This window comes from Erigeron canadensis, chromosome 9 (genome assembly GCF_010389155.1).
Source record: "Erigeron canadensis isolate Cc75 chromosome 9, C_canadensis_v1, whole genome shotgun sequence".
Lineage (NCBI taxonomy): Eukaryota > Viridiplantae > Streptophyta > Magnoliopsida > Asterales > Asteraceae > Erigeron > Erigeron canadensis.
In genome coordinates this window covers 29,543,842-29,615,930 of record NC_057769.1, presented here as the reverse complement: position 1 = coordinate 29,615,930, position 72,089 = coordinate 29,543,842, and the positions used below count along the sequence as shown (strand labels likewise).

The following is a 72,089-nucleotide window of genomic DNA, read 5'->3' as shown; positions in this document are numbered from 1 at the left end:
AATATAGGCAGGTAGGGATACAAATATCTGCCTTCAAGGGTGAAGGTAGTCCTGCGGTAAGGAGCTCAGTACCGACAATCAGCACGCGGCATCCTCATCCCCTTTCAATCGCTAAGCATCGGTATCGGTACGCGGCAGAAGAGATCGGTGTGGCCATACCGATGATAGTAAACGTTGGGAGCGTGCAGCTTTTTTTTTCTTCCCTTTTTTGAATAAGTACTGATTGACATGGCACTCCCCTAGTTTTGGTATGTTTTGGTATGGAACTAGTATGGAAGTTTTGAGGGCTATGTAGCATCATCCTATAGGATACCACCATGCCAAAATTTGACTGGTGGTAAGAACTCCCTTCACCCTAAAGAAAAGTACAGAAATCACAACCTGCATATCTAAATGAAACTAGATTGAAAGAGAACCAAAGTATCCACACAATGCACTTATGGCATTGAGCAACCAGGATAATCGTCTAGTACCAAAAGCATTATTTTTTGTAACAAATCAAAGATGCATATAACAAATTTCATCAACTACATAAATCCAGTCAGATTTAACAGTAATACGACAACAACAGTACCTAATCCTGCCTTAAGCGAGGTATGAGGAAGGTGAGATGCAGATAGTCTTACCCCTACCCAAAAGTAGAGAGATTCCTTCCAAAGGACCTCCGGCTATAAAAGTATCACGATAAATTCAAAAATGCTTACACATCAATGCGCAACATATCACTACAGAATATTTCCTACAAATTCCACAAATTTTAGCTAAATATAAGTATTCAAGTGTACTTCAACGCCTGTAATATTATACCCTTCAGCAATATAATCATATTCTCTTTGTGTTTTTGTTTAACGTTTCCCCTAGGTTAGGTTAACCCAGGATAGCGAGTCATTTTGGCTCATTGCAGTAATGCAGTGGTTTAACCAGACTTTGTCCGTGACCGGTTTGAGCCATTTCCTGGCCACCCCGAAGAAATGCCTAGAGCAAGATTCAAACCCAAAACCTCTTGTGTGGAAACATTACTCTTATATCTATACTATATTATAAAACATATATTCTCTCCATTTTTTTAACTAAGTTGTTGATAACCCCAAAATACCCCTTCCTTTTTGTTCACTAATTTTAATATCACTATCTAATACACCTAATAATACCCTTAATAAAATTATATAGAACATACATCACTGAACCCTTAGAATATCTATAGTACTATACTGAATCCTTTTACATATTATAACTCCTTTTACCTATTACTTTTATATTAATAACCATACCACTACTGCTACCGCCACTACCACCCGTCATTGCCACCACCACCACCACACTGTGCGGACATGTGACTAGTACATATAAAAACAAATGCAAGATCTTTTCTTTGTATTATTAATGTTTAATATTTAGAAAAATCACACATTTAATAACACTTGGAACTAGTTTACAAAACTCAAGTATTTCACTATACTACTATAGTAAAAGTAAAAGTGTAAGACCCACCCACAGACACACACACACAATATATGTAACTATGTACGAGAATAATAAAGGGCTTACAATCTTGAGGTAAAAGACCCTTTTCATGAACAATCCCTCCTGTCACCAAAAAATTAAATTCATCAAATTCAATATAACATAAAATGACCTAATAAATAAACAGCAAAGTAGTAGTAGGATACCCCAATTTTGCAATCTCCTGTTTTTTAAAGACTTCCATTTGGAAACTGGAGCTGTGTAAATCTTTATAAAATAAAATTAAAAATAAAAAAGAAAACTCAAAACTGAAGTAAAGATATGATGATAATAAATTAGTAGGAATATAATATTAAAGAAAAAAATACATACATGATTCAAGAGTTGTTTTTGGTGGGAATCGGAGATGAAGTCCGGAATGTAAAATACTGTTGGAACACACCCGACTTTAAACTTGTTTATATCATCATCTCTTCTTCTTGTTGTAGCCATTTTACATTCAATGGCTTCCGTTTCTATGTCCAACAACATATACTACGTATATTTTTATTTAATTTAAGGTTTTTTTTTATTATTATTTTTATTCTTTTATTTAATCCAACAACATCCAAAATGATTAATCAACCTAACTTATATGCCTAAAAATCAACCTAAAACCTTAAGAACTTGACATGTGGATTCCACTAATTTTCTTTCCTAATATTGTCCGCTGATTTTTTCACATGTCATCATCTTACTATTAGGCATATCTTTAGACACACCAATTAGGTTGATTTATCACTATTCTAATTTTAATCTATTCATCTTTATAATAAAACTAACGAGAGAAAAATACTTGCGTGTTACGACAGTGATGAAGGTGGCGGCGGGATGGTGATGTAATGATGATGGTGGTGGCAGGAGCGTCAGTGAATAGTGAAAGTTATTGATGTAATATGACTATGATATATAAATATAAAAAAAATTGAAACCGTGGATCTTCAACACAAGATGTTCGGACCAGATTGAAAACGTAGATCATGAGTACAAGATGTTCATATAATAAGCACAAAAATGAAAATAACAGATAATAATAATTGTAACTCAATATCATTATCATTTTTCGATAAAAATATCAAAAATTATATATAATGGTTATTTGGGTTACTAAAATCTTTGTATACTTAACCCATATACTAAATCATATACAATATTCGGGTTCGGATCTATAACTCGAATTTGGTGACCTATAATGTCCTATATGACCTATATGTGCTTCTTTTTGAATTTTGTATTCATTAAATTTAGTTAAATAGCAATAATAATTCTGATTTGATGACTCATTTCTTTACTTCAATTTATGTATGTATTATTTCAGTATTTCATTACTCCTCTTGATTTCAAAAGTAAATAACTTGGCTTAAATTTTCCAAGTCTCTTGTGAATAACTATAACAAGTACATCATATAAATCCATATTATAATTTGTATTTAACTAGAGTCGTAGAGGCTTAGGTCGATTGTTTTAGCACACTTTTAATTCAAACAAGTCTTTAGATATACGAGTAACTTTAATAAATTTTTCTTTACACCACTTTTCTTTTTTGTGACGAGCATGACTAAAGCTTAGTTAGGTACTTAGGTTTATTGACATTTTTTTTTTGTCTAAATGACAGTTTATCGCATGCTTTTAGCATTCTACCAAATTTAAAACCTCAATAAACTATGAAAATATGCTCCGCTTTAAAGAAGAAAAAATTGTACATACTTATGGAGATAGAAAAAAGAAAACATTGTCTTGTTGAGCAATCTTGTCAGTTATACTTATCACCTTCACATTAAAATGGTCAAGAAAAAAAAAGCAAAAAATCACGCTAGCTTTAACCATTAATTAATCAAGTAGGACCCGACGTTGGCAACCAACACATGACATCTTTGGCACAATGAATCCAAGGTCGTATCTTTAACTAAGTAGTAGTTGTGAGCTCAAGATCGTATCCACAATTCAATTCCTCAACTCTAGATATCTGTGCAAACAAAAGATAGCTTTATGTTCGTGGAATTAGTACCGTGAGAGAAATGTGACAATTAGTTGCTAGTAGATCGATATAATATTTGTGCACATCTTTACATTATTTACAAAATAAAAATTATCATTCTGATGATATATATGCTACTATTAAGTATAACTTTTTTTTTCCATCCTGATTAAGTTATGCTGAATTGCTGATGTGCCTTATAAATTCTAATTTTTACGTTATTTATAAGTAATTTTTTATAATTAAAAGGTTTTTTTTTAGAAAAGAAAAAAGTATTTGTAGTGTTAGGCTTTCATATAAATCATGAATATATTAATCAACTTATACGTTCCTCAAGGTGTGTTAGAGACTTAGATCAACTGCCTAGTCTGCCTGGATTTATTCCTAGATTAATCAAGGTCACGGGTTCGGCTCTTTTAAGTGACGTGTCCTAAGAGCTTCTTTTTTTAAATCACCTATAACAGCCCATAGTATACATCTCATAGTTTAGAATATGTGTCTGGCTTTATTATGGTATGCATGTATGGTGAATTATTTGACTCATGTCGAAAACCAATTGATTGTTAAAAAAATGTTAACGAGTACCATGAAGGCACGATCATATATTCTCTAACTATAAGGTTATGACATGTGTCAAAATCAAAAGTTGTGATTAAGAAAGAGAGTTAGTAAAATCCACATGTCACGATTTAGAGGTTTTGGGAGGAATTTTAAAAAGACTTTTAAAAGAATTAATCATTTTTCTTTAAACAACAATAGAAATTTGTATGAAGTGCATCAAAGATGAGTAGTAAAAAGGAGAAAACATATTCTTATTTACCCTTTTTGAAATTTATATTCTTTTGAAATATGTATATATCCCTTCATCTCTTTATTCTTATTTGGTGTGAGTATATATGGGGAGGGGAGTTTGTATAAATATGGTGCGAGTCGAATGTTGCTTTGCCATTTTTGGCATCAACATCTCTTGTGCGTGTTATAACAATATAAAATCACTAGAGGCAACAACCTGCATTTTCTTTTGCCCGTACTAGTTAGTTGCCTTGCTTGATTTTTTGCTTTACTTTTAATTACAATATTCAAAACATTTTACTTATATATATATATATATATATATATATAACAATATATTCATATTCTATATCTATACCAAAAACCACATCTCTCCCTCTCTTTCTTATGTTTATATATCACACCTTCATTGCTTCATTCTACTTACCCCAAACACTCTCTTCTTACAAAATCACCAAAAAATCAATTCACTCCCTTCTTACAAAACCACCAAAAACTATGTCGTTGAGGAAAGTTGCCGCCACGGTCATGGGCGGTACCACATGGAGGGCAAAGGGGGTAATTGCCCCCCTCAAAATTTAGATTTTGTCATGTATTTTCAAAGTTTTCATCGATTTTACAAAATTTCTTATAGGTTTTTAACATTTTGACCCCTTTTATATTTATATTTCACGGATTTTTTAATTTTGCCCTCTCTGAGATTTTTTTCTGGTACCGCCTCTGGCCACGGTTGTTAAGACACCACTCCAACCTTCTTCAATTGTTCTAATTTTTTTCCCCTCTCTCTATATGTATATATATATAAACGAAAATATTCAACTTTTGTGTGAAATACTTTTTACACACATAATGTTGAATAATCTTAAGTTTCATATTTATTGAAAAGGAAATAAAACCTTATTTTCCTAAAAGTAGCTACTTACATAATGTTTATATATATATATATATATAAACATCTTTTACTCTTTTTTATATTCTTACTTTTCATTATAGATATAGATCTGAGATGCATCTATATAACTTGTTTTATCGTATGATTTATATGGTTTTAACTTGTATATTTTATATAAAAGCTGTGAAAGCTTTGAGAGTTATAGTTTGGGTGTTGATATGTTTAGGAATAAGACGTACTACGCTTTTAATTTTTTTCATATAAGTCCTTCCTATATATTTACATGACATTTTTACCCCTTGAACTTTCATTATTGTTTTGATGATATGATATCAAGTTGTGTAAAATTATTTTCCTCAATTTTGAAGATGAATCCAATATCAAAAGTGGACAAAGTAATGAAAAAATGTTTACCATAAAATTTTGCTTAAAAGAATTACTTCGTATATGTATATATGTATGTATTATTTTTACTTTTCTTTAATAATAATTGATTATTCAAACTTTTGTATTTTTATGTTATGTTTGTTTTGAGGTTGATTTAGATGTATATTTTTATAATTTTTTATTAATATTTGTTTTATGTTATATCGTTATGCTATATTTGTTATTCATACCTTTGTATTTTTTTTTTGTATATGTATGTAAAACTTTGTATGTATACTTTTACTTTTCTTTAATATTTGTTTTATGCTATATTTATTATTTTAACCCTTGTAATTTTTTTATGTATATATATGTAAAAATTTGTATATATACTACTATTTTTCTTTAATACTTGGTTTATGCTATATTTTTATGTTATATTTGTTATTCAAACCCTTACATTTTTATATATATGCATGTAAAAGTTTGTATGTATATTTTTACATTTCTTTAACATTTGTTTTATGTTATATTTGTTACTCAAACCTTTGTATTTTTATGTATATGTATGTACATGTTCACTATTCTTCTTTAATATAATAAAAAAAAGAATAATAAATGTTTTACTTAAAAGAATTATTCCATATATATATGTATACATATGTCTGTGTTTTTTTTACTTTTCTTTAATAGTAATCGATCATTCAAATCCTTGTATTTTTATGTTATATTTGTTAGTATTCGTTTTGTCTATGGTTTAGATATTGAGGTTGATATGAATTTTTGACCCATGTCTCTACAAGCATTGTCTCTTGATTTGTTTTTGTTTTTTTTTTTTTTTTTTTTTTTTCTCATTTTACTTAGATATCTTGTTTTGTTTCTAAATATATAGTGAAAGTATTTTTAGTTTAATGGAAAAAAAGTTTACAAATCATTAAAGTGTATGAATATAATTTTTGATTTCTCACTTTGTTTGTTGCGTTTTATATCTATGGCAAAAAAATTTTTTTAAAAATGTTTTTATTGATGGATAGAAGTCTCATTTGTTGTCTTTTGTTGGGTTGGGCCAAAAGCAGAAAGTTGTGTTTACTTTCCAAAATTTGGGCTAGGGATTTGGGCTATAGATATATCTATGCCTTATTTTTGTGGGTATAATATAAATCATTTTTGTGGGCTTGGTATAAACTGTTTTTATTGATTTTGATTTTTGTTTTTCTCTCTTTTTCATAACGTGGTTTCTCATCCCGTTCGTTTTACAATAGGAAACAAGAATCTCAAGAGGCAGAGAACACATATTGTGCAACTTCACATAGAAACAAGAAACATGAAGTATCAAGTTGTTGGAATTTGCCACTTTTACATCGGATTCTTGATCTACTCTTTCTAGCCTATACAACAATAGAGATTACATAATTTGCCAAAATCAATATCTCATTTATTGTATTTCATCGTCTCCTTTTATTGAATGATAAATCTTTTTAAAAGTTAGCCTAAAAAACCTCTTGAAACTACAAAAAAAAATGACATGAGGTATCAATCAGTTTTCTTTTCTAATCTTGCTCTCTGATTTTTTTAGATATCTTCATCTAATAGTTGGAGAAATTTTAAGTTATTAATTTAAGATTGTTTATCATTTCTTTTATTTTATAAATATATACAAAGATAAAGATATTTATTGTTCAGAATAATATACATTTGACACGCGGCCATTCTCTACTGATTGATTTCCTTTTGATTCCTGGTCAAAACAACTCACCTTTCTCCCTTGACAAATCTCTCATCATCAGAATATTTCTTCTTAACTATAACACCGTTCTAGGTCCCAGGTTTGAATCCTCATTCCATCAATTTTGAGATATAAGTAGTCTATCTATGAGGGTTTAACTTGGGTATACCAAGGTTCAAGTCTGATGGGGCAGGATAAATTAATCGTCGTGCTTTCGGATGGATAAGTATGAGGTTTTCCCCCATTGGGTATTTGAAATAGGCATTTCTAATTCGAGTCAGCTCTCTAGCACGGACCGGTTAAGACAACATATACTAGACCTTCCACTGCCGAATCGCGACACGAAGTTTCAATCGAAATTCACCTTAAAAAAAAAACTATAACACCGTTTACAAGTGAGCGTTATTAAATTTACAACGTGATAATTATACTGACAACTCCTTACTCCTGTTTACAAAAATTCTACAATAAACAAACAACAATGTGTTACAGAAAGATAGAGACAAAAAGATGCGGGTCACTAAAGAAAAAAAAATTTACTAAGAAGAAGTAGAGTAGGCTTCATGGAAATATAAAATTAGAGGGAAAAAAAACCATATAGACATAAGTCATAAACAAAAACATCATTTCATTAGAACAAAAATACATCTCCGGTCATCATAACATTTTTGAAAAAGGCTACAAAAACCAACTATTTTAAAGGATGTAATATATATGTCTGAAATCAAAAATAAATATAATAAAACATAAAAGGTAAAAAAAAATATTTTAAAATTATGTTATACAAGGTTTTTCATAAATTAACCTAGTTACAAAGTTTAGTTGATACATATGCAAATATATTATTTAAGGCTCAACACTAAGAGACACAATAGTACTCTTTTTGCTTGAAAAAAAGAGTTTTTTGTTTGTTTTAAACGGCAAACTTATATTATATTGTTAAAGAAAAGCCATCTAGTGAAATACCCAGAGGTCTAGTGGTACAAGAATAAAAGAGTATAAAAGTATAACAGATTACATAATAACTCTGACGAAGCAAAGAGAAAAAGTCACAAGAAGGTCGAGCAAGTCAAACCCAATGTTAGATGTAAAGTAATGGATTTCTAATCCACTCGTCCCACCAAATGTTATCATGTTTGCCTTTGTTGGTGAACCATAAGAAAGAAAAATTAACAATCGAGTCCATGATCGCCATCTCTCTTTTCATAGATGAATTGAAAACCGTCTCATTTGTAACACGCCATATATCCCAGCACAAAGTATAGATAATTGTGAGAATAACATCTTTAGATTTATGAGGCAAGTTCATATTTTCCACATGTTTTACACTCTCGATAATGCCACTCAAGTAGAGAATATTCGGGTTGTTATTATTGTATTTCATTGATTTTATTGATATTTTATTTTTTAAACAACTATATTTTTATTAATATAATGCTCCGGCAAGATGCCGAAGCATGAAACAGGCAATTACAATTACATTAAAAAAGAAGGACTCATTACCCATAAGGGCAAAGAGAAATTAGACAACCTATCACGATTAGAAATCCAAAAATAAGATAAAGACACAATAGAACGAAACACTTCTACAAGAGGAGTATTGCTTCCATGGTGAAGAATATAATTTCTATGCTTCCAAATTGACCACCACCACACAAAACAAGAAGCTTCCAACACGCGTTTGAATCTCGAGGGGAAGAGTGACTCGTGAATCCAATCTAACATCATCTTTGGACTGTTAAGGGGCATGTGAATCACGATCCATTTACTAAAATGTTGAGCAAGCTCATTGAAGGAGGCACAAGAAAAGAAGAGGTGTGAAGTTGACTCAACATTATGCTGACAAAGGGGGCAAGAAATGTCATTAATATCCAAACCTTTCAGACTCAAGTTTAAACGCTAAGGAACACGGTCGCGCAACAATCTCCACATCAAAATGTTAACTTTCGTGGGAACCAATGAATTCCATCGCGTCTTTATCGGCTCGCAAGGGAGGAGAGCACGTTCAAGACACATACGGAAATTACGTACTGAAAACTCATTTTCACCAGGCATATTCCACAACCAAGAATCTTCCTTATTTGATAAATGAGAATAATGAAGTCAAAGTAGCGAATTGTGAAGCTTCGATTACATCCCGAATTGGCCTGCGCCAAGTCCACATCTATTCCCTGTTATTCCATTTATCACAAACTTTATCTTGCTTAGTTACTTCCAAAGCATATAATCGTGGTAATTTCTGTGAGAGAATCTGATTTCCAACCCAAAGATCGTTCCAAAAAGATGTTGAAGCGCCATTCCCAAGACTTTTAACAATAACATTAGAAGGAACAGAAGAAAGAGTGTGCACCTCTTTGAAAGTTGCGCTTATTCTAGCCCATATGCCACTCGTTTTAGAGCTGAAAGATATTAGGCAATGATGACCGAGTATTCCCTTAATGACCCGTGTATTGATGGGTTTTTAATATGATTTTTCATATATGATTAACCCCAAAGGTATTATACGGAGTACGTATTTATTTTGGCAACTGAAATATTTAATCTATAGTCGTATATATGAATATTATTACTAATACCCGTATAATGTACGGATTGATTATATATATATCATATGATTCATTATAACGATTGACTATGGATATTATACGATTGATTTTTTATAAAGAAAAAAACGTTTTCTTTAGTCCCAATGCGTATTGTAAATTTGGTGATAACAAATCTGATATATAAATACTTGTAAATCTTTTGGCTCTTGTAATCTGATCTGGGTCAGACTAAGCTGACACAGACTGCAATCTGTTTCTGACCCAGATCATGCTTCATACTTTGTATTATATTATCTTATGGAAGCAAGCGTTATTCAAGCTGCAACAACATGGTTAAAGCATTCAATCCAAGTCGAAGAGGAGGATTGAAGATAGAAAACCAAGATGGTAGTGGAAGACAGCTTGGGATTAGCACTCAGCTTGGAGAACACTTAGGCAGATTGGTGCTTCGACAAAAGGTCCAATCTGTCTGACAATCAAATGAAGATAACAACCTAGGATTTATTGATAAGGACAAATAACGTGACTAGGAAGGTTCCTAGATCCTAGGTCTGTGATTGGATTTACATATGCGTGTCCATACTGTGATTGGATGAAAGATAATGTGTCGGGGACCACAAGTACCATGAAGGCACGATCATATATTCTCTCTGTCACTCCATCAGAATTGCAATACGTGGCTAAATTGGACACCAAGAGATGAAGAAGCCTTCGCCTATAAAAGCTTCAATCCTTGTATGCATATGTGCGACTTTCTTGAGAATCATTCTTCATATAAGTTCTCTGCTTTTACACACAACTTAGTCTGTATATGATCAGCTTAGGCTGATCCCTTTGAGCAGAAACTTCTTGATTGTATTTTATCATTTCAAATGGTTGTTTAGATATTTGTAGGTTATCTTGTTTCCGCAAAAACCCTATAATTCTTTGTAAAGATTCATTCTCAATAAAGAGTTCCATTTGAAAAATACAATCTGTGTGCAAGAATGTTTTCTTATTTTACTGCTATACTGTTTTATTGATTCTTGTTATTTACATTGTCTATATTGCAATCTGAGTCTCTAAAACATTTTAAAAAAAAGTTGGTAAAGATTAAGAAAAGTTGTATTCACCCCCTCTACAACTATTCTGTGTCCATTATACTTTGGTATATTGAGACACCTTGGGACATAATACATTTGAACACACACGCCCCATTATATGCATTTAGTTTTTCAATAGTAACATAATATAGTTAGAATCGTGTATCATAAACGTATTTACCAAAATCTAATATTACTTTTGATGTTGTTAATGATATCACATAATCTAAAATCATTGTGTTAGAAGTTAGAACATCGTTCGTAATGTTTTATAATTTTTAAAAGCATTTCGTTATATTAGTGGATGGTAAATAATTAATAATTTTAAAGCATATTTAATTAATTTAAAGTAGGGAAAAATCCATAAAAATGTAACATTTATACCTGAATTTCCTAATAAAGGGAACCTATTTTGGTTTCGTCTATTAAAAGGATTTCATTTCTAAAATGTTCTCAATAAAGGTAATACTGTTAGTTTTTGTCGTTAATCACCCGTTAAATGTCATTTGGCATGCCACGTCATTTAAATATCCACGTGGACTACTGATTAGATTATTCATCATCATCATCATTAATATATATATAAACCCTAATTTTTTTCCCTCTTTTCATTCTCTTCCTCCACTCTTCCAATTCTTCCACTCTCTTGATTGATCTCCCTCTCTATTTCGAACCCTCTATTCCTCTATTTCTCTCCTATATATATATATATATATGGTAAAGTTATTTTGAGAACCCTTTTTTTGCGAGAACCTTTGAGAACTTTTCAAATCAAGCCCAACCGATGATTATTCTTTACATGAAAATTGTTTTTTATTGTTTTCTGAATAACTTATGTGTAATTTTGAAGTTTATAACTGTGTGTAGCATGGATTATCATCCGTTATACAATTATGTAGAGATTTGGATTCTTGATCACATATACACAAATATTGCTATGAGCACATGTATGCAAGTTGATCACATGTAATCATAGCAATATTCGTGCACATGTGACCAAATCTTCACATAATTGTATAACGGATGATAATCCATGCCTCCACACAATTATAAACTTCAAAATTACACATAAGTTATTCAGAAAACAATCAAAAAACAATTTTCATGTAAAGAATAATCATCGGTTGGGCTTGATTTGAAAAGTTCTCAAAGGTTCTCGCAAAAAAAGTTCTCAAAATAACTTTTCACTGATATATATATACACACACGTATACATATAGTCTTGCAAAGAATCAAGAATTTCAAGAGCATTAAAACCTAATCAGAAAGAAAGATGATGATAGATACCGTTGGCTTTTTCTTTGATTGGTTTTATGGTATTGATGCCGGAGATGATTCTCAACGGCACACTTTTCCAATGAGGTGTTAGGTTGCCGGAATCCTGTTCATGTGGGAGGTTTCAGAAGTTTGAAGTGATTTCTTTAGCTTGGAAATGGTGGCAGTGGTGATGGTGGCGACGGCAGCGGTGATGGTGACGCCGGAAAACTGATGACGGCAACCACCATGGTTACCATACACCCAGAAAACAAAACTTTCACAGTTTAACATCCTCTATGGAAACCTAAAATTGAAACAAGCCCAATTCAATCAACCCAAATTCAACAAAACCCATATCTTACTTTTCCTTAAACCTTTAAGGTATGTAGCAAAGCAGCAACAATATAACAATAATATATACACTTCAATTTTCTTGTATATAGTTTAAATTTATTTATTAAGACTATTATATGTATATATAGTATGTATATAGAGAGAAATATAGATGGATATATATGTTGTTAATTTGGTTGAGAGATGGATTTTTGAAAACTAAATTTGATATAACGAAAGATTATTTTGGATTCAAGTTGAAACGGGTGAAAGTATGTTTGCATTCAAACTTATCAGTTATCAATTTAGATTGACAAGAGGAAGAAGCAACCGTTGATGTTAAAAGCAAGTTCATGTCATAAAGCATAGAAAAAAGTTTGTCAAACGGATGTAATATATTAACGACAATGATGATGATGAAGATTAATCCAACTCAGTGGTCCACGACCCACGTGTACATTTAAGCGACGCGGCATTTCGACATGGCATTTAACGAATGACTAACGAAGAAAACTAACGACATTATCTTTATTGAAAACTTTTTAAAAACGAAATCCTTTTAATAAATGAAAACTAAATAGGTTCCCTTATTAGGAATTTTGAATAAAAGTATTATCTTTTTATGTATTTTTCCCTTTAAAGTATTATAGATTAGAATTTAGAATAAATAAATTAATCTTCATATATTATAAATAAGATTATGCCATAAGTTATACATAATTATATTATAAAAATGGAAGATGACTAATCCTCCTAACACTCTAAGAAGGTGACATGTGGTATCCACTAATTTTCTATTCTAATCTTGTCTCCTTATTTTCCACATGTCATCATCCAATAATTAAAAATAAAACAAAATTAAGGACAATTATCTCAAACTTAAATATACCTTATGTATAATGTAGCTCTTTGTTTTCGGAAAACGTAGATTAGTTATCTCAAACTTGTTGTAATTAACTAATGAATATATATGATAAGTTGTATTTGATATTAATTAAGAAACATTATAGATATAGATTAATTCAAATAATAAATAAATTATTTAATAAATCAAAAAAGACAATCAAGGAATACGTCACATGTTGTTTAAAGAATACCACAATCCTGTTTTAGTTTATTGGTGGATGTACTAATACAAAGGGGTTTTAATAAAATTGAAGATAAAAAGTCATGAAGTGTACGTGTGAGGCATCTAATGGTAAGATAACCACACATAAGAAGTAAGGAAAATGATAAATCCTCTTAAAAATTAACCTAAAAATCCTCCTAAGAAGGTGACATATATTATCCATTAATTCTCTTTCTCTTGTCCCCTCATTTTTTCACATGTCATTATCTAATAGTTAGGAGGATTTTAGGCCGTTTTGTTAGGAAGATTAATCATTTTCTAAAAAATAATAATAGTTCACACTTCATTGATGTGTGAAATCGAGTCTTAAAATTATAAACACGAATCACCTAGCGACACACTACAACACACTCACAGGCAGTGAACCCCGTATGCAGTATAGTTAACTTGGTAAATCCGAGGTCGATCACAAGGACTAATTAAAGCAACTGTTAAAATAAAGTAGTTCAAGTAAGAGGGGGGTTTAGTGACCGAATTGTCACATTACAAAAGTTAATTAAATCAGTTAGTAATCCCGCAAGATTAATTGAAAAGAATCCGGTATGACCGGGGCAGGGATCGTCCTCAAACAATAGTGAAAATTGATTATGACAATAATATTTAAAGGTCATCTATCTCAAATCCGCTCGACAACATGCTCATATTGCACATAAATGAAGTTCAAATCCAATTTAGTTGACAATGATAAACGTGACAAAATAAAGACACAAACTGGTACCACCAACGTTTGTAAAATCATTTTAGTCACCTAATTAATCAGTTCCTTTGTAAAATCTGGTATCATCAATGCTTGAAACAATTTCCCTAACCAACTAGTTTATTTGATTATCAAATTAACAATTGTATCTATGTGAAGACAACGTGGTACCACCAACCGTTATTTAACACGTTGACAAAATTCTTATTCACTATCATACCATGAACTAGTGATAATTGATTAAAAATAATTAATTGAAATCACACATATGTTCAACTAGTATCACTAACGAAGAACATACATATCACCAACATCATAAAAATCATTATTAAAGAATCAAATAATCAAGATCACGACACAACGATAATTAAAATCAACTTTGAATTAATTAATGAGTGCAATCCTTACATATTGTCTTACTTCATCAAGATGGATGATGAAACGATCAGCTACTCATAATGAAATAATTAAAACAATCAATAATTATTGAAATCATATTGTACCGAATGGGGAAATGAATCCAACAAAGTGCTAGAATCGTAAACGGAATGATGAGACGAATCCAGAAAAGAATACGATCTTCAAAGATGTTTATGTGGATGAAAAATCACCTTCATAAACCCTAAAATCGGCTGAGTGGAGAAAAGATAAAAAGATCCGTCCAAAATCAACAAAAATTATGTATTTATATGATTCAAAACTTAACGACCATTAGAAAAAGTAACGGTCGTTACACAGGCCATTAAGTTTCTGACGATATTGGTCCTTCAGCCGTTACTTCTTTCATAACCGTTACAGTTGCTACAGTGTCATGACCGTTAAGTACACTAACGATCGTTAGTTGTTTAAATGGGTCTACTAGGTCCTTTTAATGGCTGTTAAGTTTTGTAACGGAAGTTAAGCTTATCCAAACATAACTTCTTCATTTTAACATCGTCTTTCACCACATCTTGCATTCGTTCAAACACAAACTTCACTTCATCCTTTTTAAGTTGTTTTTAGCCAATTTTATCCATCTCACGTGTTATAACGTGAAATCACTTACACATACCATAAACGCACAAAATGTACATGAAAACAACTTAAAAACACTTAATATGGAAGTAAAGGTAGGGTTGTCTCACACCTAATTTGGGTAAAAAACCCCTCACATCTTATTTTTTTATTCCATCAAATTTATGGGGGCCCATCATTTAATATTTATACAAGAAATATTTAAAAACTTGTATGTGAGGAGTTTTTCAACTAAGTTAAGTGTGTGACAACCTCACACTAACTTTTCCCATATATATTATAAGGCTGGTAGGTCTGAAAATTTTTGCCCACTACTTGTTTGTTGCTCCGATCCGTTGCCCATTTCGCCCGGTACCAGGGTCGGCCTTGCCCATAAGGCTAAGGGCGGAGCTCGAGTAGATAGGTCACCCCATCAATGATTACCCCATATGACCTATCACCTCTTATGACATATCACCCTCACTAGTTACTTCCAATTAATACCCGTAAGGACGAAACTAGGACCGTATCGAATTGAAAAAAAAAGTTTTTCAAAATGGGGAAAATTAAAAATTTTTAAAAAAATATATAATTATGGGTATGTTTAGCAAAACTAGCCGGTAGTTGTTGACTATAAGCTGTAAGCTAGTGCCTAGTAGCTAGTACTGTAGCTGAAAGCTGTTAGCTAAAACTTTTTACTCTATTTATATGTTTGACGGAGTAGCTGAAGCTTCTAATGAAATATGTAAAATAACATAAATAGACATAAAAAAAATAACTAATATTAACATTTATAGAAAAAATTCATAAGAATATAAAAGTCATACATGAAAAATACTACGTATAGCTATCTTTGTACATGAATACCAAAACATAAATAAAATTCATAAGAAAGAAAACTCAAAAAATACTATATATGTAGCTACATGATTTCAATACCCTGTTACATTAATAGATGAATTGGTATATGGTGGAGTCTGAGACTGAGAGGTTTTTGGTTCAAATCTTGGTATAAGCAAAGCTCCCAGGAATAGAGACAGGGGTTTTTCCATAATAGGTTTCCTCTGGAATTGGAGTTGAGTATATGAAGAGGCATGTCGCTGAGCCTAAATTTGTCGTTAAAAAAAAAACTATGATTTCAAAATTCAATTATTCAAATACACGTGTCCTCGGCAACTAAAAAGACTCAGGTGCACAAACAAGTAAACTCATTCTTTAATTTTGTGATTATAGTGAGGTCATCTAAGTAAATTTGTAACTAAAAGATATAAGCTTTTGTTAAACGCTAGTAATACTAACGTTGGAGTTTGAAGCTTTTCCTCATAATAATAATCCAAAAGCTTGAAGCTAGTTTAACTAAACAGACTTTTAATTAATTAGGAGCTTTAATTAAAAGTTTAAAACTCCTAAAAACTCTTTCCCAAACATATAAATAATATCTCTTTGTTCTTTTAGGAATGACTTAAATGAAATTAACTCACATCTAATAGTATCACTTAAATGTATTTATCTTATTAAAATGTATAGACCAATGTTTAATTGAATTTATTGAACACAAATGTGACAACATGACACGTCAAGTTTGCTTAGAGAAAAACAAATCAACGCAACTAATATAACTAATATGTTTACCAAACAAACCAAATACTCAATATCAACCATACATAAGTTTAAACACAAAGTTAATGTTATGGAACATGTGATTATAGAGCACCTCATATCTTTTTAATCACAATATTATTATAATCAAAAGTTTAAATTCAAATATAAAGTTTAAATTTTCATCTATAATTTTAATCAGTAGTTAAAGAATATTCTAACTTTAACTAAATAAATTGGAAAATTTGACTCACCTCTTGTTTCCTCTCATATTGATCATAGAAGTTATGAATGAAATCAATGATAAATCAATTATCAATTCATTTTATTTTTATGTTAATGAAGAGGACAAGACTTTAATTACCGAAACATTCCTCAATACTCTAAAATAAGGATTAGGAAAAAAGATATAATAATGTAGAAAGGAAGAAAGTGTCGTTATTATAAGGAAAATGATTTATCCTCGTATGATATGTTAGCCTAACAGTGACAAAGTTAGAATTTTTAACTTGGGGTCACCGAACAGTTTTCATGATACTAACATATGTAAAATTAAAAGACAAAATTAAATTATATGAATCTCAGATTGTTAATCGTTTTAAACTTGAAAAAATACATGAAAATAGTACTAGAAAAAATAAAGTTTTATAAAAATTGTGATGGTCACCCTTGACCACCACATAACTATGTCACTATAGCCTAATAAACACCATAACCATTTGACATATATAATCTATTTATTATCTTTACTCATATTATTTCATATGGCTTAAAGAACAATTAGTTTAATATTTTAAAGGATTTATCACTTATATTATATCCTCCAATCTCTACGGTTAAAGATCACCAAAGACAAACACACTTGTATAAAAAATGAAATATACCTTTTGGACTTCTTTCCAGCCATTGCTTACTTCCAAAATAAAAACAACCATTGCTTACTTATTTTTATACGTATTATATTATTTTTTTCATATCATTTATAGAAAGTCTCTTTCATTTACAAGTTTACAACACAACTATCTTATTCTAATTCGTATGTATCATCAAAATCATTGAAGTTGACTTGCTACTTTTTTTTTACTAATAAAGCAATCATTTTTCTTAGATAATTCCAACATTTTATCATTTCTCAAACCTACCCACTTAATATCTTCAAGTGGGCATTCCATATATTTACATGATTTTGTGTAATTCTTGAAAATTTTTTGTTTCTTTTCACACTTTTACCATATAAAGATTTCTGGGTATGGTATTTTATTGAGTTCACTTGAGTATTCAGGTTTTTGGCAAAGTTTTAATCTTTTCCTAAAATCTGGAAAAGGGTAGGATTCTTTTCCCCCAAAAAACTGGAAAATCTTATTAGTTTATATAACAATGGTTGCTATAAAGGAGATTTTAGCAAACAAGATAGTGGTAGGACTTGTATTGGGGCAGATTCTTTCTCTTTTGATTACTTCAACTGGATTTTCATCATCTGAGCTTGCTAGAAGAGGTTTGTTTGAATCATTTTGTTTCCATTTCTATTAGTATTTGTTTTCATCTCTTTTTGTGGTATTTTCCCATTATTACTAGTATTACCAAAATTGAGGTTCTTGAAGTTACCTGTTCTTGTTTAAATGGACTGTTTTTTTTTTTTTTTTTGTCTAGAAAAGTGATAATATTGAATTGTGCATAAAAGGGGAGTTTTGTTGTTTGATAAGAAAACATCCTTTTTTGGTTATTAAGGGCTACCACACATGTGTTTTTATCTTTATTAAATTATGTGGAAAGTCAAGGTATTTGATGCTATAAGTTGTAAATTACTTTGCTTTATGCTTTAGTTTATGATTAAATTTTGAGTGATTGTTTTAACCACCTTACCTGGCTTTTCATTGCATTTAACTATCATTCTTGTAAAGAAAGCCAAAATAAGCCTTAGCATAACTTGCAAGAAATAGCTATTTTGGAAAGAATGAGATTTGTGAATTTTAAAATTAGCATTGAATTTGGAACACAGAGGCCAAACTACGCTCCTAGGCTCCCTTCTTCGAGGTTGATTCCCCCAGATCAAATGACAAGGAGCCAAAAGCGAAGATGGCAATCAATCATTTTACAAGTTATAGTGTTACTTGTTAATGTTATTTGTGATATTTGTCCTAATTTAGCTTTGCATGTTGGGATGTAGGAATCAATGCACCTACTTCACAGTCTTTAGCAAACTATGTGATGTTAGCGATTGTCTATGGAGGAATACTAATATACCGGAAAAGTGGGCTTAAGGTTAGTTATCTACTTATCTTCGATGTATAATTTCTCATTATGATTGTCAAAGTGAGCAATTTATTCACTTTTGTTATTAGTTATTACATACATTCTGAGAGGCTAATGCGAGCTTGTTATCAGAGGTAGCAATTTCAAGCCGTTTAGTTACGTGTTGGTCAGTATGGGTTGTGCATTATTTCAAACGCGTCAAACAAGAAATGTAGTAAAAGGGGCCATTTGGATGGGTCAATTTAGATGAAAGTCACCAATGTCTAGTTTGAATGCATAAAGTCTTCAAAATCATTTAATTGATATTATCGTAGTAATATTTTTTCACTCCAAAACCGTTATGACCCAGTACCCAACCCCCACATCTTGTTGCATCTACCTGTTATTGCCTGGCTTTGGTGTGTTCACTTTTTTGCTCAAGTAGTTATCATTTGACGGAATATCTATCCGATTTCTAATACTTTTGCAGGCAAGATGGTATTATTATTTACTTCTTGGACTAGTCGATGTAGAGGCAAATTATCTTGGTAAGTATTGTGCAACTAAATTGATTAGTTTCCCTGCTTGGTCTATGTATATTGACTATTTGTTCTCACTGTTAACTATTCAAAGTTTGTATCTATCTGCATTCACTTTGATGTTAGTTTCATCTTTAGACATTGATACAGATGTGGTCATGTCGGATGTACATCTCAGATATGTTGATTTTTCTGCCTTTTGATGAACAGTGGTGAAAGCTTATCAGTACACATCTATAACGAGTATTATGCTGCTCGATTGTTGGTCAATTCCCTCTGTCATACTGCTCACTTGGCTCTTCCTGAAGACAAGATACAGGTTTAAGAAAATAGCTGGAGTTTCCATCTGTATTGCTGGTCTTGTGCTTGTTATTTTCTCAGATGTTCATGCAGCAGACCGGTCACGTGAGTATACTGTCGTATACAAACCAAAGTTTGTACTATTATTTTAAGTTTTCTTCATTCTTTATTCAAATTACATTCTCAGAAAGTGGTAGCAGCCCTATTAAAGGAGACTTTCTGGTGGTTGCCGGGGCTACACTTTATGCTGTCAGCAACGTTAGTGAGGTGAGCAATGTTGACTAGTCATGATATGCTGATTAAATGTATTCACCAAAGCCAACTTCATGACTTATTGTGTTAATATTAATCTTCGTTCATTGTGCAGGAGTTCTTTGTGAAAACAGCTGATAGGATTGAACTCATGGCAATGTTGGGGTTCTTTGGTGCAATTATTAGTGGTATTCAAATGTATCCTTGCTTGTATCAATAAGCCCTCTATAATCTATATGTAGAACTAAAATTCATTTTAGATCATGTATTAATATGATTGATACATGATTTAGTATATAACCTAGATGGCATACTCAAATTGGAAATTGACGATCGCGCACATGCTCACATGTGTTGTCCTTAACATATTACATAGAAGCATACTTGAGCGAGAGGAACTCAGGTCCATCCACTGGACTTCAGGAGCAGTAATTTCTTTGTCCCTTTCTCTATATATCCATACATACATGCACACATACATGTTTATATTATTAGGATTTATACTGTTAGGCCTAAATTGGAATCATGTTTTCGAAATAGCATAACACGACAATTCATAATGGTTCTCTTAACTCGTAAGGGTGGAGTAATCCCGGGATTCATTTTGTTCATGGAGGTGTAACGAGTGTTTTTTAAGTTATGTTATACATATAAGTACTATTGTATGTATGGGCTTATGAGATATTTTATATACAACTAAAATTGCAACAGTTCTTTTTCTGCATGAAGTTTTCCTAGTCAAGGATACTTATTTGTCCATGGATGTCACTACAATTAATTTATATATGTTTTTTAAATGGAATTATAGATATTTAATGAATATTTCTTGAATGACTAGATGACATCCATCATGATGTTTTTTTTGTGTATCGAATTCTGATCTTATTTGTTTTCCGTGTTTGACTTATAGTTGCTTCCCTATACCGGATTTGCAGCAGCGATGTTTCTATTTTACTCGGGTGTCCCTGTTTTGCTAAAGGTAGTGACTACATTATAACATGATGCCTCATGTTTAGAAGGTTTCCGTTTCAAGTTGCACGAACGGTTTTGCTCATTGTTGTCTATAATTGATATTAACAATTTAAATTTTGGCAAGATTTTTTATATTATCATCCTTGGTAATTCTTCAATTTACACATATCTTACGTCTGTTCTTGTTAATTCGAGTGCAGATGAGTGGATCTACAATGCTGAATTTGTCTTTGCTGACTTCTGACATGTGGTCAGTCTTGATACGTATATTTGCATATCATGAAAAGGTGTATAAAATCGTCAAGTTTAAACGATTATTCAGAGTATTGTAAAAATAATTTGAACATGTTACTTGAAAGGGTCAATTAGTATCCAATGGTAACTTAAACTTTTACTTGGACTTTGATCATCAGGTTGATTGGATGTATTTCGTAGCCTTTGCTGCTGTTGCTGTCGGGCTCATCGTTTATTCAGGGTACCTGTTACATTTCCTTACAAACTCAATTAAGAAATGTTCTTTTTCACATTCAATGCACGAAAGGCGTTCAATAGAATGTTTAACTATTAGTTAGATGTCTAAAACTTGAATAAAGAAACGATAGAAATTTTGCACTCTCAGTAATTTCTAAGGATGACAATAGCATATTGGATATTTTAGCTTTAGAATGGCTAAACGAAAGAATCGCAAATAACTTTATGTTCTGTTAAAAAAAAAATGGGAGGTGATCTGTACACCACCAGGTTTTGGTGATACACCACCAAATATGCTTTATGGTGTTGTACAATACAATACTGTAAAGCACAGTTAGTGGTGTATCGCCAAAAATTGGTGATGTACGGATCACTACCCTGGTTTGACTAAACATGTACTTTTAAGCAAATGTTGAGTGTTTGTCATATATTACTGTAGGTTCGACAAAGAAAACCATGATGAAGCTGCAGAGGATGCAGACCAAAACAGATATTTAGATGAAGAAGCAGGTGTTGCTAGTAGCAGTAGCAAGTATGAGTCTGCTACCACAAGCAGTAATTACAATACAGAGGTCAAGAAGATTTGATCTGGGAGATAGAAACAAATTATTCTGATGCTGAACAACATTAATAGCCTCTTATTTTTAATTCATTTATATTAACGAACTAGAGAAATCATAATTGAAATAGGATCAAAGTGTATTTATCACTTGAACACAGATGCGTAATTTTTAAAAAGAAAAAAAAATCTTGCTTTTTATTGCGATAACTTAGCATAGATCAACAAACTCGAGTCAGCCTATAAGCTACATTTTATTCAAGTAAAACTCAAATTCACAAGGGAAAGAACATTTGGTACTATTCATTTCTTTATTCTGGATCTATCGTAAACCACACTGCTGAAATTTCAGCAGGCACTTTTTCCCTGATCTTTCATTCCATTTGCCTAGTTGCATCAGCCCGAGTCCTGGTTAGCCGTTTGCGCCTTGCTCTGGGAAACAAAAGCTGTTGAATCTGTTTTTCTGCAGCTGTTTCCGATGTTGCCTGCAGATTAACCATTTATTTTGTAGGTTCAATTTATATTATGTTAAAAAAAGGGATGTGACTGTTGATTTCATTTAATTGACGTGAAGACAACTAGTAAAATAAATGGCATCTAACAAACCAAAAAGTTGCAAGATATTTGTGATTTATTACCCGAATCTTGAAGGGGAAACGATGAGTTCGAACTTCATGCCCAGTGAAAAGTCTAACATCCATGCCAAGACTATCAACACCAATTATATTTGCTTCCTATAGAGTAGACAAGATTAGATACACTCAAAAGAGGGGAAAGAAGACTTCATGTTTACAGTTTTATACTAAACTAACTGTTCTGATAATATAAATTTCATAATTGACGCAGAATAAGAAGTTATCACCTCAACGTGAAATCCGTTCTTTTTGCATAGAGATCGAAGTGCGACATTACAATCCATTGTATTGTCCCCGAAATGTGCAATGATATCGGGAATCGAATGTACAAGAATATCAGGTTCAGCGTCTCTAAAATCTTGTATATTTATTGGGGACTGTAAAATGTAAAAACATATGCATAGTTAAAACAAAAAACCCATCAATAATGACAAAACTAGGGAATCTTGTCCACAACGATTTGTTTGATCCGCTCTCCGCTGCGAGGTTGTATTTTCGAATCTTTCATAAATCGGAAAAAGTCGAAGCCCAAAAATATTAAAAACAAATTCAAGATTGGAAAAGGGATGTTAAAATAAAGTTAGGGTTGGAAGTAAAAGTCAGATTAAATTTAAGGGGTGACACGTGGCATCATGGGCTGAGTGAAAATTCTGAAATAGGATAGACTTAACGTTTCTCTTCTCTTATGTATATATATAAGATACTGAATGAATAATTACAATTTGAAGAGTTGCTACAAGATAGATATGTAACACATGCAGCATGTGTTTTTTGATATCCCAAAAGCAAGATTATTGCATTTATTATGGGACAGGTAAGTGTATATTTTGTATATTCCTAATGCAAAAACTGAAACATGCCTGAACACCATACACAGAGAACAACTCTATTCTCATGACTTCCAGTCTGTAAAAAACTGAGGCATCGTAGCTTGATTCTTCATCTGCACAAGATATAGTAATTAGTTCAGTAAAAGACGATACGTGAGATGGAAATATAAGTCTTCTAGATAGGTTAGAGAAGGGGTACATCAAAGCATCTAATTTCCCTTAACTATACAGTTTTGTAGTAGTGGCATGACACAAATTATCTAAAATTGATTTTTGACCCAAGAAGAATCATGGCAAAAACGGAACTTATTCACCCAAACTTTAGAACTGGTAAAGCAATTAGTTCCAAATCAAAATTCCAAAAGCCCCACTGCAATGTGTCCTAAGGCATAAATATAACTTTACAGAAACAGCAATCTAGGCGAAGCTTTTGACTTGATGTCAAGGTATAGGTTTGTGAATTGAATTGTGGAAAAAAGGAAAGTATCTCCACTTTGGTAAAAAAAATGTGGAAAAAAAGCGCAAATATCTTGAGTAATGAAGTAAATGCAAAACCTTTCCAGTTGTGGTCATAGTCATCACCATCTGCATCACTGAAGAGCCTCCGTAGATATAACTCTTCGTCAACATAAGCAGGACTGAGGCATCCCATAATCGAAACCCCATTTGAGGGATGATCCATCTTTCTAGAATACTCCATATTAGCGGCCTACAAGAGAGATGGATATTATGAACTTTAAGAAATTACATAGGTAAAACAGACTGGTTGGGTAAGGGGTCTGAATGGCTTCAAGTCGAAACATAGTTATCAAGTACATATCAAAACGGGATAGGCCAGTTTTTTGGTCACTTTTAAAATTTTATGAACAAGTAATGCATTACTATTACAAAACTAAACAAAACTCACATCAACCCATTCGAATAAGTATGCGAGTCAAAATTACCACATGTGCAATTTGCTTTACTATGCAAAATATGCAGAACAGAATAAACGTGCTTTTTAAAGGAGCATATCACCTTTGTCAAACACTTGGCAAAATAAATGGGATGTACCCCAGCAGAAGCAATCGGTATACCCCACTCCATAAAGCTACCCAACATGTCAGGCCCCTCATCCTAATACAAACAAAAAATAAAATATCTCAAAAAGGTGCTGATATATAACAGTGAAAACATATAGTAGCGTAGGGTAGTTGTATCATTACCTCATAGTAATCATCAAAGATAGGAATGTCATCGACAGAGTTATCAGAAATATGACTCTCAGGAGCAGATAACAGTTGATTCTCAAAAAGTGGCAGGTCCATTCCAAATAAGACATTCTGAAGATATGCACCTATATATGTATTAATAATATAGAAGAAGAAGATATAGGGTCCACTGAAAAATTTGAACATTTCCATTGTACAATTGAAAGCTAAGAATAAGATTAGCAGAAGGGGGAAGGGATGTGCATTTTGGAACTGATTAGGATATTGAATTAGCAAAATCAGATAACTACAATGTGTTGTATGAGATGGTATCTGCATGTGCTTCTGCCATTTCATCTGGCAACTTCTTTCTCCAAACGGAAGGAACAGAGATAGAATCAAACCGATTCCTGAAATGCCTTTCCGGATATTCCTCAATGTCCCGGCTATTCACGGAACGTGAGAAGCATCCGGAAGAAGTCAAAGAATTTCTTGGGAATCCTACAAGATCCGTTCGTTCTTTTTTCTCTGACAGATGGTCAGAACTTCATCTGGGTTCGAATCCTACTGAGAGGTCCACTAGAGATCAGAAATTGTTGTTTAATAAGTACCAAATCCTTGTCCTAAACTTATAGACCAAATGACCGAAAGGACATTCCTATATATTGTCACATACTAAGATATCATATAGAACAAATGAGTATAAAAATACATTTCATCAGCTATTTGTTAACATTTTTATAAAAGAATATCATTCAACCTTTTAATCTTTATACCCTTTCATAGTAATAATCTAATGTGGGTAAAGAAGAAGGATAAAGAAGTAATGTTTAATATTTCTCAAATAATGACTTTTACCGAAACAGGTAAGAAACTGACTATCCAAACAATAAAACCCGATTAATATGACTTTATGTAGCAACAATCAAATAATAAGTTTTATAATGCAAATCCAAACACATTCAGGTTAAACTAGAACTTAGATCTTACAACTGGGTTACTTGCTTCAGGATCTTGCATGATGTTTGCATCATCAGGGACTCGGAAGTATATATCTGGTAATACAGGGGAGGAATAAAACGAAGACTTACGTACTAACTGGGAAAAATAACTCATTATCTCCATATGGTAAATAAGGTGATAAGTCATACCTCCTCCATCGTCAATTACATACGGATATTCTGCCCATGAGATGTGCTCATGTGGTTCAGAGTGTATAGTACCAGGGAATATCAACAGGGCACTGCTGTTAGCCTAAAACAAAAACACTAGATTATAAATGCTGAACAGACTCATGACAGCATGAAAAATGCTCATGATAGCATAAAAAATGCTCAGGCTTTGGGTAACAGATCAAAAGGGTTTTGGGTAGGAACACTTTTTTTTTCAGCCTAGGTTGAAAACGGGCTGGGACAGTTTGCTTAACCTGCCCAAAACGACTGTAGGTTGAGTAACGTGTCAAAACTGGTTCACGTGTTCGGCCATTTTTATTACGGGTCAAAACGGGTCAGGTTGAGTTGGTTCAATTGCAAACACTCTTTTTGGTCCATTTTCTCCAAAAAGTTATGAACGTTTAATGCATTAATTTAAAATCAATCAAACAACGTTACTTCATTGAATAATCTAACTTCTCCAAAATATGATTTAAGAGGTACTTATGCATTAAAAGTAGACTTATGGATGACCTCTAATCTGTTTCTCATTCACCTTATAGGTAAAGTAATTACTTTGACTCATTTGAGTTAAGACACAACCAAAATCAACCCCTTCATAGGTAAATTGGTCAAAATAGAATCTCTATAAAAACTTGTTGAAAAAGATTGAACAAACCTCAACAGTCGTTTTTGCAATCTCTGCACCAGTCAATTTAGTTTCACGAACTCTTTTATTATTTTTGACTTCTTCAAGTGGATGATATCCATTCTTTGAGACATAACTAGATGATTCCGGGACTGAATCTGGATAATCTGCAGCAACTGAAACTTTGGACATGCAATTTTTACGACCAATATGCCACCAACTAAATTGGGAATCTCCAAGAAACGTATTCTTGTATCTGAATCTAGATAAATGGAAATAACCAACTTAGTGCTATTCATTTTAACCATTTAACATTGCATTTTGTAAAAATGTTAAGCGTAAGGATATACCTTGATTCAAAATTATCCGAAGCTTTTGGGATCTCTGTAGATCTCGTCCAATTGCTAGTGACTCCATAAGATGTAGAGCAACCAACACCTTCAGAATGACAAAAACCGCAGGAAGAAGGACCTAGAATACCCAATATTAAGCACGTTAAGGATCATATAAACCGCAACTTCTAGCTGACTACATAGTCCAAATTTAGTGAAATGGCCAAACAAATGCTCAATTTTTACTTTTTTAGCAATAACAAATCAAATGACTATCTTTTTCTAAAATGTTATACTCAATTACTGAAATAAGCATTTATCATTCATATAAAAAATTAGTCATTGCACGATTCGCAGTAACTCAAGTGTGTTCACAAACATACAAACTTTCGTGTTGAGTAATGCTCTATCTCCTAAGACACTAGTCCTAACAGACACTATATACAAAAAAAAAGTCAACATTCGCATACATTTTTAACAAGCGTCCACCTTAAAAGATCGGTAGGAACAAGTTTATAAGTACTCTTTTTGGAAGGGTAAACATTCATGGGTTAATTCAAAATACCACATTTTCTTGCTCTTCAATTAGGGTTCTAATCTTGGAACACATAAATCAAAGACTTTACCGAAAACAACGAAAAGGGTATCTAGAAAACCAAAAAGGGTGTCTAAAAAACCTTAACTTCACAAACTATCTAGCTACCAAACTCAACAGCAGTAGAATTACTAAATAAGCTAAAGATTTCACAAATAAATTCCATATTGATCAAAATGGTCAAATGGGTGTCCCATAAAACTAACAATAATACAATTAATTATAAAGTATTGAGTGATCAAAAGCTGCATGTAAAATACTAAAAGAAGGTGAAGATACCAATGGAAATAAGCTGAGGTGATGCAATCACCATAAGGCTTGATGATTTATGGGTTTTTGACTACAAGTTTAAAGCAACAATGATAAGTTTGATGTGAAAATGATAAGTTTCATGATGATTTGTTAATAAAGCTGCAAACTTTCTGCAAGATTTTGTGTTTGTTTTTGTTGGTATTTGATGTGAAAAATACAGAGCAATTAGAAGCAGTCTTTTTCTGGACAAAGCGACTTATTCATCCCACTTGGTGAAAAAAGCAAATAATTTTTTATTTTTTTGTGTAAATGTACAAGTCTTGATGCAGCGACTACAAAGTGTTAATGGAAAGAGAATACTGAGAGTATATACTTGTGTTTTGGATTTTTGGTTGGTTGGTTAATAATTTTGATGGTTTATCATTTCGGATAAAAGTTTGTTTTTTTGTTACGAGAAAAAGTGCACAATATTGATATTTAAAAGCTATGTATGCTAATAAATAATGTCGACAAATAATGTTGTTGAATGGATAATCTAATCTGACTTAATATTGGGTATCAATTGGCCGGTTACAATTAATATGTGAAAAGCTAATCACGTACTACTATGACAAAATAAACACAAGTCTGTCACAAATCTTCGACCTTTGTTTTTATATGCATCTAGTCATCTACCTGCACACTATCATCATATGTACAGAGGGATTTTTCTAATGACAATTGTAGGTGCAGATAACAATTTGTTACTCTTATATATATATAAGTGATGCTCAACTAGTTGAATAGTGTATATAGTGAGTCATACTTATAAGATGTTTTATCATAGAGATGTTTATTGCCGGTTGGTGTGGTTGTGATATGGAATGAAAAATCCAATGCATTCGGCTCAAAAAGAGTGGTTGGTTTGAGGTCTTTTTGAAAGTAACCCCTCTACTTTCGAAAATGATAACCTACTAGTTAATAACCCGGGTCTAACCCGGGCATTTAATTAAAACTTTCAAACAAAAAATATATATATAAAATGTATGTAATTTTTGTTATTGAAATACTATAACTTAATATGAACATAATGAATCGACCAATACAATGATATATAAAATAATAATACACATTTCGTTAATATAAAATAAAAGGCATTTCATTACATTATATATATATATATATATATATATATATATATTTCCAATAAAAGATTAGGAATTTTAAATAAGCATTAAATGGGGTTCTTTTAAATATGACATCATAAATAAGAAAAAGACCTTTTTAAATAATATGTGATCTTGGCACATAATAATTTTTTTAAAAATACTTTTAAAAAATAATCCTACTTTATTATATATAAAGATTTACATCTCACCTACTCGATTTCCTGTGGAAAGGGTTATTTTATTCTATTATATTTTTTTAGAGTAGAGCAAACTTGTAAAATAGAATTTGATATCGATTTGATTTAATTTAATATTGGCTCCAATAGAATGATTAAATATGAATCAAGCCCAATCAAAGTTTTAAACATATAATGAAGGGTTGATTAAACCAAACATAAAAGAAACATCATCATAAAATCCAATCAAAGTTTACATTACATACAAACATCTTTCTAAAAATAACGTATTATTTTTAGTTATGATATATAAAGTAATAATAAAAAGAAAAATAATAATACAAACTATAAAAAAAGAATATATTATTATTATTTTCTATATAACAAAATAGATTTTAATACATAAAAATATTTAACTAAATGTTAGAAAGGAAAGGAAAAGAAAAGAAAAAAATTATTAATCATAAATAGTTAATTACATTCTTGACTTAAAATGAAATGAAAACAAAACAAAACAAATAGTTTTACAATTATATATATATAGGGTAACACTCCGGTGAGAACACTCTTAAAATAAGAACGGTGAGAACACCTTAAAACATCATTTTGATGCGTTAAAAGTCCATAAAACTAACATAGTGCAGAACTAATTATCTTTATTTAAGTGTTTAACAACACATTCATCCGTCAAAATCGAAATAATCATGTTTTTTGTTTTGTGCATCCATCTTGGATGCATAATCATCAAAATGATGCATCCAACAAAAAACGTGATATTTTCGATTTTGATGAATCAATGTGTTGTTAAACACTTAAATAATGATAATTAGTTATGCACTATGTCAGTTTTATAGACTTTTAATGGATCAAAATGATGTTTTTAAGGTGTTCTCACCGTTCTTATTTTAAAACTGTTCTTATTTGATTGTCCCCCTATATATATATATATATAATATATATATCCAGAAAAATTTTCATGTGAGAACCATTTGAATTGAAAACACCATGGAGTAATGTCTTTACAACCATGGCGGCATGTTATAACAAAACAAAATCTGGTGAGGCAACCACCTGCATTTTCTTTTACCCGTACTACTACTCAATCGCTAGCTAGCTTTTTTGCTTAACATTTTAAAACCTTGTATATACATATACATACATATAGTATACATACAACAAAAACCACATCTCTACTCTCTCTTGTGTTTATATATACCTTTCATCCCCTTATTTTTCTTTACCCCAAACACACTCTTCTTACAAATCCACCAAAAACTCAATTCATTTTCTTCTTACAAAACCACCCCAAAATCTCAATTCACCATATTCTTACAAAACCACCAAAAACTATGTCGTTGAGGAAAACTGCCGCCACGGTTGTCAAGACACTACTCCAACCTTCTTCTTCAGCTGGTGTAATTTCTCTCTCTCTCTCTCTCTCTATATATATATATATACGAAAATATTCAACTTTTAAATCTGTATGAAATACTTTTTACTCACATAACGTTGAATAATTTTAAGTTTCATATTTTTTGAAAAAGGAAATCAAACCTTATTTTCCTAAAAGTAACTACTTACATAATGTGTGTATATATACTATATGTAGACATTTTCTACTTTTTTTTTATATTCCTACTTTTCATTATAGATATAGGTCTTTTTTTTATATTCCTACTTTTCATTATAGATATAGGTCTGAGATGTATCTATATATCTTATTTTATCAATCTTGTGATGTTTTATCGTATATTTTATATGGTTTTAACTTGTATATATTAAAGCAGTATGGTTGGATCAGTGGTAAACACCATTGCCTCTGGAGATAAAAGTCATAGGTTCGATCCTCATTCCATGCAAAGGTTGGAGGGCCTTTTCTACCATTTAGGTAGAAACTGGAAGCAGCCTCTCTACTTAGGTAGAGGTAAGGTCTGCCTACATCTTAACCTCCCCCATACACCGTCGAGGTATTGGGCCTCAAAACCCGCGGAAGGCGGCACTGAGCAGTTACTTACTTATTTTTTTTTTTAACTTGTATATATTATATAAAAGTTGTGAAAGCTTTGAGAGTTAGAAGTTTGGGTGTTAATTTGTTTAGGAAGAAGACATAGGACGCTTTTAACTTTTTTTCTTAAAAGAATTACTCCGTATATGTATATATGTATGTATTCTTTTTACTTTTCTTTAATAATAATTGATTATCCAAACCTTTGTATTTTTATGTTATGCTTGTTTTGAGGTTGATTTAGATGTATATTTTTACTTTTCTTTGATATTTGTTTTATGATATATTGTTATGTTATATTTATGATATATTGATATATTGTGATTCAAAAATCTCAGAGAGGGCAAAATTAAAAAATCCGTGAGGGTAAAAATATAACATAACAATATATCAAAAGTATATCAAATGAAATCTCTAATGAAAGAGCATTAAATTTTAAGAACTCCCATATAATTTTTATAAGTTATCGATGCACGGTTTTTGAGATAAATTTTTTTAAAAGAATTAGAGGAATAAAATGATTTATATATGGAGGAGAGAGAAAGTTGTAGGCATTGGTGAGGGTACATCATGCATTATGATGTATACATTGTTAAAATTAAAAGTTGAAAGTTGAAACCATATTCGTTTTATAATATAGTATAAATGTATTCAAAATTTTGTATGTATATGTTTACTTTTCTGTAATATAACAAAAAAGGAATGATAAATGTTTTACTTAAAAGAATTACACCGTATATGTATGTATGTATATATATATATATATATGCATAGGTATGTATATTTTTACTGTAATCCATCATTCAAACCCTTGTACTTTTATGTTATATTTGTTAGTATTTGTTTTGTCTATGGTTTAGACATTGAAGTTGATATATATAGAATTTTTGACCTATGTCCCTACAAGCATTGTCTCTTGATTTGTTTATTTTTTTTTTTCCATTTTACTTAACATATCTTGTTTTGTTTCTAAATATACAGTGAAAATAATTTTTAGTGTAAATGGAAAAAAAAGTTTACAAAGCATCAAAGTGTATGAAAATAATTTTAGATTTCCCACTTTGTTTGTTGTATTTTATATCTTCATGACAACAATTATATTCTTTTAAAATTTTTATTGATGATAGAAGTCTCATTTGTTGTCTTTTGTTGGGTTAGGCCAATAGCAGAAAGTTGTGTTTACTTTTCGAAATTTGGGTTACAAATTTGGGCCAGTAGATATATGTATGGTTTATTTTTGTGGGTATAATATAAAGCATTTTTGTTGGCTTTGGTATAAACTGTTTTTATTGATTTTGTTTTTTGTTTTTTTACTTTCTCCAAAACATGGTTTCTCATCCCGTTCGATTTACAAGGCTAGGAAACAAGAATCTCTAAGAGGCAGAGAAAACATATTGTGCGGCTTAGAAGAAACAAGAAACATGAAGTATCAAGTTGTTGGAATACATCTGATTCTTGATCTACTCTTCCTAGCCTATACAACAATAGAGATTACATAATTTGCCAAAAGCAATATCTCATTTATTGTACTTCATTGTCTCCTTTTATAGTAAGAAAAATGATAAATCTTTTTAAAAATTAGCCTAAAAATCCTTCTAAATCTATAAAAATATGACATGAGGTATCTATCAATTTTCTTTTCTAATATTAACCTCTGATCTTTTTACATGTCTTCATTTAATAGTTAGGAGAGTATTTAAACTATTAATTTAGAATTATTTATCATTTTTCTTAAGGGATTCACATCCCAATCAATCTTTTTTGGTATCTAGGCCACACCCACTATTTGCAGCGACGCGGGCCCCCTGTCTGTAATGGCAAATCTGGCAAAAAATAACGGGCCCCCTGTCAATAATCGCTGCAAATAGTTGGATCTGGACAAAAACACCACTATTTGCAACGATAATCATTGCAAATAGTCTGGTTTAATTACCAAAAAAGTGATCGTGATACCAGCCGCCTTTTTCTTATTATAAATGTATACAAAGATAAAGATATTTATTGTTAATAATAATATGCATTTGACACATGGCCATTCTCTATTGAATGATTTCCTTTTGATTCCTGGTCAAAACAACTCACCTTTCTCCTTTGACAATTCTCTCATAATCAGAATATTTCTTTTTAATCATAACACCGTTCACAAGTGAGCGTTATTAAATACAAAACGTGATAATTATACGCACAACTCCTTAATCCTGTTTACAAAAATTCTACAATAAACAATCAATAATTTGTTATAGGAAGATAGAGACAAAAAGATGCGGGTCACTAAATAAAAAAAAAATATGAAGAAGAAATGGAGTAGGCTTCATGAAGATATAAAATTAAAAAAAAAACCATATAGACATAAGTATATACAAAAACATCATTTCATTAGAACAAAGATACATCTCCAGTCATATAACATTTTTGAGAAAGGCTACAAAAATCAACTATTTTAAAGGATGTAATATATACGTATGAAATCAAAAATAAATATAATAAAACATAAAAGGTAAAAAAAAAAATTTAAAAATTATGTTATATAAGGTTTTTCATAAATTAACCTAGTTACAAAATTTAGTTGATACATATGCAAATATATTATTTAAGGCTCAACACTAAGAGACTATAGTACTCTTTTTGCTTGAAAAAAGAGTTTTTTGTTTGTTTTACATGGCAAACTTATATTATATTGTTAAAGAAAAGCCATCTAGTGAAATACCCGAAGGTCTAATGATACAAGAATAAAAAAGTATAAAAGTATAACCGATTACATAATAACTCCGACGAAGCAAAGAGGAAAAGTCACGCAAGTCAAACCCATTGTTAGATGTAAAGTAATAGATTTCTAATCCACTCGTCCCACCGAATGTTATCATGTTTGCCTCTGTTGGTGAACCATAAGAAAGAAAAATTAACGATCGAGTCCATGATCGTCATCTCTCTTTTCTTAGATGAATTGAAAACCGTCTCATTTGTAACACGCCATAGATCCCAGCACAAAGTATAGATAATTGTGAGAATAACATCTTTAGATTTATGATGCAAGTTCATAATTTCCACATATTTTACACTCTCGATAATGCCACTCAGGTAAGGAATATCCAAGTTGAGCCAATTTTGAATAAATGTCCATACTTTTTTTAGCAAGCACACAATCGATCATCAGGTGATGGATATTTTCGATACCATTCAAGCATATAGGACAGATAAGTGAGTTGTTATGGACACCTTGAAACCATAAGTTAAACCGTATTGGCAACGGTCTATCATTACTCTCCAAATATGAATATTTACTTTGCGAGGAACATTTTTATTTCTGTTTGAATAAACATGATTTGATTCACGTAATAATACTTACCATAAAGGCATTAAACATAGGTGTCATTGATTTCGGGTTCCCAAGACAAGTTGATTGAGTAATACAGGGATGAGTAATTGTCTAGAACGTGATGCACGAATTTGATGAGGAGAGGCACATGAAATTTAGTAAGGGGTTAGTATATGATTAACCTTAACTTAGGGTTTATAACTCTCTATATATAATGAGAGTATTTATACATTCAACCCCTTTGGTGTTTAATGTGTGCTTTGTTAGTCCTCTTAGTTATAATCACCTAATGGGAAACCCTATAGTATGTCTGTAAAAGTAAATACGTCCATCATATATTTACTAGACATAAGATTTTAGTTATCGTCAATTATCATATCATGATAAACGAGACGTTCATACTAAAATGGTTCCAACAATTCCATCTAGTTGGAACGAAATGGCTAAGAAGAGAGGTATCATCCAACCGATTACGAAGACTACTAACTGTGAATTGCTATAAATTGCCATGCATCCAAGTCCAACTATCATGAGTCTCACCAATATTAATCTTTTTTATAATATCCGTAATAGTCTGGAGTTGCTCATTTTCGATGCCACCGCGAATGTTTCTTCACCAACTAAATGTCGCTCCATTCCATCTATCACTTAGCATTGCTTGTTTTCCAATATCCAAGGAATAAAGACGAGTTATGTAGTAGCAAGAGGGACCTCTTCATACCACATATCTAGCCAAAATCTAGTGGACCTCCCATTTCCTACCGTAGGGTAATTGGTGTAAATTTTGACCTCATATTTATTTACTTTGTCGTATATGAGTGCATGTTAGAGGTAAGATTGATTTATAAGAAATGATTATAGTACAGTTTGGTAATTAATTAAGGAGACCCGGCCACCCAGGTATACAGTAATGAAACTTTGGGCTTTGGTCCAAATTTTCGAAAAAGAAATCGGGCCGCTTATCATTTGAAGGAATCATATATGTGTCCAACCCAATTCACACGTGGAGCTTAAAGGGGCAGGAATATATCACTCCTATAAAACTCATTCATTCAGATTACTAGATTAGTGAAGGATAAGTTGTCATTAATATATAGATAATCAGAGATCGACTCCCATTCTATTATCTCACATTAAATTATCATCGCCGTAATGTACATCAATCATGGGTTGGAATTATCTCTAAGACCATTGATTCATAATCACGATGAGTTCAATAAGTCAAAAACAAGAATACAATATGTAGTCTTCTCTTATACCTATAGGCAAATACATGCTTCAATCAACAAGACAAAAATTGTTCACGTGGCAACCTGAGAATGGTGATGTCCTCAACAACGGTATACAAACTTCACACCACCTACAAGATCATCAAAGCCATGAATTTTACATGATATAATCATACATTAACCTGAAGATTTCCACAAAAAAACATTTAATATTTCCATCACAACAAATCTTTTGCGCCGAAACGAAGTTCAGCAATTACACTCCGCCGAAGGTATCGATCGTTTTCACATGTGGGCGTAAATATACTCTTTTTCTTTTCAATTTGGTCCCTACCATACAGTTGACCAGAACTTTATCTATAGCCACCACCATAGGGCTGTTGACCATAACCACCACCACGGCCCATCATTGGGTTGTAAGCTCCAGGAGGTGGATACCCGGCTGAAGGAGGTTGCATCTGGAACTGGCCAATCGGCTGGTTCATGCCTCCATAACCTGCATATCCAGGGGTTACACCAGGTCCAGCCATGCTTTGACCCATGAGGTTCTGTTGGGGTCTAAGTGCACCCGCACCAGCACGTCCAATTCCAGTACCAGAACCCATGGCCTTACCCATGGTCACATTTGAAGTAACAGGAGTTGCACTGGGTTTCTCCATTCTCTTTTCCTTTCGATTCAGGGCTTCAAAGTCAACCCCAATACTAGACAATGGGTTTGTTTTAGCTGCACATGTAAAGACATGTTATCAAGATAATGTATTGGAAACCATATGAGATATATTTGACCCATTGACTTATGAGCGGGTCAATTTGGGTTGTCTTATATCAACAGAATCTATTGCAGATGCATGCAACCTTCTAAATCAATTTATTCAAAGTTTAGATTATTATTTTAATTAGATTGGTTCTGTAAGCATAACTAAAGAGTTAGCTATTTATTTAGAAATGGGAAAACCCAGGTCAAACTAAATCGACTTAATCCGTCTAGAACAGTCTAGAAAAAGATCACATTGAACTTGAACTTATTTTGACCCGTACCACAACCCGTCAGGCCCCCATCTTGCAACCTATGGTAAAAGAAAATAGATAAAGTATAAAATGAAGCAACTTACATCCAGCTATATTCAAATTAACGAGCCCTCTGTTCAACGTATCAGCCCAGACAGTGGACTTAGTCTCAAATTTGGCTGGTTCTTGAGGAACTATAACAAGAGCACCTGTTGATGCATTAAGGGTAGAAGTAGACTGAATCTGTGGCTGTTGATAGAAACTTGAAGTATTTGACTGTGCAGTTGATGTAGCAGTAGCTTGAGTCACATGTTGAACGGGAGCTGAAGAATTCTGAGGATCAAAACCCCCGTAAAAGTTGCTCTGATGAGCAGGTTGCCCATTGGAACCGGAAATACCAGAGCCCATTTGAGATGGAAAGCCACCAGCAGCTGTGGGTTGACCACTATGGGTTGGAAAACCAGACTGCGACATAAGGTGACCACCTTGAGGTGGAAAGCCATTGTGGGGTTGACTGTCTTGTTGCAGTGTGGGTTGGCCAGATTGACCTCCTTGAAATGATGGTTGACCAGGTTGACCACCTTGAAAGGTAGGTTGACCTGGGAAACTCGACTGGAATGAAGTTTGGTTAGGTTGAGATGGAAAACCTCCTTGAGAAGAAAAGCCAGCTTGTAATGGAAGTTGGCCAGGTGCAGTTTGATAACCCGTCTGTGAAGATCCAGTTGGTGGCATAAGATCTGCTAGAATATCGGTATTTTGGTCAAAACTTCCTCCATATCCAAAGTTATTCACAGGGTTCGGTGTCGGAGCTGCTGATTGGGGTGGTTCTGCTCCTTGGCCAAAGGCAGATGCAGACTGTGGTGGGGCTGGAAATCCATCTGCAGAAGGGACAGCTCTAAAAGGACCATCACCAAATGGATCTTCAAATGGCTGCATAGAGAAGACAATAAAATATTTCAAAAAGCATATTAGGCATTTGATGAATAGTCAAACATTCAAATCTCTACCAAAAAAAAGGGAATTTTAGGGGGCGTTTAGTTGGAAAATGTTTTCTAATTTTCCATTTCTAATTTTCTAGAAAATGAAACGAGTTTTTCATCTCTAGAAAACAAATGAAAATAAATGGAAAACAATTTGGGTTTTTAAAATTTAGAAAATGGAAAATGAAAAGTGGAAAAGGAAAAGTGGAAACTAATATTTAAGTGCTTTCTAATTCTCATAGAAATAAGTGAAAAATAGTGTTTTCTGTTTTCTTGGAATTCAATTTTGAAAAAATATGATATGATCGCATTTTCTGTTTTCCATGTTTTCTTGGAAAACAAAAATGGAAAACAAGGGGTGTTTTCCCCAACTAACGCCCCCTAAGGTGTTTTGAGTATTTGAAACACACCTGACCAGAACCACCTGGTGCTGTAGATGCAGCCGCAACAAAGGCTTGACTAGGAGAGTTTGAATTTGTAAAAGTATCAGGTTCAGAAGTTGCAACTGAAACCGGCACGAGGGCCAATTCATTCAAAGAGAAAGGATCCGATGAGGAACCAAATAAATCTGTTTCAGTACCACCGGATGTTGGTGGTGCCGCTGTTGTTGATACCAAAATATTTATGTATCAGGTTTTGAAAAAATCACCACAGATAGAAAATAAAAATAGTAGCAATGGTCGGTAACAGTTCCTTACATGGAAATGAACCAAATGAAGCACGGGGATCAAATTCATCAAACCCATTAGTTTCCTTATTCAAGGTAACTGCAGGTGGAGGTTGTGTAGTGCCTACTGGTGCTGGAGGTGGCATAGCAGCTACCGAAGGTGGAGCAACAGCAGGGTTGCCAGAAACTATGGTTTCCTGACTTGTGGTTACAGAGGGGGATGCAGATTTTGTCTCTCCATCCCTTCAAATAGTAATAAAGTAGACCAGATTCAATTTAATATACCAATGAGATTCTATAGATCTATGTAGACCACAATACCTACCTCTCACCATACATGGGACTACGTCCGCCAGCCACAGCGTCTTCATAACTAGGAGGAACCCCAAGATTTTGTTCAGAAGATTTCCGCTCAAAATGTCTGCCCAATATTAAAAAAATATACAGTATACAATTAGGGCAATGATAACAATTCGTGCAATTACATGTTTTTATCAATGTTTTTGATAATTTTATTCAAGATCCCAAGTAATTGCAATAACTAGAGGGACAAGTGCAACAAGAATCAGTTTACGAAATGGAAAACTAAATTACCTTCCGTCATGAGATTGAGCATCAGCTTTCTCGTTGCTTTCTCTGCAATAAGACAAAAATAGATATAGATCACATTTTACGCTTCCTTAAGCATCATTAAACGAGCACGCATAAACCATTGTGCAAACATCGAAAGGGAAATGCTAGATAGTTAGCAAAATGAACATCTAGAATACTAGGTTGATCTCCCATAGGTTGATATGACAGGTTGGAGCATATTATTGACAGCAAGTTGTCAGTCCGTGAAAAATTCAATAATTTCAGTTTTACAACTTCTTATGAAACATCATCATTAATTAAAGGATATTTTAGACATTAAATATTATGTGCATGATAAAATACTACAACTTTCATGGGATTGGGGAGATATGACCTCACATAACTCATTTATTCTTTTTGCCGTGACTAGGTGGAGCATACGAAGAATGAGCAACTCAACTAGCAAGTGTAATTTTAAACATAGATTACTATTTTAGCCCTTGTGCATTAAGGGCATGTTACACTTACATTTAGGTAGAGGTGCCAAATATTCACTTAAAATTTGCTTAAATGGGTCTAAAGTGTATTGTATGCATAAAACCACCTTAATCATGTTGATCAATAAAAAAATAGATTATTATAAAATAATCTACTTCTGTAATCATATTAAAGTATTAAACATACTAATCACACACACAAAAAAAAATTAACTCGTTATGGACAAATTTTGTTCTGGGTCAACCCAGCCTGACAGCATCAAAACTATTTGATTCAACCAAAACATGTTCTGATCCATTACCCAACCTGCCCATTCGTCAACTCAGTATCTTGTCATTTATCTTAGAACTGCAGTGCATTTAGTGCAAATAAAACAAAATTGTACACATACCTTGAAGAATATGGTCCCTCATCTTCATAAGCTCGTTCGCGGTCTCTATCAGAGCTTCTGCTTCTTCGGCCATAGTTGTCACCATCAGAACTTCTTCTACCATGGGATTCCTCATCTCTATAACGATCCCGACCATATCGCTCTTCACCATAACGATCTCCATCACGACTACCATATTTGTCATCACCCCATTCTCTTTCCCTCCCATACCCATTACGGTCTTCGTCTCTACTTCCATAACGGCCTTCGTATCGATCATCATCAAAACCTCCCGCACCAGGATATAATCCAGGCCTGTACTTTGAACTACCTGATGTGTTGTGAAACCTGATTGGAATGGTATGGTTACAAATCTCATCAACAAATTAAAAGATTAAGAAGATAATTTTCAAGGGATCCAGTACTGGTTACTGTCATTATATCTAACTGCACATAAATAAAAAGAATGGTCATCATCATGAAATTTGCAACAAAATCCATTCTAAATATCTCATGGATTCCATGTCCGGAATGTTTTTATGAGAAAGTTAGGGTAGTTGCAAAAAGGCAATAAACTTTGGTCTGATTTCTTCAACAACAAACCTATTTTAGCTAGTAAGAACTAGCGAAGTTTTAAAAATAAATTGACTCGATGTAACTTAAGGTAATCGGCTTTCATTTACCACAATAGAGGTAAAAATATCCATCAACAGACATGTCATCATTCTTACCATGTTAGATTACCTTAGAGAAAAGTTTAAATCAAAACATATCATATAGATAGTTCGTTTCTGGTCCAAACTAAATTGGTTCATTGGCATCTTCATAGTATTGTGTTGATCTTGTTCTGTGGCCACAAGATTCCCTTATTATTGAATGGTGTTTTAAATATTTGATAAAATCGACACACTTTATACAATTATGTACCGTCACAAATGAAGTTAAACGAACTCACTTGTCCCAGTTGGCTGCAGCCTTTTGCCTAACTTCCTGTATTTTTTCATTATCATTCACTAGAGCCACAAGACTTTGCGATTTCTTTCTTACATTGTTCCCCTGATCCCTTCCAGTGTGATCAAGATACTGAAAATCAGACAAAGACTGCAACAAAGTACAGACTTAAAAATTAATAAAGCAACACTAAGCTACCAATAAAAATGCAGGAATAAGTTTCAATAGATAAAAATATACCGTTATCTGGTAAGCATGTTCCCTAATCTCAGCTATCACACGCTCCGACCCATTTGCTACCAAGTACTCAAGAACAGTCAAACCCTGGTGCAAAAGTCATATAAACAAAATCCTAGTTGTGTTACAATGTAGTCATTAACGATTGGACATATAAATAGTGGTCTAAGTTTAAAATCTTCGAGGGAATCAAGATATGTGAGAGTGGGTCAATTGGGGTAAACTTTAATATTAAGCAAATCATGTGGGGTATAGGAACTAGCTAAGAAGTGTTACGAAAGTTGCCTAAAGTATACTTTATATGCATAAAACCTCCCAGATAATTAAATTATAGAAATAGATGATTACTGAAATTATAAATGTCTTTGTAGTTATTGAAAGGCTAAATCTTCATTTTAAAAACAATAAGGTGACATAAAGCATTCATAAAAACCTGATTTGATTCCTACAAAAAGTTTACTCATCTTTGACCCAGCCCATTTTGACCTATTACCAAACCCACCCATTTCGCCACCATATAAGAACATAACTTCACATATGAACACTCCAAACCTTGTACACGTGGCGCCAATTTTTCCCAGTATCATTAATACGCTTCCAAATAACTGTCATGATCATCTGGTATTCATGACTGCAAACAACAACAAGAAATAAGTTTATTTGTTGCAAAAAAAAAAATCATTTAGTTATTTGTTTGTGAATGAAAAAAATACAGATAAATCATACTAGTTTCTTGAAGCCATTGCAATCTCAGCAAGAAGCGATCCATGGGGACCCCAAGACTCATTACTAGTTGCATCAAGAACCTAGGGAAACATAGATTGAAGGATTAATAATTCGTTCAAATACATAAACTATAAGGAAGAAATAAATAAATAAATCACCTTTTGTTCTATCGAAGGAACTTTAAGAACTTTCTTATTGACTCCTCTTTTACTGCAAGAATAGAATCAGAAAATCAAGCATCTTTAAAAAATCAATACTTTGTATTTGAAACATGTCGGTAAAAATAGCCTTAACGTACAGGTCCCTGACAGTTTGATCGAAGGCCTTCTTCATTGTCCAGAAGAAGGATTCAAACACTCTTCAACTGTATACCCTAAAAAAATATTCTGGTTAGGGGGAAATCGAGAATTTAGAAAGAACATAAAGCTCTAAATAATACTGGAAAAGAACACAGCTTGTAAAACCACATATCCGAGTTATTCATCGAGCAGAGAAGGAAATGATTTCCAACGCAAGACCAATTTCAGATATTTATAAAGCATAACCTAATGTAAAAGTCCCAATGTCATTCACAATACGATTTTACTCCGCAGAATTTAACAACAATCCGTTCTAACAGCATAACCTAATGTAAAGTAAGGACGTAAGTAAGCACCCAATGTTGTCTTCAACGGGTTTTGGGTCCCAATACCTTGACAGTGTTTGGGAGAGATTAAGATGTAGATAGCCTAACCCCTACCACGACGGTGTAAAGAGGTTGCTTCCAGGTTCTATTTAAGATAGAAAAGGACCTCCAGCCTTGCAAGGCAATGAGGATAGAACCCTTAACCTCTGTCTCTAGAGGCAAGGGTGTTACCCACTTATCCAACCTTACTGGTTATAACCTAATCTAAAAGTCCCAATGTCATTCATAATATAATTTTACTCCGCAGAATTTGACAACAATCCGTTCTAACAACATAACCTAATGTAAAGGTCCCAATGTCATTCACAATACGATTTTACTCCGCAAAACTTAACAACGGTCCGTTCTAAAACAGCTGACAAGATGAAAACTTACGATGAAATGTGTGAAATCTCAAAAAAAAAAAAAATCCACATTACAGAAGTCGAGTACTTTTGGCACTCAACTTTTGACTCTTCAGTTGATAGTAATTATAATTCTGATCTTTTTTCTATACTATAATACACACCCTACTTGACAACCGCCCGAAAATCTCAAAAAAATTCAAGAAACAAATTTTCCAATACTAATAATCCGCCGCTGCTTGCACGGGTAGCAATTTGTACTCAAAATAAACGCAATTTTCATAATCTGACTACAAGTCTAAAACTATGTAAACCAAACTACTGTAATTATCATTACTATACAGTTTTTTTTTTTTTTAACAATTACCATAGTTGAAACAGCTGATAATTATACATACAAATTCTAATATATATTCTATATATATAAACACCTACATATAATCATAATTCATAAAAAAAACACCATAAGATCTAATTGCTATTACTATTAACAAGCAGATCAAATAACAAAGTGAGATCAAATACCTGGTCAAAGTGATGGACTTAAGATCTGAGAAAAAGTCAAAATTCAACAATGAATTGAATCGAATTGAATTGAATAAAAATAAAATAAAATTAATATATATATATATATGAAGAATAAGAAAAGAGGTATTGTAAAAGGCGATGTTAGTATTGGCGGTCTGACTGTCAAACCAATTATTTAGGAATCCATTTTAGACAACTAATTATTACTGTATTATTTCTAATTCTCTCCCAAATTTTCATTTTCCATGTGTGTATATATATATGTGTGTGGGTCTGTATTTTGTGTAACAAAACTTTTGATTTTGATTTGTTTATATGAGAAAGTTATTTCTTTCTTAAATTGCTTTTAGGTGTCATATGTAGTAGTTATCAGTAGTAGAAAAGTCTTTGTTGGTGTCTGTTAATACTTTCCTTTCTTGTCCAGTATGAAAATTTTATTTTTTGAATGATATATACTTCAGATATTTATTTCGATTTTATATTATTAACTATTGATATATTTCAGTCAAATATTTAATTTAACTAATTTTGTTTGTTTTGAAAAAAGTATTTGAAGAAAATAATTTTCATTTTTACAAACACTTGGTTGAATATTGATAATTAAAAAAATATACAATATTATTGCAAACAAATTCAATCTTTATCCTTTTCGGAGGTATTCATGAACACAGTTTCTTTATCTTTTAATAAAAACAGTTTACATCTTATTTTTTTTATACTCTTATTGTGTAAAGAGTGGTGTTGTCACTATTGTTGTACATAAATATCACTTTAAAGACATAAGAAATATTGGCACAATAAAAAAGTGATGATGGAGGTGGCGGTATGTTCAGTGTCGGCTCAAGATTTTTGGTGGCCTTAAACGAGATCAAATTTGGGGGCCTAGTCTATAACAAAAAAAAAGTAAAGAAACAAACGAACCTGTTACAATAAAGGACCACAATTATTTTACTGTTGATCTGTTCTGGCTACAAAGTTGTTTAGTATATCCTGCACCAGAATGTAGGATATACTAAACAACTTGTAATAAAAAAGACAAATATATACCTGGTAGTTTAGGAAGGACTATGAGAATTGTGAAGTACAGTAGTACAGTACCTACAAACCAAAATTTTCCATTCACCACAAGGCTACTGTAAGAGGTGAGCAAAAATCGAACCGTAAAATAAAAAAAAACGAAAAAACTGAACCGAGAAAACCGAAAACCGAATCAAACCGATTGAATTGGTTTATGTTTTCCAAAAACCGAAAGGATCGGTTCGGGTATTGGTTTCACATGCAAAAACCGACTATTAAAACCGACCCGAACCAAAGACTATATATATCTTAATTATGTATATAATAGTTAACTAAAATAAATATAGTTTAGTTTGAAAGACCAAAATATAAGTCCCAATAACCATACCTGATGACATTTGAGGGTTAAAATTAAAACTTGTATACATGTGGGTGCTGAAATGAAACTTGTCAAAGAACAAAGGATGAAATATGTGACTTCAAAATAACTTTAAGGGTTAAATCTATACAAACTAAAAAAAAATTCTGGATCTGCATATCTGGTCGTCGTCATCTTCGTTCCTCCACACCTGTAAATGTAATTAGTGTTAAGAGAGTAGTAAATGTGAAAAAAAATTAAAGAGTTCTTAATGAGAATATTACACATTTTTAACATTTTTAAAAATAAAAAAAATCATGATTTTTTTTTTATTTATAAAAAAAGGTATAAAATGAAAGCTAAAAAGCCTAATGAACTTAAAACACACACTCAATTCTCAATTAATAAAATTTAAACCAGATTCGATTATCGGATTCTTCATCGGCATATTTTTTTTTTGTCCTCCTTAGATACCACTCCATTTTCCCTTATTGATTAATATTATGGTTCACATCAAATACATATCATTAAGCAAGTGTCATTTAAATGACATTTTTATCGTTTACAAATCATTGCTATTTATGATAAATGCTTGTTTAGGTCATGTAAGGTTTTTGTTTTAATGATAAACAAGATCACATACGAAAAAAGTCTCACAGTCAAGATGAAATTTAATTTTATTTATTAGATGTCAAATTTGAACTTATGTCTTTTTCACCATTAACTTAAAGAAAGTAATAATTGTATCACCATAAGTAATAAATCTATCACATATAAGCAACACTGACTTGTATTGTATGCTAGAAAACTAGTCCCTTGTGATAGATTAATAAAAAACAATGGTACAATTACTATTTTTTTAAAAAATAAGTGACTATCTCACCTCAACCACTTTTAGACCGGATATCATTCATGATATGTCTACTGCATATTGTACCATTTTTGTACGAGTATGCAAAACAAAGTTATTTCGTAAAGATATCTAGGAAACTTTTGCTATCTATTTATTTTTCTAAAAATAATAATATGTTAGTTATTAGTAATTAATTTTTTTTAAGCTGGTAATTCAATGTCAGTGACCAAATTTAAGATCGAAGTTTTTATATAGTGACAAAGTTTTTTCCCTCTCTCCCTTATAAACTATTAAACCAAATACACTCATTATCAACTTTTGTTATCTACCTAACCTTTAGTTTTATTGCACTTATTCCCAATTTCCCATACGTGGTTTATAAAGTTGTTGTCTTTTTTTCATGGTTTGTTGAGAAAAAAAGGTCCTTTAATTTAAAGGCTTTAATAATCAATCCATGTAAGAAACAACCAAAGGTGTTTAAATCATAGGAGTATATAATTTGGTCATCTTATGCATTTAAACAGCATTATTAAGCAAACCATATGGAATTATGGATAAACTTTTTACATATTTTATTTATATTTTCACTTATACAAAACGATGATGTTTCTACTTTTACACAAACAGTAATAACGAGGATGTTGAAATAATACCTACTTACCACGAGAATATTAATGTAACAAAAGTGACATATGAGGCCTACTTACCACAAGAATTATTCTTCACATTATCTATTGTTATAGATGACATAACAACCACCGTCAAAGAAAACTCGGGAATAACCACCCGTAAAACTAACATGGTATTTCATTATTACATTTACATCATACTCGCCGTTACCATCGGGGTCGAAGCACTAAAAGAAAAGGATCGGGAAAGGCGGCGGCATAGGAACCACGGGACCCCTACTAGTAAAGGGAAACCGGAAGTGCACTACTGCGCGGTACCGTGTGAGTTACAAATATATTTCTCTTGGTACATCTAAATCTCTTTTTAAAATTTTAAGTCCAATTATTTATTCAATTCAGCATAGTATATAGAGTTAATTAATGTATAAAAATATATTTACTGCGACACGAAGCTTAAAGCAATGTTTTAAATACCGGCTAATATTTCTGGTATTTTTGGATATTTTTGGTATTACCGTTGCGGTATTCCCAATATTTTCGAAAAAGAAAATTTGAATTTTTTATAAAATTACTTTTATGATACTTTAATGCTATTTTTGGTTATTTGTGAATTTAAACTTATATTTTGTTATAAAAAACTTATTTGGTATTATTTTTTACTGGATTATAAGTGCATTTTGACTATTTTCGTTAAATTGTAATAAGTTTCGGAAAGTTTTCATAAAAGAAAAATAAAACAAATTAAAAATAGTCATACCGGCCAGTATTTTCGGTAATACCAATAATACCAAAAAATTATCCACACCAATATGACTAAAATACCGGTTTTTAAGACATTGACTTAAAACGGAATTCACCTTTCAAAAGAAAAAATAAAAAAAACTTAATAACTAAACATTAGGTACCATTTAAGTAATTAAGAAAAACATTAGGCATGAAATCAGAAATATCGTGCAAACGTTAGGTACTATTTAAGTAATTAAGAGACGTGAAATTACATCTTTACCCCTCACGTGCAAGTCACGTTGGGGAGTTTTTAACGGCCACGTAACGGCGTTAGCCTTCAGTATGGTCCGAGTAGAAATTTGCATACGTTGGGTATAATCAGCGTAATTTCGAGAGGAAAGGTATGAAACCAGCCTTCTATGTGACTACCAGCCTACCATGTGGAATGTATTGAACATCTTTAAAAATATTCGTTACTCCCGTCAAAGTTTAAACATTGGTTGGAAGCTACTTGGATAGTGGTCGATTTGGAAACATAAAAATAATGTTCTTCATATCGGACGAGCGAGAATCTTGTGATAACGCATCTCTTTTTTATTTTTGGATTTCTAATCATCATGATAGAAAAGCTATTCCTTGGCATATATGGGCAACAAGTCCATCACTTTTATTGTAAGTGTAATGTTTCTTTTATTATAGTATCAATAAAAATCTTGGCTATTCAAAAAAAAAAATAAAAAATAAACAGTTGAAATCAATACCAATCGTGTGATCACTTTCTACATACAACAATAACCAATTCCTTCTTGGTTATACATATTTCATATTAGTTACAAACTCATTCCAACATTCACATCGTTAATCAACAATATGAAAATAACTAATGACTTGAGGTATTGAAATTAGGAAAACACCAGTTTTTTTTTTTGAACATAGGAACACCAGTTAGAAACTGATTCTAATAATCACATTCAAAAAGGGTATCTATTTGGACAACCTCATCTTATTACTTTAATACATGGCAACTATGCCCAACCTCTTCAATGTACGTATTTAATTCGTCCAAAGGTCAAAAAAGTTTGTTAGAGCGTCAGACGCATACAACTCTATATGTTTCTCTACTCTTCAATTCAACTCGATTCAATTATTTGAAAAGAATTAATCATTTTTTGTTTGCCAAATAAAATCAAATGAACAATACATATATGTACTTTAAATGACCCCTAGCTACCAATCCAAGGGAGCATTGCCACAAAGACTGGACTGTCTCGACATATAGAAGGGTGAGCTTATCTTTTTATATGGTTGTTTACTCATTCAGATCGAGCATGCATATCACATGATTGCATAATGAACCAAATGTCCATGGGATCAAGATTCTAGAGGTAGCTTACCATATAGTCCTAACTTCTAAAAGGTATATCAATAAAGAGAAAGTAACGCACTCCTAAAAGAGTAAAAAGGTAGTTAAATGCATCATAACCAATATATAATAATGCCCTTGATGCATTGTAAACTTGTAAAGTACATATATTAACTGTAAACAAATTACTGAGGTTAAGGCAAATTTTTATGGAAAATGCTAAACAAAACCATAAGGGCTTCACTTAACGTGCATAAAAAGATTGTACATTTCCATATTAAAAGCTCACCCCTTGAATTTTATAGTAAGTGTACAACTAATTAATGTACCTTAACGAAAGCCCTTAGGGCTTTGTTTAGCAAAACCCAATTTTTATATTCAATATTTGTAACATTAAAAGTCATGAACAACAAAAGCGTACAAAACATATATATATATATATATATATATAAAACATTGAATTGAGAAATTGAGAAATAAATCTCAGATATATTCCAAAACTAGAGATGTTATAAATTTGTAAGGTAATTTAAAGTTTGAAGTGTTGGACGATATGTTTGAGCGCAAGGCCCACAATCCAATTTTTCAATACTTCAAACATATCGTCATTTAATTGATCTGTAAAAGAGAAACATCAATATGTAATCAAATACATAACACAATTGAATGTCTTAATTTTATATGAATTATATCACGGTATTGCCAAAGAAATAGTTGGGTTTTAGTCAAAACTAGTTTTCACCCGGGCATTATCCGAAGACATAATATTTACCGTATGTGATAGTATGTAAATACTACACGTTCTTTAATGTTTCCTGGTTAAAAAGTGTGGAACTGCTTTAGAGCCTTGTCCTATGAGGGGAGACCCTGCCTCCTTCACTAATAAAACCTGCCTTTTCTATTTTATTTTTTTTTAACGGTAAATTTGGGCTCAACGACATGCCTCTTCATATGTCCAACTCCAATTTCAGAAGAAACCCATGATAGGAAAACCCCTGTCTCCATACTGGGAGCATTTTGCTCACACCAGGATTTGAACCCAAAACCTCTCAGTCTCAGACTCCATCATATACCAATCCATGTAATGATGATTGGTTGCCTTTTCTATTTAGAACCCCCTTTCCTCCTACCGCAAGATAGTAATAGAACCTGGCCACGAGTTTATATTTTTGTTTTTGTTTTTCTTCTTTCGACTATCAACTTTACATTACATAACAATATATCATTGAAGACAATAAATTCACTATAAACAAAATACATAAAATATATAGGAAAATGTCAATAAATTCAAGTTTGAAAGCAACAATGACATTTCAAATTAAAAACGGAAGCATCACTACAAGTCTACAATGCATAATAAATCAAGTCACCCTAAACAATATATTCAAAGTAAAATACTGTATATATAGTAACGTAGAAAGACAAGAATAATAAACTAACTCATTAGCTAAACATAACAGACCCTTCCACAGACCGATCATTAACATTTTGTGCACTTCGACGTTGACTTTCAATCATTCCAACGTCAACGGAGTCGAGGTAGATGATTTGGGGCAACAAAGTTGTTGGTGCACTTTCATTCTCTCCTGCATTAAGTGTACCATCACTTACTGCTTTGAACACAAAAATAAAACCTACAAAATAATAAATAATAAGACACAAACAGAATTTGACATGTGATATACAACACCACTTCGATGTTACTTACAATATAAAGTGCTACATGATTCATTGAGTTATGAGGGGATGCTCCTTCTGGTTGCATAAAACAACATAATTTCCATAAGAGATTAATAGTATCTTTATTGCAAAAGTTGAAATTTATCAATTATCATAGCCAACTCATGGTAACAGAGTCTTTCCCTTCAACTAATCAACTAGTTCAAAAAGTGAAAAGTAAAGGATAGATGATACATTACAGTATAGGACACAAAGTATGGTTGTTTGTAAGGTTATTATATTCTATGAAAGCTTTTATAAGTAGCATCATGCAAATTGGAGCTGCCCCTATATACATGCTATAGCATGTATGCATCATCAAAGCAAATTAGAGGACATAAATTTACAACTAGTGTGGCAATAATGGAAAAAGAGAAACAACACTAAAATCAGTAGAACAAGGTAACCAATTGTTCCGTTGCTCTTTTTTACTTTTCTTAAGAGTACATTGACCGGTAGTAATTGTGCTTCCACCAACTTGACATTTTGGTTCAGAGGTCTTACTCATTACAAATGTAATACAAGAAATGTACATTAGGAGCACGGAGATCTTAAACCATTTTCATTTAGAACCTCCTAATTTTCCAGGATAAAGTCAACAGAGAGATGGACACTTTACTCTAAGGAAGAGCTTTCTTTCCAGGATAGCATTTTTTATTAAAGCCAAAATGGTTCAATGAGTACATTTAGGCTCCAGATTCTGATGGTGGTAGAGCTCAAAAGTATCCCTCCTTTACTAATGACTAGATTCATGAGTTGTCATCACCGGAGAGAAAATAAATACTGTGCTAATAATATTTGGATTATATAAGTTTTAATTCTTATAACAGAAAACATGATTAAACACAACAACATACTTACCAAACACATCTGGAATTCATAAAAAAAATACGTGCATGCAGTATTATCATTCTGGTTATACTAACAAAAAGAACCAAAGTGCCCAACAGAATTGTTCCATCAATAGCTTATCTCTGGTTCGTTCACCATTGTATACAAAGTACAAAAAGCATACATGAATATAATTAGTGTCGAGTCATCACTTTAGGTGGTAACTTCGACTGTCAATTATGAGCTTAATGGATCTCTCATTTCTTTATCGACAAAAAAAAGGTTCTAGAAGTGACTCATAAATTCCACATTTAATCCATACATATGTTCGAATAATATTATCCAATCCAATTGAGCATTGAAATCATCACAAAAAGAAAAAATTATTTATCAGCTCATCTTGCTCCAAGTCAACTACATTTATCGTGAGTTCCTGACTAACCTATGTGAAAGCAGTGCGAACTAGCAAACACACAAAAACAAATAATGCAAAAGTGTTGTGAAAAGGTTGAAGTTAGCATTCATCAGGATCTTAAAGTTAACACATACACTCTTAAAAATGACAAACTTGGTCTAAAGTCAGGCATCATCGACTAAAGTCCTACAACCACAAATAAAAAGCTTTCAAAATCCAAAGGAGATATAATTCTTACCTTTTAAGCATTCAAATTCATCGAGTAACTGAATTTATTTCCCCTGACTAATCTCCCCTGACCGTTGAAAACGCTCCCCAACAGCCCTATTCGATACACCTAACGCGATTGTCATTAAGAATACCCCTAACTTTTCAATAGCGGACATCTTATCACTTGGCTTCAATCCATATTTTGATACTAGTTCAGCACATAATTTCATAAATACATCCGGATGCTTGCTGAATGCATTAACAGATCGAATGGGGTTACCATTTAGAACTTCATTTATCCAAGATTCACCTGTTTGTAAAGATTTCATGCATGGCTCTTTGTGTATATACTTGTGACGTAGACAGAATTTATGGATAGACAATTGATTCTGTTGATTTGAAGAATACCCAGAAACAATTCTTCTAAAGTTCGTTGATTCTAAAAGAATACCGAAAATTAGGGATTTTCACACAAACAAATACATGTGCAAGGAAAAATTAATTTTTGAAGTCTGATCATTTCCCAATGTTTACAACAATATAAATAAGCATGCAAAATTTGAACGGGCCTAAAAACATAAGTGGGCCGAAAGTTATAACGAAAATAAAAGCCGAAAAACTCGAAAAACATATAAAAAGGTCCATAACTCCTAGAAAATGGTGTTTTGGGCCCGAAGACCAACCCAAACCACCTTTGGCTGTTTGCAACTTGATGCTCCTCTTTCCGACGGTCGTTTCGAGTGGTCATACGTCAAAATCGGAGCTCTATAGCAAAAGTTATGGCCATTTTAGTGAGAGCCTCTTTTTATCTTGACCTTTCAAGTACAAAAGGGTCTCATCTTTAACACTTGGGCCTGGGCCTACATCAACTTGTAAAAGTACCAAGCTACTATGGCCCTTTTAGTTCGTGAAATCTTTAGCAAATATAAACAATAAAGTATTTTTCTTTTCCTTCTTCTTTCAATATCCATGGTTATAATATACACCTATAATATTTCACAATGTATTAAAACAAGAAAGAATGAAATCATATCCCATAACTAATAAAACACAAACACATAAAGAGATAACTGTACTACAAAGTCATTACTGAAACCAAATTATAACACTAAACTCAAAAATACAATAAGCTCTAAAAAAAAGTTCAGATAACTAAATGCATAATAGTACTCTAGTTTTGCAGCTCACAAACGACACTAAAAAGATACTTCATTTTTCATGTTCATGTTTATACTGCAACCATTTTAGCCTACCAAGGTCGTCGGGGAGACTCATAAAATTTCTCTTTTTTGCGCATCTTCAAATAAGGTAATTGCAAAGCACCATAACTCATCTTTTTCCATTAATCTGTTGTTCACCATGCCCTCAATTACACTTATAGCAGCACTAACACTAAAATTACTAGCTTGATTCACATGAGGAGCTTGATCATTGACACTAGGAGCTTGATTGACATTACGAATATCTGAAGTAATTAGCTCCAAAAATTTTTCTTCGGTAGTAAATGAAGAGGAGCTAATGAAAATGCCATAAAAGAAAGAAGCTGGTGGCTTTCAAAGTGATACAGTAGCCCATTTTGTGCTACAATGAACACAGGGTTACAAAGGAGGTAGAGATGCCTGATTCCGTGCAACCATCAAATTTATTATTATTTTTATTTTTTATGATTATATAGAGGGATTGCCCCTTGACGTTTTGTTTATTAGCCCACTGTTAATTACTAAGATTATGTACTCGTGTTAATACACAAGGATACCGTGTGATATCTTTCTTAAGTTAGATAAAAAAGCATATATATATATAATATATAAAAATGGGGTAAAGTTATTTTGAGAAACTTTTTTTGCGAGAACCTTTGAGAACTTTTCAAATCAAGTCCAACCAATGATTATTCTTTACATGAAAATTATTTTTTTATTGTTTTCTGAATAACTTACGTATAATTTTGAAGTTTATAATTGTTTGGAGGCATGGATTATCATCCGTTATACAATTATGTGGATATTTGGATTCTTGATCACATGTGCACGAATATTGCTATGATTACATGTGATCGACTTGCATACATGTGATCATAGCAATATTCGTGCACATGTGATCAAGAATCCAAATCTCCACATAATTGTATAACGAATGATAATACATGCCTCCAAACAATTATAAACTTCAGAATTACACATAAGTTATTCAGAAAACAATCAAAAAACATTTTTCATGTAAAGAATAATCATCGGTTGGACTTGATTTGAAAAGTTCTCAAAGATTCTCGCAAAAAAATCTATCAAAATAACTTTTCACTATAAAAATGTTTATATCTTCATAGTAGATAGAGATGAGCTAACCAAATAAATAAGGAAATACAATACTCCGTATATATTCAGCCAATATTTTCTTGTCAATTACATGTTGGAGTATTTTTTTTTTTTAACAGTAAATTCTACTCTAGTCCTACTCTAATCTATTAACCCCATAATACTCCATTGCCGGGATTTGAACCCTGACAATCAATTTCATTTTTGCCAATATATATAGACAGATCTTTTTCGTGACTCCATATATATATTTAGGACGCCCATGGCTTTCTCCCTTGGTAAACTTGTTGCCTGTAATCCGTTGACGGCCAGATCTCTCAATTCCTTTCATCCAGTGCCAACCGCAACGGCTCATATTCTCGTTTCTTTAGCACTAGCACTGACTGTTTCCGTCTAACTAACATTGATAAGTCGAGGTGCAACTTAAAGCCACCTGGCAACATTGAACCAGGAGTTCTTGATGTTGTCAATAGTGAGTAATAAATATCGATCGGTGTCCTTTTTTTTCTTGTAATTATTCGATGCATGATGAAACTGTTAGCTATGATCCTGAATTATTTTTCCCTTCACATGATTTCAGATGCGTTCTGTCCTCAAGTTTCAGCAATCAGGAATTTAGCCCGAGTACTAAACTTGATGGACGCCATATTAAAGTCGAACCTTTACCCAACAAGTATCCTAGGTGGGATGTTATGGAGGACGCTAAAGCCCTCTATCTAGTCCGCGACATGTCTGGACTCCCCAAAAAAGATGTTGTAGAATCTTGTTACACGTTTCATCCTCATGGTATCATTTTTGTTTCTTGTTTCTTTCTTTTTATTATATGTATAATGACAAATTAGAAAGGAACCTGCTCCATCACTTTTAATATCAATTAAAACTTGGACTAATCAACAACCATGTCATCATTGCAACTTTTTGAAACATCAAACATGTTGCTACTCTATAGCTTAAAACTTATTTTAAAATATGGTTGTACAGCCGGGGCGGGAGAAAGCTTTTTAGTAAGTAGTATTCACACAAAAAGTTCTTTTGCCAAGCCATCATAATTCATGAGAAACCTATTATATAGGAAGATGTACGACGAATGCGTAAAATCGTTGGAAAATATTGTTTATGGTTTGTTATGCTTGTTGCAGTGTTGACGGATGTCTTTGGCTGTGTACGTATACACCGCTATGCAAACATGGTTCAACTGATTGTAGGACTTGAAGGCCCTGATCCTGGTGCTGTTTATGAAGGATATCTGATTAGGCTTTATGTACCTGCCTGGCTAATCCAAACAGATGATATGGTAATGGATGTAGAGGATGATATTCTGAAGATAGCTATTCCCAAACAGAATAAAGGAACTTGGACTCGGAAAATCACAATGTCTTTAAAGTTGTATTGGCGAGACTAGATATATATTTTCATTAAAATTTTGTTCGGATTAAATATGAATATGTAGTACCAATCTCGCGTATTGTTGGCAGATTATATATCAAGGTTGGAAACTTTGTGAAACCGTTGTGTTTTTTTCAAATTTAACATTCATGGTTAACTATATTCTTCTTGTTCAATAACTTTTGATCATTTGGGATCACAGTACACATTTACTTCTTGTGATACTGGTTAAAGCTTGTTTCGGTTTATATTTTAATAAAAAAATTAAATAAAGCTTGCATCAGATAAGATTACCTTCTTTATTACCTCACAGAAAGCTGGATGCATGTAGCATACATGGTTAAATGTAATTTAAGGTGCTATGATAAAGGCCAAATATTACAATCATAGATGATTAATGCACCCAACCAAAACTATGTTGCTAGGAATAAGTTTGAAATGGGCAACTTTGAGAAAAATAAGGGAATGAAAGATATATGAATATCAATCACCATCCATTTCTTTCGTTTGTGCTTGCTCCGACAGCTTCTTCTTCCTAAGACCATCACATGCCCACACACATTCGATATGCTATTTAATCCGGTGATCATATCATGCTTAAATGTCTTCCTCTGGGCCATCTTAGAATAGGCCTAATCGTTCTTAAAACGGTCCAGGCCATTCTTTTAGCAGATATTTGGTCTGAAGTTGAAGTTATCTGGCCCTAGTCTTTTCTACAAGTGGAGTCAATAATTCAGAAGAAACCTATTGAATATTTAGAATCTGGTGGTGAAAAGACCGATGGAAATCAAAGTAAAACTGGACCTTCACCTCCTTCTCCTTCATGCTCATCTAACCCCTCTCCCCTCAAACCCACACTGAACATATAATTAACGTGAAACTGGACTGCAAAATAAACGAACACAGTTTTTATTTTGCCAAGATGCTACTTCTAACATTCGACGTGAATACAAATACCGAGTCTAATAAAACTGCCCACTAATTCCTACATAGCAGGCACAAACCAACTAACTTGCAAAAATTCCAACATAATTGAAGTGAAACTGGAATTATAAATTAAAATCAAATAAAACATAAAACTTCTTCACGTGGCATTTGACTGGAGATTTCTTGGGTTGGATCAATCCTCAACTAGATCGGAGCATGCTTAAATCATAGTAACCCACAATTCGTTTCCTGAGCTTGTGTGTTGATTAGTTGAATCAGAATTTGGGGATGGCTCATAAATTGAAACTGGATCAGGACTTAGGCATGCTGGGTCCGTTTGGCTAACACCATCAGATACCTAGACACAATCAATATGCTATTTAGTCCGGTGATCATCAGGTCTCAAATGAGAAACACTAATAAAATTTAGAATTTAGGCTGCAACATTAATTTAAAATGCCAAAGTGACAACTCTTAGGAGGGAGGCCGGCGCAAATTAGAACTTCATTCTGTGGGTCTGTCAAACGGTCAAAAATACCTGTTGTAACTAAAACCTGGCAAAAATTCATCCATAACACACACAACAACAACATGCACAAAAGTGTGGAGTGAGTTGTTATAATAGGAAGTGTCTTTGCCGGAGCTGAGAAACCAGTGTTTTCTAATGGTTCCTTTTTTTGGGCCTATCTTGGTCGGCTAAAGAATATTGGAGTTTATCATCCCAATGCAGATATTTGGTCTGATCTAGAAGGTCATGTACTCCGGATGTCCTTCTTACCAACATCAAAATATATAGAAAACTTTTAACTGACGAAATGTCATGAGAAATCATAGTGTTAAAAGAAAAAATGAAGCATCCAAGATCATAAATTTATAGTCTATTTGGAGCCAAGATTATTATCCGGGTAAAAGGATGTAGTGTAAAAGGACCTCCTCGTAATCGGTGTAAAGCTTTGTAAAGGCATTTACACTGGAGGATCTCCAGTTGATTAATCTGGTAGAAAGTCAAATGGGTTTCGTTGCCATTGTCTTTCTCTTTCTTCCACTTGTTGTCTTTGACTCCAACTGGAATGTCTTCAGATTGTTGTTCTTCAGATTTCAACTGGAGGAAGTCGTCAGTTGCATAAACTGTACATTGTAACTGGACTTCAAATATTTCAGACAATTCTTCATGCTCTCCAGATGCAACTGGAGAGATCCAGTTTTCAGCAAAACTGGACCTAACAGAACCACACGGACCTTATTAAACTCATCAATTGAGGCAAAAGTAGTTTTTTCATTGAAGTCGTGATAAGTTTTAGCATTGTTAGTTTGTTAATTACCTCACCAGTATGTGCAAATCCTCCAATCTATGCTCCTCACCCAAGCCCCTAGTTATTCGTGATGATTTTAGAAGTAATTTGTTGCAATTGAAAGAAAAGAAGCATAGAGAACTTGTTTAGTAATCAACGGTTTCAAAAATTATACTAATTTGGTAAATATTTTTAAAATTATACTAATTTGATAAATAAATTTATACAATACACTAGTTTGAAAAAAAAAACTCAAGCCAATAATCGGTAGGAACTTTGGTTTCAAAAAAACTGAACGACCATTAATTATATCGCCTCGATCTTAAGGTTGATAGTCAATCGTCATAGTAATATACTTGTACTGGCATTTCACCAATCCACTTTCCTTTCTCTTTGGGAATGCTAATCTTGAGGATATCATTCTCCACATCCATGTCAGCAAAAGTCGATGGCTTGTAAATCTCATCAGATAGATTAATCTGAAATGAGTACCCACGATATCCGTCAATGGATCCGGGATTAGGACCACCTTTTCCAACCGTAACCTCAATCGATCGTGGAATTACTTTGGTTCCGCTATGCTGGAATACACGTACACAACCAAAGATATTCTCCAACGCTGAAATAAATAAGACAAAAACTAATTAAATGTCAATATATATATCTATCATGTCACGAACTGATAATGCATGCCTACGTACTCTTAGCTAAGATGTTATGATGATTAGTATATTTTAATTAAAAAAAAAAATCAAAACTAGTAGTTACAACAATGTATAGGAGAAAAATGAGTATAAGGTTGTTAAACACCCAATTTGAATGAAAAATCTCTCAAATGCTAAAACCATAATATTTATAATAAATGATTAAACTCTCATGTATTTTGGTTATTAAAAATTGGTATGTGAGTGGTTTTTCACCCAAGGTGTCTAACAACCCCGTGTTCACTTTCCAAATATACATATATGAGAAAAGAGAATATAAGATTGTCCGATACCTAAACTTAGGTGTGGAACCCCTCATATACTAATATTTTATTATTTCTTGTTTAATGAATAAATACATGGACCCCCATGACTTTTATGGATAAAAAAAACAATATGTAAGTATTCCACACCTAAGTTTAGATACCCGACAACCTTTTATTCCCATCCCCATATATATGGGCCCATGGTTTTATTTAAATTACAAACAAATCTTAAAATATTTGAATGTGAGATGTTCCCCATCTAAGCTTAGATGGGGGACAACCCCATATTCACTTTTCTCATATTTATATATGGAAAAGTTAAATTAGGGACTCCTTATTTTAGGGACCATTAGGGACGCTTCTCAATCATTTATTTTTTACCATCTCCAACCACCACCACCACCATCACTACCACCACCATATCTCCGACCACCACCATGATCCTTCAGCGACGGCGAACACCGGCACCACGACTTACACATGTGCAAGTTATACAACCACCATTACGGGTGTAAACGAGTCGAGTCGAGCCCGATCTTGGCAGTCCTCGAGCTCGAGTTCGTTTTAAAAGCTCGAGCTTGACCTCGTGCTCATTCGAACCTTAGTGTTTAAACTCGAGCTCGGCTCGTGACGTATTAATAAAGCTCGAGCTCGACTCGATATCTGCTCGTTTGTCAAAAAAAATAAAACAAATGAATTTGAGCTCGAGCTCGGTAAATGATCATATTTTAGCTCGATTATTTGAAACTCGTGAAAAAAGCTCATTTAGGCTCGACTCGATTAGTATTTGAAAGCTCGATTAATATAATATGTATGTATATCATAAATAATTATATTATTATATTATATATGAAAGCTCGTTTAGGCTCACGAGCTTAATCGAGTTATGTATTGGAAGCTTGAGCTCGGGCTCGATTACTAAAAGAATCAATAGCTAAGCTCGAATTCAACTCGAGCTCGTTTAGGCTCGGCTTGATACGAGCTTTTTACGAAGCGAATTCGAATAATTTGCGAGCAGACTTGACTCGTTTACACCCCTAACCACCATCACCACCACTACCATCATCTCCGACCACCATCATGATCCTCTGGCAACGACGACTACCGCCACCACGACTTACATATGTGTAAATTACAACTTACACATGTGTAAGTTCCATGTCCCTAATGGTCCCTAATTTATGGAGTCTATAATCTAACCCACCTCATCTCCGGCGAGACTTACACATGTGTAAGTACAACTTACACATGTGTAAGTTAACTTTCCGGCGAGAATCAGGTTCGTTTTCAAGTGGATACGGTACGGGCCAGAGGCCCTCATCCGTTCTAAGCTGACCGTCAAGGGATGCATGAGAATCGTATGGATTTGATAGGGCGGCGATCCAAGAGATGGTGACGGTTTGCTACGGTACGGGCGAAGCCCTTGATGTCGGCGCCGACGCTGTGGTTGGAGTGGTCGGAGATGATGGTGGCTGGTGGTGGTTGTCTCGCGAAGGAAAAAACTTAGAAATTTTAAACCCTAAAATGCTAAAAAAAGTTGTACTTACGCATATGTAAGTTATTTAAACATGTGTAAGTCTCGCCGAAGATGGTTGCCGTCACCGGAGGATCATGGTGGTGGTCGGAGATGATCATGGTGGTGGTGGTGGTGGTGGTGGTCAGAGATGGAAGAAAGAAGGAAGAAATACCTTGTACTTTTTGTATTTTTTCAAACCCTTGTACTAAAAATAACTTTCCTTTTATATATATATATAAAGGGCAAGGGTGTAATGCCAAATCCTTGGCTAATTGGCAAGTTTTGGCAAGTTTTTAGCCAATGAGGGTGTGACAAGTGGGTTAGCCAAAAACAAGCCAAATTTAGCAAAAACTTGCTAAAAGTGATGGTGTAGTGGTGTTTTGCCAATTGTTTGGCAAAAAAATAGTTAAAAAAACTACCCTAAACTTTCATTAACTTTACAAATAAGTATAACACATATGGCTAGTTTTGGCCATTGGGAGCGTATGAAGTGATCGTTTTTTTTTTTGTTTCTTTTTGAAATCCGAATGTTAGGAGTAGGTGTGCCTTTTTTTTCTCAACTTCTATATATACTTGGCCATACTTTCTTCCTATAGCATATATCAAATCCTTATATCTTTATCAATCATTTCATTCATCACAACCAAATGGCGCATCCGTGGACTGAAGCAGAAGATCTTTTGTTGTCGGCGTGTTGGATGTTGAGGCATCTTGACCCAGTGTCTGGTAGATGTGAAATGGGTAACCCAACCGAAAACTTTTGGAACGACATTACTGCATTGTTCAACAGGGACACGACTGAAGGTCTACAAAGCAAAAATCAAGTAGCAAGTCACATAAGAGTAATTCGGCACGCATGTAAGCAATTTGAGGCAATTTGTATGAGGTTGAATGCACAAGGGAGGATCGTCGATGATGAGATGCTTTATGCAATGGCTCATCAGGAGTACCGTGAGAAGTATGGGAGGCGTTTCAATTATGAGCAGTGCTTCAGGGAGCATATCATGGTTGCTTTTTAATTGTTTTGAAGTATGAACTGTGTTTTAGTGTTTTAATTAAGTGTTTTTGAGTGTTCTGAATTATGTAATTTATTTAAGTATTTTAAAAACATTACAAACTTATTAAAGAGAAACATACAACATGATAGTGTTTAGACCACTTCAAGAACGGAAATTATTCATTGTTTTACCTCATATGATCAGATGGTCCAAAGTTATGACTGCAAAAGCAATTTGTTGCACATCAATTGTAATCTTATCGATCTTTCCTTGCAAATACGTAAAATATTGTCACTCAAGCTCAGTACAATACCCGGTTTGTATGTAATCGATTTCTTCTCGACACCATTGTTTCTTCTCGTTAAGTTTTCGCATAACAACAAGAAGTTCCTCTTTGACCTTTTGGTGGTCGAGGATATCGGCCATGATACCCTTATGCACTTGATCAACAATCATTTATTTGATGAAGAAGACATTTTTCAGATGGTTAATAGTTTGGGTTTTGAGATGTTCCAGATGAAGGACCCGCTCTTTAAAGAGAAACTACAACACGCTCCTCCAACGTTCAAAATTCAAAATACTTACACAATGACCCTCAAACGGCCAAACTCAAAATATTTACACTTTTAGTCCCTCAAACACAGAGCTCAATTCAGTTGCATTTTACCATCAGAATATTTTCAATATATATTTTCATCATTCTAAAAACTCATTCTTTCTAACCAAATAGCATCCTCACCCTCATCAAAAAAGAATGTTCACCGACCTCGTCAGACCGAAGATGAAATGAAGACACCAATCATGGTTGATATCAAAGAGGACACCATTCTTTGGCAATACTCGTACCCAAGACCTCCCCTGAATGGAGGCTGGTGGCCACTGGGCTATTACCCAATGGTTAAGTAGGCTCCTCTTTTAGAGATCCAAAAGAATTGAAGATTATCGAGCCTCATCTGAGCATCTTCTTCGATCTCGAGTTAAAAGCAAAACCTAACTAAAAGTATTCCGATAGAAAACCGCAAAAAAATGTATATTGATGCTCCACTCGCTCAGCCATTCAACATTAACTTATAAGATACCCCGTACGTAGTAGCAAAAGCTAGAGTGAAAGAAAGTCACAAATTATTCTTGAAATGCACAAGAAAGATTGAGAAACAATAAAATCCCAAATTTTTATCAGAAAATATACCGAGCATGTGAAAATGCAAATTTAATAGACTACTTGTGACGAAAAGAAATTTGGTAGCATGGTGAACCTGTGGATCCGCTTGCCTTTTGTTTCCTTAGGAACAATTACTGTAAGGATCTCATTCTTTACCCCCATTTTGATATCCCATACTGCGCTGTATGGTTCCGGTAACCACATTCTCACTCTGTACCCTTCATAAGCTGCACCTGGATCGGGGCCATCTTGTCCTACGATAAATGTAAGTGTGCATCCAAAGTGGCACACACGTGTACAGCCAAAGACTATTCTGTGTTCTGGTAAATATAACTCCCGATCCTCTCGATATATCTCATCTTTTCGTGGGAATCCAGTCATGTCGCGAACTATGTAGAGAGCTTTTGCATCCTGCATCACATCCCACCTTGGGCAGCCACTATCAGAATACGACCCCAAGCCCGCTTCATATTCCATCGAGTTTAGTATACGGGCCATGTTTCTAGTTGCTGAGACTCGTGGACTAAACGCCTCTGATAGATTGTACCATGGGGAAAATAGTAAAAGGTTAGTTATAACTAATATTATATTATACTAGCACGTTACCCGCACAATGCGGCGGTGATTGTGGCGGCGACGATGTGGTGGCAGGTGCGACGGTTGGTGACAGATGAGGCGTCGATTGGTGTAGATTATTGATATAAAGGGTTAATGGAGATATTTAAAAAGATAAAGGATTGATAGTGTAATGTAATCATTAATGTTAAGGGGTATTGTAACTGAAAATATCTGAGTGCTAAGTTAAAATATTATATATTTTAAGGGTAGTAGATTAAAATATTACATGGAAGGACATTTTAGACATTTCCCCCCATGTAACTTTCAACATGGGGGTATTTTCTTTAATAACTAGTATAGATATGAGGAAAACTTAGGTAAAATATGTAGTACCTCTTTAGGTAAAGTAAGCGTATTTCAGGAAGGGATTATGTAAAATTTACGGGGCTATGTATGTTTATCAAATTAATAGGTTTGAATTGTAACCTTTTTTAACATGACAGTACCTAAGATAGGTAAAGCCATGATCTTTTTCCCATTATATATATATGGGCTAGATGCACAAACTCAGGTACTATATATACGTACCATTGACAGCACGAAGGACCCTACTGGATCGGCAGTTGGTTGGTGGCTTTAACTTGCAATTCAACTCATCGCTGTCATCTACACGGAACAGACGGCTAAAAAAACGAGACTGTGATGACCCGACCCGATACAAGAGTCTGCAGGCCGTTAAGGGATTATTAACAAGGCTATATATATATATATATAGATCTCCAATCAAAATCAATATTATATGATGATCATCATCATTTCATAATGCTTTGGAAAAGGGGGATTTTTTGTTTACATATGTTTTTCGAATCATTGTATTGTATATATACTAAAGATATCATTACCTAAATCATTAAAGAATTGCTTCCTTTGCAAGAAAATACTCGTATTATTGTTGCAGAAACTCTTATCACAAGAATTTCATTTCCTTTATTGTATTTTATCAAAATATTAATTATATGCTAGAGATGCATAGTTACTTAACACGTACCAAATTTAATTTGTGTATATGAGGATATAAGAAAAATGATACTTATTAGTGTGCATATAAAATATTGTAATTTTATCATTAAAATTTTAACTATGTAATATCAAAATTCGATTCTGAACAAATTTGAACTATTATATGTTAAAGTTTTAATTATTTTAATGATAGCGTACAATTCTAATTAATTTACCTTTACATGAATTTACCTAAACTATTTGCAACCACCATTACCACCACCACACCGTCGTAAGTGTAAGCGCTACAACATGCAACATCCACTGTGTATAATACAATAGAAAATGTTAAATGCAGTCATTATGGCTACATCTAACGTGTATAAAAAACTTGTATCTTTCATATTAAAAAAATCAAATGTTATTTTTACCGTAAGTGTATACAAATATTTAATGCATTTTAACTAGTAGCCCTAAAAACTAGGTTTAGGAAAACCCTAATATGATATGTAGAACGCTTAATTTCAAACTATGTGAAGAAATATTGATTGAATTTCATTTCTAACTTCATCCACCGTTAGATCATTTAAATGACATAATGATTGACTAAATATTGATCAATATTAACAAGTATTTTTATTTTCTTATATAAATTGCACAAATCTTTATGTTTAGTTATAATATACAAAATTAAAATGTGAAAAATTGAATCGGCCCCGTATCACTTTCTATGTATTTGGGTAGATCGAGTCATTACAAGGACAAAAGTCCATGACTCGCTCGTGCGCATATATACAAAAGTCCATGACTTACTCGTGTGCAAAAAGAGTTGTTGCTTATAAATACGCATCGGCACAATACATTTATCACATTTGATAAGATCAAATAAAACATACAAGACATTTCTTTCCTTATGGTGCCGCCTCTCCTTACCAAAGCCTTCTAATCTCAGAGAGCTTTTCGATTTACACACGCCAGCTGGAATTGATACAAGGAAGAAGAAGTTTGTTGACATTGTAGTTCTTGTCTACTGTTGGATTTTGTGGAAGACCCGGAATGATTTGGTTTTAAACAATAAAGTTCCATCTCTTCGCTATGCAATTAAAGAACTCAAATCCCTCAGTTTCCTCTGGATTACTCATAGATCACCAAATAATACCATCGATTGGCATAAGTGGAACTCCTTCTGTTTCTAGTTTCTGTTATGCCTCTTTAATTTGCTCACCCTTAGTTTGTAATTTCTGCCTTTCTATTATGCTTTGTGTTCCTAGCTCTTCGCTAGTTTTTTCTTCTTTTAATAAAATATCCTTTTTGACTGTTAAAAAAAAACATACAAAACAAGCGAGTCACATGCGCGCAATTTCACTATACAAGACATTTGATTCATAATCGAATCATATTTATCTCTATCTTTTTAGAACGCAGAGAAATACATTCTTCTCATTTTATGACAATGAGATACAGTGGTTGTTATAGTCAACGCCCCTATTGTTACTAAGCTCGTCATTTCATGTTCAAACAGTAACAATTGAGAAATTCAATCAAAGTTATTTATTATTTATGTATATTTAAAGACCATTGCATTACAATGTTCGTGTATTCTCATAAGTCTTAATAATTAAAGACCACATGATAGTAATACAAATAATGACTACAGTAACCATATTTAAAAATGTATGGAAACAAAATAATCTTTGACGAATTGGTGTAGGATAGAGTAATTAGAGGACCACCTGATGATCGATGTATATATAAAGAGTTTTTCTTTTAGAACAACGATGTATAAAGAGTTGAATCCATAAATTTTGAAAAGTTAAAATTTATTTAATTAGCTTTCAATCAATAACCAAATAGTTCAAACAAAACACACATTTATAAATTATTAAAAAGAAAAATGCAACAACAAAACAAAATAATCACTCCAAGTTCTATGCAAATTAATTAATATTTCGAAAGTCGATATTATCATTTTATGTTTAGTAAAATGTCAAAATAAGTTTCATTTGTCAAATAAGAGCAAAAAATTTCTGAAGCTTAAATTTAAACAATAAAAATATACAGAAAAAAAATAATCTTTCAAATAAAATCATTGAACACCTTTTTCTAACAATATACGGAGTAAAATTTTTCATGTTTAAAATATAAATAAAAATATATATATTGTTTATGTGTAAAATATATAAAAATAATTTAATAATATTAATGTAGTTTATAAACTTACGTTCATATAGACACTTTAAAATAATATATAAAGTAATAATATACTGTTATGTATAAAATATTTTAGTATTATTATTTTAGTTTTTTTTTTAATCGAAAGTAGTGAAGATTAAGACTGAAGAGGTGAAGCAGCCCAACTTATTTTGCAAAAGCTTGGCCCAAAGCTCATATTTTGACTAATTTATGTTCTACCCGGGCTATCCCCAGTGGCCCAATTTACCCCAGCTAGGCGCGCAGCTACGAGACTATGACGAGCTATCTTTCTTTTCTCTTTGAAAATTTATATGTGATTCACAATTCTATTACTCCGTAATTACGGAGTACTTAATATTAAAAAAAAAAAATCACAAGGTCTTCTTCTTCTATGTTATGTACTGATCATAATTAAATAGTTGAATTTGTATTGTTTTGGAATAAGTTAGACTTGTTCGGCCAATGAAGGTCAGTTCAACTGGTCAGAGGCACTCCCGGTTTTACCTTAAGTCTTGAGTTCAATCTTTAGGGATGACAAACCTTGGGGTTTTTCCTTCTGAATACTTGTAACGGCTCATGATCAACATCTCGTTGTCTAGGTTACGTACAAGGTTTCACCATTATTTGGTGAAGTTTCTCTGATGTCGTATATTGACTAATGTTCGAAAAAGAATTAGACTTGTCCGAACTTGAAAAAACAAGGAAACAAGAAAAAGGCCAAAATTTTTATTGACAGATATGAGACCTATGGATATTATGAGTTTTAGTCTTGTGATCCAATATTAAGAAATTGAATAGCAAAAAGAGTACTATTATCTCTTAGTGTTGAGCCTTAAATAATATCTTTGCGTATGTGTTAACTAAATTTTGTAACTACGTTAGTTTATGAGAAAACTTAATATTATAACATAATATTTTTAAAAAATTTCTTAACCTTTTATGTTTTGTTTATTCTTGATTTCATACGTATATATTACATCCTTAAAGAATTGGTTTCTGTAGCCTTTTCTAACAATATTACGATGATAGATTGGGAAAAAAAAAAATTGTTATAATTAAATGACGTTTTTGTCCATGACTTGTGTCCATATGTTAGTCTTCTTTTTAATTTCATAAAGCCTACTCCATTTTTTATTGGTGATAAGCAAGCTCTTTTTGGTTTTTTTCTTCCGTAAGCTGGATCTTTTAATTTGTCTCTATCTTCATGTAAAAAATTGTTAGGTCTATCGTAGAACTTTTGTAAACAAGAGTAAGGAGTTGTACACATAATTATCACGTTGTAAATTTAATAACGCTGACTTGTGAACGATGTTATAGTTAAAAGGATATATATATCTTGATGTTGAAAAAATTGTCGAAGAAAAAAGGTGAGTTGTTTTTGACCAGGAATTAAAAGGAAACCATTCTATCGAAACCGGCCACGTGTCAAATACGTATTATTCTGTAATTTTTAAATTTTATTATTATTTTTTAATACGTATTATTCTGTAATTTAGGAGACGAGGAAATACAATAAATGAGATATTGCTTTTGGTAGAATCTCTGTTGTTGTATAGGCTAGGAAGAGTAGCACCCAGAAAATCAGATGTAAGTGGCAAAATCCCAACGTAAGTACTAATGTTTCTGTGGAAGCTGCACAATTTGTTTTTCCCATTTTACTTACTCATCTTTGATGCATTTCGTACAAGCTTCTAATGCATGTAATTTGACATTTGTTTAAAAGTGGGGGTAAGAAAGTTTCTCTAAACTGATATAGTATTTAAAAATGTTTAGCATTTTGTATGTTTTGACCTCTTTAAAATTTTCTAATCACCCTCTTTTTTATCACCTATTTGTCATCTCTCTTTTGTCTCTCTACACTTTATAATTAGTTCTCATATATCTACGTCCACTTAATTATGTGTAGAAAATATCGAATAAATTAGTTCAGATTAAAAAGATATAACAGGTTTCTGTTATTTTAATTAGTGTTTTGATGGTTGCAAGCGACAAAAGATAATAAAATTTAAAGCAAATGAAAAAAACAAAGTGGCTAATCCATTGAAGAAAAAATAGAGAGATTTGTGATTATAACAATAGTGACTTAATTACTTAGTAAGGGTGCGAAAAGTCACAAGATCATAAATAACACTAAGAAAAAAATTATCAAAAAGGACCTAAAGTCACAAGGAACTGGAAATAACACTAAAAAAATAGTAAAAAAAAAAAACCAATAAAAAAAATATTATTTAACCAATTACAGATAAAATTACAATATTAAACGGAAAAACGAAAAAGATACAGGCTCTTTTCAGAATTCTCCCTTGAATAAAAAACGATTTTTTACAAAGGTATATTAATAGATTTAGAGATGGAAAAATGTGAACAACATGATAAGATATTTCGGCACAAGAAACTTTATGGGTTTTTTAGCGTGTCTAACATTATTATTTGTTAGTGTATAGTGTTGTTTTATTTGGTTACTTTTGGTGGTATTTATAAATATAAATGAAGATTTTTGATGAAACTTTTGAAATATATCTAGCTCCTTTTAATTAGTCTCGATGTGTATCCCAAGTATTTATTTTAACAAAATTGTGAATATATATAATAATTTAATTTATTATGCGATAAGATACACAACCATGAAAAGAAATAATTAACAGTTGTGATTCAATATTTATTTTCAAAACATCGGATATTTTAGAACCGTGATTAATTAGACATAAAAAAAATTCAAAACCAAATGATCATAATAATTTTATAGACTAAACCAACAATTATATACTTTAATAATATCACATTTGGTACATCAGTTATAAGTTTTGTAAGTAGGTTAAGCCACCTATCTTTTTTTTTTTTTGTAAGCACCAAATAACTTAATCGCAAATAGACCTATTTTATCACAATTGAGTCTTACTCTAGGTATATCTGGAGGTGTTCACAAGTATATGATTTCCAATCATGGTGGGCTTACGTAAGTTTTCCCTTCAGAAGAATATTTGTGCTCACATTTTCAAAGAGGCATAAAAGTAAGCGTCATGTTTGATCTAGCTCGTTTTTAGCTAAAATGGCAACTGTGTTGAGATTATATGTTGTTTCAATCAAAGGATCATATCACACATACAATCCGGGATTTACCTGTGAGGCAAACTAATATTGTTAATCGATCTGGACGAATTTTGATTTCGATCACGATATGTCTTTCAATTTTGTCAAATATAAAGATTACTATGGCTTTAGTTTGAGCTAAACAAAATTTCAAATTGTAAAATAGGACAACGAAAATAAAGATGAAAAGAGAAAATAATTTCTCCATCTTGATATGTTAAAAAAAACGCCCATAACTCAAAAATACTTCAAAGTGAAAAAAGATGATATTAGTAAACTTGATTTTTTCTTTTCTCTAATGTTGTATTATGATTGTTATTAGTGAAAATTATTTATAACAAATAATTAGAAAGAATAAACTAATAATCTAAATGTTTAAATAAAAAATGGAAGGAAATAAGACAAAACTTATTTTTGAAACGTGATGGTAAAAAAGCATAAAGCTCTTAAGTCTTACCTTTTTTGATTGTGTTTCTTAATTCTTTATCTCAAGGAAAGCGGAAACTCATCAATTGACTGGGTGAAATAAATATTCACATCCGAAATGAAAACTCTATTGATATATTTCATTGTAACAATGAGTAAAACTTATATTAATAAGAAAAATATAAATCCTATTAATTAATTTTCATACAAATACTTTTAATTATAAGATCATGACATGTTCAATATCAAAAGTAGAAACTCAAAAAAATAATAATGGAATTTACATGTACGTTTTGAAGGTTTCAATTTTTTTTTTAAAATATTAATTATTTTTCTATAAATAATCATAGCACCATTAATCAGATCAAATATTTCGAGACGGGTTTTGTAAAACAGACAACTTCGTTTTTGCCACATTACCGGACGAAACATTTTAGTAATATAATTTTCGGAAAGTGCCTTTTGAAACACAATCCCCCACCATCAAATATCAGAAAAGTTTCATGAAACTTGTGTCCCCACATATTATGGGACTACAAAACGACTTATGGGACTACATTCCAATCATGCATTACATTTTATTGGACTATAAAACAGTGACTTTTGTCCCCACAAAATCAAAACATTATGGGACTATAAAAATGACTTGTGTCTAATCAATAGAAATGGGCCTGGAACCAATTAAATTGAAAATGATGTTAAAAAACACATGCCAATTAATAAAGAAGTATACTGCATGTTTCATTTCATTATCTAAGGTATAAAAAATTAAATATAAATATGTAGTACAGGATCTAATTCATATCCTTTTATTTTAAATCAAAAGTTTGTGAAGGACGGAAAATGTTAGTCTTTATTTTATGGCCGATTCTTCATTATATATATATAGAGTTTCTAATTGAAGTAAACTTTAACCAACCTAAAAATATTCAAATTAAGAGGATTTCAAATACATCTTCCTCACTTCTCGCATGCATCTAGATCTTATGAATGAAGAAAACTAATGGAACAACATACGAATCTTAATCCAAGGTATGGAAGTCCATATTTATACCATCGATTTTGATTAACTTATTATAATGTAAAAACTTAGTTAATTTATAGCATGTTATAAATTTACCAAGATTGATGGTATCATTATCAATTCTTTAGCTATTGATTTGATATATGATATATGTAGCTAGGTAGTGTGGTATCACAAATGGTGAACTAGATTAATTGTTCAAGACATTAAACCTTTGGGCTTTATGTGGATTAGATCGAATTGAGCATCGAGATTAAATTTGATTTGAAATGATTGGAGAAGTTTTTTTTTAAAATGTAGATATATATAACTTTTTATAATACACTGCAGTGCTTGTATCCATTGTTTGTTGATTATGAAATTCGTCATTTAAAAAGAAAACAACTTGATTTTTCAATTCACAAATTATAAAGGGTCACTCCATATAAATATTACAAAATTAGTATGTGAGAGACTTTACACACAAATTTAAATGTCTAACATCCATATACTCACGTTTCTCATTATATATATACTTGTAATTCGAACTTTTACATTTTATGAATGAATACTACTTAGCATAATCGATCTACTTAATTAGAAATTAATTAAAGGCGACATTAGATATCGTAGGACAATTATTTTTGATGCTTTTGCGTTCTCTAGTGTACCAAGTACCAACAGGCTCCGAACTTGCCAAGGATGCGCAAGTGTTGGTACAGAAGCCACAACAACATTAAACTACTTCCACATATCAAAGTGTCAAGTTCAATAAAACAAATTAAATTCATCTCCAAGCTACAGTGAACATTTTGTCCGTACTAATTCACTTAAGTCGTGTTACGCCAGTCCCTAGAAATATATGACATTAAATACATCTCCAAGCTAATCGATGATATTATTTTCATGTATTAAATCAGATCAAAGTAAAAATAAAATCTTTTTAAATGTGTAAATTACTCGCAACTCAGGGTCTAACATACGTTTGCTTAACACATGATCCGTGCTAGAAAATCCCCTCACCTCCAGTACCTAGTAGGAGGTGAAACCCCCAACTTATAAACCGCACAAAACCAATTTATATACTAATTTAATTATAGTTAATCTCGACCCATTTGACTCACATGACTAGTTTCCCCAAAACCAACCCATTTGAGTTAATTACTACTTGACTAATAATTAATTAACCCTTTGGTCTACTAACTTCTCAATCCAGTTGACCCAAAAGTAACTCATTTGACATGCGAACCTACCTAACCCAACAATAGCCATTTTGAACCAAAATCAACCCGGTCTCAAAACCAACTTATTTGACATTTCAACCCGCCAACACATGTATTAATCAGGTCGCATGGGTCACCCTAGGCTTAACCAACCCGGAAAAAACCTGGTGATTCGACTTACCAACTTAATATTTGTTTATACTTATAGTTAATCTCGACCCATTTGACTAACTTGACCCGCTTGCCCTAAAACCAACCCATTTGACTCACTAGACTTAAAACCAACCCATTTGATATGCTAATCTCTCAATCCGCTTGATCCAAAACTAACTCAATGGACATGCCAACCTACCTAATCCAACAATAACCCATTTGACCCAAAATCATCCAAGTTAACCCAAAACCAACTTGTTTAGCCTCTCAACCCACAAACACAAGTATTAATCAGGTCTCATGGGTCATCCTAGGCCGAGTTGAATTTTTTAACCTGAAAATTTTATTATGTCAGATTAAAATGAGAAATTTTCAACCCATCACTCCAAATAATGTCAGACTTAGTGATAAACCTAGTAAATTATTATACATAGACTGCCCCATAAATTTGATTGTCACTTGTTATG

At 32.5% G+C, this 72,089-nt stretch overlaps 4 protein-coding genes across 5 annotated transcripts in view; 1 reads left to right on the top strand and 3 right to left on the bottom strand.

The window, feature by feature from the left end:
* The window catches only part of LOC122582274 (alpha-ketoglutarate-dependent dioxygenase alkB homolog 6), a 4,180-nt gene extending 2,183 nt beyond the window's left edge, over positions 1-1,997 (bottom strand). The window contains exons 1-3 of the mRNA XM_043754647.1: positions 1,837-1,997; positions 1,671-1,731; positions 1,549-1,587 (exon numbers count right to left, since the gene is read on the bottom strand). Of these exons, the coding sequence (XP_043610582.1) occupies positions 1,549-1,587; positions 1,671-1,731; positions 1,837-1,995 (259 nt within the window). The 5' untranslated portion in view covers positions 1,996-1,997. The remainder of the gene's footprint in view (positions 1-1,548; positions 1,588-1,670; positions 1,732-1,836) is intronic.
* A 16,034-nt stretch (positions 1,998-18,031) lies between these two features.
* LOC122581205 (solute carrier family 35 member F1-like) lies at positions 18,032-22,428 on the top strand. The gene is made up of 11 exons (XM_043753377.1): positions 18,032-18,388; positions 19,061-19,155; positions 19,616-19,673; positions 19,875-20,069; positions 20,152-20,231; positions 20,332-20,414; positions 20,593-20,644; positions 21,127-21,195; positions 21,389-21,475; positions 21,602-21,663; positions 22,099-22,428. The coding sequence occupies exons 1-11, from the start codon at positions 18,271-18,273 to the stop codon at positions 22,244-22,246; spliced, it is 1,047 nt and encodes a 348-aa protein (XP_043609312.1). The 5' UTR covers positions 18,032-18,270; the 3' UTR covers positions 22,247-22,428.
* Positions 22,388-28,070, bottom strand: LOC122581204 (uncharacterized protein At3g49140). 2 transcript variants are annotated; one of them, XM_043753374.1, is made up of 12 exons: positions 27,880-28,070; positions 27,024-27,144; positions 26,704-26,935; positions 26,025-26,127; positions 25,864-25,928; positions 24,889-25,005; positions 24,701-24,799; positions 24,239-24,392; positions 23,714-23,796; positions 23,081-23,230; positions 22,857-22,952; positions 22,388-22,703 (listed from the first exon to the last, which is right to left on the bottom strand). In XM_043753374.1, exons 1-12 carry the CDS (start codon positions 27,911-27,913, stop codon positions 22,593-22,595), a joined length of 1,365 nt encoding a protein of 454 aa, XP_043609309.1. In that variant the 5' UTR covers positions 27,914-28,070; the 3' UTR covers positions 22,388-22,592. The 2 variants fall into 2 exon arrangements, with proteins under 2 accessions (XP_043609309.1, XP_043609311.1); XM_043753376.1 differs by having other exon boundaries at positions 26,704-26,929.
* Positions 28,071-35,673: 7,603 nt separating this feature from the next.
* Positions 35,674-43,570, bottom strand: LOC122581140 (clathrin interactor EPSIN 2-like). The gene is made up of 14 exons (XM_043753301.1): positions 43,291-43,570; positions 42,035-42,109; positions 41,895-41,946; positions 41,737-41,816; positions 41,563-41,641; positions 41,014-41,097; positions 40,778-40,923; positions 39,844-40,170; positions 38,976-39,017; positions 38,707-38,802; positions 38,413-38,624; positions 38,125-38,315; positions 36,839-37,664; positions 35,674-36,450 (listed from the first exon to the last, which is right to left on the bottom strand). Exons 2-14 carry the CDS (start codon positions 42,067-42,069, stop codon positions 36,080-36,082), a joined length of 2,541 nt encoding a protein of 846 aa, XP_043609236.1. The 5' UTR covers positions 42,070-42,109; positions 43,291-43,570; the 3' UTR covers positions 35,674-36,079.
* Between the last annotated feature and the right edge of the window lie 28,519 nt (positions 43,571-72,089).

Bases quoted from the DNA above. Each gene is read 5' to 3' on its own strand.
- LOC122581205 (XM_043753377.1), top strand. From the start codon at position 18,271: ATGGTTGCTATAAAGGAGATTTTAGCAAACAAGATAGTGGTAGGACTT. The intron at 18,389-19,060 runs GTTTGTTTGAAT...GTTGGGATGTAG, and splicing joins ATCTGAGCTTGCTAGAAGAG to GAATCAATGCACCTACTTCA. The intron at 20,415-20,592 runs GTATCCTTGCTT...CATATTACATAG, and splicing joins ATTATTAGTGGTATTCAAAT to AAGCATACTTGAGCGAGAGG.
- LOC122581204 (XM_043753374.1), bottom strand. From the start codon at position 27,913: ATGGTGATTGCATCACCTCAGCTTATTTCCATTG. The intron at 25,929-26,024 runs GTATGACTTATC...CTGTATTACCAG, and splicing joins TGTAATTGACGATGGAGGAG to ATATATACTTCCGAGTCCCT. The intron at 24,393-24,700 runs GTGATATGCTCC...TCTCTCTTGTAG, and splicing joins TTGCCAAGTGTTTGACAAAG to GCCGCTAATATGGAGTATTC.
- LOC122581140 (XM_043753301.1), bottom strand. From the start codon at position 42,069: ATGAAGAAGGCCTTCGATCAAACTGTCAGGGACCT. The intron at 41,642-41,736 runs GTATGATTTATC...TGTTGTTTGCAG, and splicing joins GCAATGGCTTCAAGAAACTA to TCATGAATACCAGATGATCA. The intron at 38,803-38,975 runs GTAATTTAGTTT...AATATTGGGCAG, and splicing joins GCTCAATCTCATGACGGAAG to ACATTTTGAGCGGAAATCTT.